The following is a 72089-nucleotide window of genomic DNA, read 5'->3' as shown; positions in this document are numbered from 1 at the left end:
CAGTTAATGTTACAAAAGCAAGCTTGGACGGTCTTGAAGAGACTGGAAAACAACTGTTAAAGAAAAAAATGGTGACGTTTAATTTGGATACTTTTGATTTAGAAGAAGGCTTGGAAACATATGCTCAAGCTCTTGACAGGTGAAAAAAAAATGAACAAATAACCTTTTACTTTATTTAATTAATATTTATAATTTTAATGGCTAAAGCCTACAGTGATTGAGGCTTCAATTATTTTGTATTTTTTTATTCATTTATATATAATATGGAATTCTATTTTGGTTTTATAATTTTGTGAAGGATTGCTGATATTTTGCATGGAGAAAGACAACGTCGTCTGAGAAGCAAGTCTATGGAAAAAAGAGGAAGACCATTTCTTGAAACTCTTGTTAAAGCAAATTGGGCATTCTGAAAGAACATACATTTTCAATGTCAATTGTATGAACATGTTGTAATATCTATATATAATAAGCTAGAACCATTAGTATATAGTGTACCAATCATTTTCCTATTATAAATAAAAAGGTTCATTCTCCATGTTAGTTTTCAGATATGTTCTTTATTTCACATAAATCACACTCTCAATTAAGATGAAAATGTGCATGTTAGACCTAATTCATCACTTCAAACTCTACCACTACACAAGATGGAGACCTAAGATCACCTTAACAGCTAACCTAGCCAATTGGTTATTGAAAAGCTGAGATGGGTCTCTTCCCATTTCAAAATAAAAATAAAAATAATATTATAAATTTACGTTAAATGTAAATTCTTTTAAGTTTTTAATTGTAGTAGACCCACACCTCTTAATGTTATAGATAGAAACCCATGTTCTCATCACGGGCATCTTGAATTTTCAACGTTTGTCTTTAGTAGACCTCAGCCTCGTCCAATCTTGACTAGTTATTATCAACTATATTTATGAAAAAAAAATGATTTTACCATAATACTGAAAGTGACTTGACAATTTTATAGGTCAAAATTGAATAAAGTAAGTATAAATAATTATTAAGTAAATATTTTTTATTTATAATATTAATTTATGTTTTTATTAAAATAATACTTATCTAATAATAATGTAGTTAATAATAATATAATTATGTATCATCGTAAATAATAACCATAATATTAAATTATTAAAATTAATTATAATATGTAAATATTATTTTAATGGACATCGAACTATTTCAACATGAAAAAGCTTAATAATACGTGAGTATTGTTTCAATGGACCATTATTTAAAATTTTTAAAACTAAAATTGTTTGATTGCGTACTGAGGATCTATCCCAGCTAGTAGAAATTTTTTTAAAAAACTAATATGTGAAGGGGGTGAATCAACGATTGTATAATATAAGATATCAAGCAAGGGTCAAACCAATGCTATGGGTGGTATTAATATTAAAAATTAAAAATACAGTGAGGGCTAGGCTCATGCAAGTAATAATATTTTTAGAAATTAAAACATTAACGAAAACTTAGTTTATACAAGTAACAATAATTACCTTGGTCGTTATAAATAGGGGGTAAGAGGATAAGAACTAAGTGCATCAAATGTGAGAAAGCAGAGATGAAAAAAATGAGAGCATGGCGAAATTTTTACTACAACTCACTTATCTTTCACAACAATTATTAAGGTAAGGGGAAGAGATATCTACTATTTTTATATATAGCTTTTTTTTCATTTCATGTTATTTTATTATGTGAAATATTCTTAATTTATTTCTTTTTATTTACTTATTTCATATTATTTTATTGTGTGAATTATGATTATTCCTAAGTAATATTATATAAATACATATGCAAATATATATATATATATATATATATATATATATATATATATATATATATATATATATATATATATATATCTTAGTAGACATATAAACATTAGTGCAATAAAAGAAAATAATAGCGGTTATTTTCGTTTATACGCAGCGGTTCCGCAACTGAGACATATACAGGCAAGACAAAAAAGAGTAGGTTTTTTGTCTCAATTCTGAACCAAGGCAAAAAGATGTGTGATTTTGCCTCGGTTCAAATCCAATCGAGACAGTAGAGGGGTGTGTGTTTTTACCTCGGTTCCAATCCAACCGATGCAATAGAGGGGTTTTTTCTTTTTCGCAACACGTTCGACTCTCATATTGCAAGCTCCAAGCAAAACCGCCCATGATCAACCAAACCATTATGACTACACGCAAACAGAACATTCACAAAATTAATCATATTCGGCCTCACCCCCTCCTTCACCCTCTCCTCAAACAACTTCAACCCCTCTTGCCTTCTCCAAGTAATTAAAACGTACGCTTTATTTTTTGTTGTACATTAGCTTTGACACTGAATGCATATAAGAAGGCCACAAAGTCTTTAAAATTCAAATTGTCAACCATCTTGAGAAAGCCTCTACAAACAAGCACAAAGTCCATCAACAATGGGAAAACAAATCACACGCCACACTTTAGCATGTGGTGATGGGAAAAGAAAGTACAAAAACCACGAAACAAATATGAATAAATGTTTGGGTCCAAATAATGCCCATAAAGTGAAAAAAGTGAGCACCTGAGAAAGCAGATTCATGACAAACTCAGGGTTCATAGCGGCATGAGGCTCGTGCATTTGATTCGAGAAGAGTTCGCGATTTCTAGGTTTTGTTGCAGGTACCATTGCGAGTAGACGAACTCGTGAGGTTGAACAACGACTCAATTTAGGGTTCCATGGCAATTGGGATTTTCTGATTTCTGGGTTTGCAGGTGATGATGGAGTTGATTTCACAGCAACCATGGAGGTTGGCGACGAAGACATGGTCCTGGCAGCGGCGGCATAGCTGACGGCAAAGGAGGATTAGGGTTTCTGTTCTTATGCAGGTGTGTTCATGACGGAGAAGATGAATGGTGGCGCGTTCCTCTTGCGCCGCTGTGCATATTTCTATGATCAAGTTGTGATGTAGATGGAGGTTGCAAGGATGACAGCGGAGCTTCGTGAAGATGGCCATGGAAGATTCTCTGTCGCGATGAAGATAGTGAGGGCTTGATTATGGTGGCGCGTTGATGAATGATAGCGGCAGCGCTAGGTGGCTGACGGCAAGGTGGATAGGGTTTCTCCCAATGGTGCTGGAGGTCGTAGGGGAAGAAGAAGAACGAGGAGGCGCGCTAGGGGAAGAAGAAAACTATGTAAACTCTTTTCAGGTTTCATTAATTTGAACTAGTGAAAGAGCAACTAACTTGGTTTATCTGATAACTGATGCCTAAAGACCTAAAAAAGGGATTGGAACAATCGGTTTCAGAGAATGAATGTTTGGTTTTATGCTTCGGTTTCGTAGATAACCAAGGCAGTAGAGTGCATAGGCTTCAGTTTTGCAAGTAACCGAGTCAGTAAGGCCTTTAGGCCGCAGTTCGAAGAAGACCGAAGTCGTAGAGGTCGACAAAAGAGATTGGAACGTTCGGTTTCAGAGAATGAACATTTAGTTTTATGCTTTGGTTTCGTAGATAACTGAGGCAGTAGAGTGCATAAGCTTCGGTTCTGCAAGTAACCGAGTCAGTAAGGCCTTTAGGTCGTGGTTAAGAGAAGACTGAAGTCGTAGAAGTCGACAAAAAAGATTGGAACGTTCGGTTTCAGAGAATGAACGTTCAGTTTTATGCTTTGGTTTCCTAGACAACCAAAGGAGTAGAATCAATAGGCTTCGATTCCTAGTGAACTGAGGCGTATAAGTTCGTCATAATTACAAAAATATCACCACATTTTAATATGCTTCGGTTTTGTAAAAAATTAGGCGTATTAGACACGTTAAAAGACTGTTTTTTTACTAATGAAATGTATATTAATATATTGTTATAGATAGTATTTATTATAAAAAAATCTTTGAATAATATTGAGATAAAAAATAATTGGTCACAATTGACTAATTTACCTACTAATTTATAAACTAAAAATTATTAATTTTTAAAATAACTGCTATTATGAATAAAAAAATTATAATTAATAACTAATTAAATTATAAATTAATCACTAACATTAACTAAACTATTAGGATTTTGACTACAAAAAAACTAATATAATTTATTCAAAAAAATTAATTTATTAATTTATATCGTTAAAATTTATTATATTTGACGTTACAAATTATAAGAATTTAATTTACAAATAAATTAAGATATAAAAAATTGTAAAACCAAATATAATAAACATTAGTCATATAAATTAATTAATCAATTTTTATTTTGAATAAATTGACATATAAAAACTTTAAGATCAAAAATAATAAATGATTAAAAGTATAAATTAGTTAATAATTTTATTTCAAATATAATTAATGAAAGTTGTTTTAATATTTTTTATAATTCAAATTGAGAAGAAAATAATATGGTTTTAGTTAAATATCATTTACAATTTTTAAAAATTATTTAATAAATAAAAAGCTATGAATTTAAATAATTTATGGAAATAGAAAATTTTGGACTTTCACAATAACAAAGAGTAGGTGAATTGGTTTTTTATAAATCTAGGTTCTTTTAAAAATAAATAAATAAAAATATATAAGAGAGAAAAGTTTGCATACGTAATTTTTGTACTAGTTCAGATAAAAAAATCATATGTCCAATTATTAATCTCTCTAAAAGAGAGATTAACTAATAACTAGAAATAAATCAACAACTTACAAAGTGAAGTAGAGTAAAGGTATAAAAATACACCTCTCTTGAATGACAAGAGATTTACACCATCTCATTTTGACACACATAAGGATGAACAAGCTAAGCATTGCTCAACATATGTGCTACCACACGTAGACACATTAAGATCACACCAAGTTTCTCAAGCTTACTTAAAACAGAGAGAGTTCAGACAAAACACTAAGTTATCAAGAAAATTTTAAGATTTTGTAAATCTAGAAGAGTTCATAAATAAGTTATATATAGACTCAGTTCAAAAATAAGTCAAAAGCTCAATAGTCTTCTTACAAATATCATGGATAATCGATTATTACTGTCATGGATAATTGATTATCTCAATTGATAATCGATTATCGACGAACCTTTTCAAATATTTTTCCTGAGATAATCAATTGTCCCAAGTGATAATTAATTATCTGCAAGTCATTAAAGGAGTTGTTCTTTTGGGATAATCGATTATCCCAAGTGATAATCGATTCTTTCAAAGAGCATTGTCATTTTTTATCTTTACTGGGGTCGGATGGTCGAGACCGGATGACCGAATGGTTGAAGCCAAATGGTCGAAGCTGGATGGCCAAGGTTGCATGGCCGAGGCCGAATATTTAGGGCCAAATTTGGCTAATTACTTGTAAGGCCATGAGAGGCCGAACACTTGAAACTAAAGTATGACCAAACGATTGAGGCCGAACAGTTGAACAATTGAAGTCTTTTAAAGCAACAATTGAAGTCTTTTAAAACACCACTTACTGATTTCTTATGGCTACAATGAGATGACGAACGTCAAAATGTTTTGTGTATAAGATTAAAGTCCCTTCTTCAAAAAGCACTATAAGCTGTCTTAGAAAGACAGCTTTGAAAAATATTCTGAAAAGAGGTCCTGATTGGATGAACTTAAAAGAACGGTCTTGACATCCTAAGAATGATCTGGTTGAACACACTTGAAAAGACAACCTAGAAAGACGTCCTGGTTGGACGGGATACCATACGGTAGCCAATGGTTGGTGGGTATGGACCGTATGGTACACCTTGCATCCAACAATTCTTGTTTTCTGTTTTTTTTTTTTTTTCTATCTTTCTTCCTCCTTTTTCACTATTACCCAGATCAAATGTAGGTCAGATAATAATGTTACACAAAGTTTGATAGAAAAACATCATGTCATCCCTCCAGCACGTACCCAAAAGCTGGACCAGGAGCTCTACCTTTTGCAGAAGGATTTTCAAGCGTAAAATAACCCGTAAGGTTTTTCTGAAACACAGCATCTATAAATACACCCTTAACATTTCTGCACAAAACACAGACAACTCTCTCTCTCTCTCTACTAATTCTACGTTATACATTAGGAAGCCATTAATGGCTCATTTGGTTTTCTTTGTTTTGATCTTTGCTGTGCAACTGATCGGTGGATTCAGTGCCCAAAAGCTGTCTCCGTCCAACAATGGAAAACTGATAACTATTCTGAGCATTGATGGTGGGGGTATCAAGGCCATCATTCCAGCAACAGTTCTTGATTACTTAGACAAGGCTCTTAAGGTTCATTCTTATTGTTAATACTACGTAAGAATTTGAAATGGCATGAATGAATGATGTTAACGAGGTTAATTTGAATTTTGTTGAGTTGCAGGCTAAGGATCCAAATGCAGATTTAGCAGATTACTTTGATGTGATGGGAGGAACCAGCACTGGTTCAATCACAACAGCCATGTTAGCCACTCCAAGCCTTGACGATCCTACTCGTCCTGCTTATACTCCTGCACAGATAGTAGACTTCTACAAACTAAATGGCCCTCGTATATTCAACCCATCTAGGTATTATAAAATTAATATTAGAGTTTCTAATGCGGATTAACTCTATCTGTTTTGTCTTAATTCGTAATTAATGTGTCAATAATAAGATGGAACTGTCAGAATAAAGTTAAACAACAATCTTAACATGCAGACCAGGAAACGGTCCCCTGTTCGATGGAGAGGGTTTACATGACGCAGCTAGTGAAGCGTTCAAGGAAACACGAATTGGTGAAGCATTGACCAATCTTGTAATCCCAGCTTTCGATATCAAGAAACAAAAACCATTTGTATTCTCAAGCTACAAGGTTATCAATTAGCAGCATATGCATATATTTCTTCATACATTAAACTCCAAACACGAATAAATATAATGTTTTTTCTGATGCAGCTTGAGAAGGTTCCCTACTTAAATGCCTTTTTGTCGGATATATGCATATCCACTTCAACTGCACCCACTCAGTTTCCACCTTACTATTTTGAGAATAATGGTGTTGAGTTCAATTTGGTTGATGGTGGTGAAGCAGCTGTGAATCCAGTAAGTTAATTTAGAAGATATAAGGTTATGATTTATCCTCCATGCATGCATATACCTATATACATATACCATATAATCTATGTATGAAGTTTAAGAATGTTATGTTTAATATGAGCAGACACAAATAGCAGTGAGTGAAGTGCTACAGCAGAATGAGGATCCTGAAATTCTAGTGTTGTCTTTGGGGACTGGAGCAACAAAAATTGAGGACAGCTTTGATGCTAGTCTGGCTGGGACATGGCAACAACCAATATGGGCTGCTATTGATCCCAATTTTCTAAGTCGTGCTTATACAGCAATCACTGAATACTATCTTTCTTCAATCTTCTCAGGCTTTCAATCTCGCATCACCTACCTTCGAGTCCAGGTACATATATTCATAAAGTTTTTATAACATATTCATAAAGTTTTGGATAATATATTTTGATGAATGAGGGAATCAATATGGCAGGAATACGACTTGAATCCTGATCTCTCCGACGCAGTTAATGTTACAAAAGCAAGCTTGGACGGTCTTGAAGAGGCTGGAAAACAACTGTTAAAGAAAAAAATGGTGACGTTTAGTTTGGATACTTTTGATTTAGAAGAAGGCGTGGAAACATATGCTCAAGCTCTTGACAGGTGAAAAAAAAATGAACAAATAACCTTTTAATTTATTTAATTATTAATTATAATTTTAATGGCTAAAACCTACAGTGATTGAGGTTCAATTATGTTGTTTTTTTCGATTCAATTTATATATAATATGGAATTCTATTTTGGTTTTATAATTTTGTGAAGGATTGCCGATATTTTGCATGGAGAAAGACAACGTCGTCTGAGAAGCAAGTCTATGGAAAAAAGAGGAAGACCATTTCTTGAAACTCTTGTTAAAGCAAATTGGGCATTCGGAAAGAACATACATTTTTAATGTCAATTGTATGACCATGTTGTAATATCTATATATAATAAGCTAGAACCATTCATATATAGTGTACCAATCATTTTCCTATTATAAATAAAAAGGTTCATTCTCCATGTTAGTTTTAAGAAGTTCTTTATTTCACATAAATCACTCTCAATTAAGATGAAAATGTGCATGTTAGACCTAATTCGTCACTTCAAACTCTACCACTACACAAGATGGAGACCTAAGATCACCTTAACAGCTAACCTAGCCAATTGGTTATTGAAAAGCTGAGATGGGTCTCTTCCCATTTCAAAATAAAAATAAAAATAATATTATAAATTATGCTTAATGTAAATTCTTGTAAGTTTATAATTGTAGTAGACCCACACACCCTTCCCTCTTAATATAATAGATAGAAACCCATGTGCTCATCACGGGCATGCTGAATTTTCAACGTTTTTCTTTGGTAGACCTCAGCCTGGTCCAGTCTTTGACTAGTAGGATACAAAAAAACCTTGAGTTATAGCTTTTTGAGGCATGTTTATTCTTACGTGTCTCATCTGTATATTTACGAAAAAAAATATTTTACATTAACTTTGAAAATTCTTACTAATTAAAATTGAATCCCTTGAGATAGAAGGCACTTTCAATTTTTACAAATATAACGAGTACGAATGATTATTAAATAAATATTTTTTCTGAATTATGAATTATATTTATAGGATTAAATATGTTTATATTTCCATTAAAATAATACTTATCTCATATATATAATAAGGATGTAATTAATAATAATAATAGAATTATATATTATCACAAATAATAATATAATATTAAACAGCTAACATTAGATTTTAGATGTAAATATTATTTCAGATGACATAAGTTTTAACTCTTTCAAAATCAAGAGACTTGAGTTTTGCTTGAGTTTTTGTTAGATAATGGTTTTTAGTATTTTTTTTTTTTCTATTAGATCGAGTAAGAAAAAAAATATTAAAAAAATGTTATATTATTTTATGTCTATTATGTGGACACTTTTCCATTATATTAATATTATGGTTATGTTAGTTTTGTACATAGCTGGAACTTATGGTTGGCAATTGCTTGATGCACTCCATCAATTTCTTCTACACCCCATCCTGTGCGCAGCATTACATGTGTTGAGGTGTGGAATCTCCGGAAACTTTGGAAAATGTGTTGCTGATTTGTTGGTGAGATCTTGGGAAGGTGGTAATGATTTGTACAATTTTATTGGTGCCTATTTTTCGATTCTTGTCACTTTTTATTTTTAAATTTTTTATCTTTATATTTGTTTCAATTTTCTCCCCAGCCCATTTTGTTTCCTACAAACACTATATCATCCTAACTTTTCTATTATCTGTTCGTACCTTAGGTTTTCTTTTTCTTTGACCTATTGTTTTGAGTCAAACAAATGAGAAAAACACACTTGATTATTGTTTTAAGGTTCTTACTGTCTAAATTCAGTCAAAACATTTGTAAGGCAGGGTTTGTGCATTTCTTTTTTACTTTGATTATTGTGATAGAATTTTTCATTTTTTTTTCTGAAATAAATATATATATATATATATATATATATATATTGAATAAAAGCATTTGAACGTTCTAGTATACAAAAGATAATAAATACAAAAGTTGCATAAAGGTCATAAATTTGTCATTGTACATATATTAACAAAATTAACCATCATATTAGTAAAAAAAGTTTACTACTATTTCTCAATTCTACCACCAGCTTATAAAGAACATTTTCAAACTTTTCAGCATAGTAAATACATTACACTAACACAAAAATAAGCTTTTAACGTTTGTTATTTTAGGTTTTTTACGTCTGTTAAATGTATAACGTAATAGTGGGACACGTTAAATTAACATATGTTGTCTTTGAACAACATCAATTCACGTCTGTTGCATTTATAACAGACGCTAATTGACGTACGTTGTAGTCATTTAATGAACTTTAAAAAAAATATTATTAGGTGAGGGAGTAGACAGGTGTCGCTATGAGGGTGAGAAGAAAAACGTGCACAATAACGGTTCAAAAATTGTCGTTCCAATTGTCCTAGAATGCGCCCAAAGACTGCAGCAAAAGTCAATGAAAACGAATTTTAATGGATTCAAATGAAAGATAATGGTTCCAAACGTAATATAATTGGTGCAAAATGATTTTAAACGATGCAAAGTGGAAGAAAACTTACCTAAACGTTAATGGCAAACGATAGAAAGCAGAGGAAGAAGTTGAACGCAGCGAGAGAGAAAACGCGTAAGTGGCGAACGCGACCAAAGAAAAAACTCAAACGAAAACGCAAAAAAAAAGTGAGGCTCACATTCTGAGCTTTTGGGGTTTAAAAGGGAATTTGATGTTTGTCCCCCTCTAGATCCGACGTCTAATTGCTAAACAAATCCATTTTTGACTACTTTTTGGATATTTTCGCAGCTTAATGACGTCTGGGGAAGGGGATCCGACGTCTAATGTGTATTCGACGCTGGCCCCTTCTATGTTCGACGTCTAATGTTTGCAAAGTGACCTTTCAATTTTGATTTTGTAGCTTCTGGCAGAGGATTTGACGTCTGATCTGGGGGCATCGACGTTTATTTTTGGACCTTTTTTACGTCTGATATGGGGGCCTGACGTCTAAAGAAGGATTTGACGTCTGATTTGGGGGTCCGTCGTCTATGTCGTGAAAAAAATTAATATGGACATTAAAATGAGATATTTTCAAACCTTTTTAATGTCTGATTTTGGGGCGCTGGCGTCTAAAGAATGATTTGACGTCTGATTTGGGGAGGTCGACGTCTATGTCGTAAAAAAAAAATATTACCGCTTAAAATGAGATATTTTTTGACATTTTTGACGTCTGATCTGAGGGGGCCGACGTCTAAACGAGGATTCGACGTTTGACCCTGGGGAACCTACTTCTATAATCACGGTTTATTCACAAAAATGTCATCGGTCATTTTTTACATTAGATTTTCGGTGGTAAGATGTTATATGTGTGACGTTAAAGGTCATTTCTGCACTAGTGTTAATATCTATATAACTAAAACAAACCAAGTGTTCCAAAGATGTTGAAATATTATTTCCCATCTCTCATTCCAAATAAAGTACTCAAAGCCACACATAATTATTTGGATTGAAAGTATGGTTAATCCTAATGAACCCCTTCCTATAATAAACTTAACACCTTTTATCTTAATTTTGTTACCTTTGTTTTCCATAGTTCCTTCAACATTTGAATTTGAGATAACAGATTTTATTTGTATGTGTTATAGAATATTAGAAAATATTTCCCAAATGAGTACAATGTTACTTTAAATTATAAAAGTGAAAATTTCATATTACGCCTTGATAATAAATGAGTTTATAACCTATATAGTTATGTATTGAAGTTGGATAAATGCATGGCATACTAATGAAAAGTATGAAAATATAGTACATCAATTCTTATACTTTGTTCCTTATTTTGATGCAAAGGTTCCTTGATTATATACGTGTGACCAGTGATGAATTTTAATAAATATTTTGAGAATGTCCAAAGTTTTATATAGATGTTAAAAGAAAAGAAAATAGATGTTAAATATATAAAATATATAAAAAATATATTTAAAAATATTAAATTATATAATAATTTATATAAATATGAAAACAAATTAGGGTCTTGTCATCATTAAAGTCTTCATGTTGTCCCTTTTCATTAATGTTCAAACTTGACTTGTAGGTGCGATGACAACGAGTCGGGTCGGACACGGATAATACCTATTCGCAATCCGACTCAATAAAAAAAAATCTATTTGCATAGATATCCGCTTAAAAAATACTCACGAGTATTTTAAAACTCGCAGTGGATGTTCATAGATATCCGCGAATACCCAGAAATATTTAAAAATATATGTTTTTATAAATTATTAAAATAAAATTTAAAGAAAATTATAAAAAGTATATAAAATTAATATGAATTAAATTAAATATAAATTAAATTTTAATTTTAATTAAATTTAACTTGATAAAATATAAGTTAAATTTTTATTTTTATTTTTTGCGGGTAGTGAATATCTACGGGTACGGATAGTATAATACCCGCATCCGATCTGTTTATAAGCAGGTATTAAACCAATGTTATGGGTGGTGTATTATATGACCGTCTGGTGAACTATTGATTGAATGATCCATGATAATTAGAGTTCGAATTAGCCAATAGTTAAGTCAGATTCCAGGAATTGTTGAACGATCATAAACATTTTGACACCTTAAGTATTATCAATAATCAAGTTTCTAGGTAAAACATGTTTATCGGTTGTTGGGCCATGATTAAGTCTATACTAGTTTATCTTGAAATCTATAAATACAAGTTTGAGGTAAGGAGATAGGTGATGACATTTATTGCGAATGGAAGATTTTCATGAACAACATCTAATTTTTCACACTCATCAAGTAATTCTGAAAAGGCTTTTTGCAAATCAACAGAATCACCATTATAGTTGGAAATACTTACTTGACTTCCATTGTCATTGTTTGCCATCAAACACAAGTTTGCTTCCTAATCAGAGTCTCTTAAGCTGGATGAGCTTGAATCATTGTCATCGCAAGCGATGTAAGCCTTCTTCTTTTTGTGATACCTCTTTTCTTTCTTGTCCTAACTTATTTTGTTATTTAGACAGTCGACTCTTACATGTCCCCTCTCACCATAGTTGTAACCCTTGTAGTTAGACGTCATAGCTTGATTTTCCTTTATCTCTTTTCAAAACTTACATTTACCCTTGGACTTCATGACCTTGGTAAATCTTTTAGTAATAAGACTCATGTTTTCATCCTCAAAGTCCTCATCCTTCTTCAGACTTTTTTTTGGAGATTTCAGATTTAAAGGCCAAAGTCTTCTTTTTGCCTTGATCTTCATCAATACTTAATTTACTCAACTCAAGCTCGTGCTCTCTTAATTTACCAAAGAGCCCCACCATTGACAATGAAGTAAAATCTGAAGACTCGAATATCATGGAAACCTCCGGTTGTCGAGTCTTGTTCAAAGATTTTAGTATTCTAACATTAAGTTCATCAATTTTGAAAGTTTTACCCAATCCAAAGAGGTGGTTGACGATGTGCGTGAATCGCTTTTGCACATCTATGATGGTTTCACCCTGTTACATCCATATTATCTCGTACTTCTATATCAAGGTGTTCTTTCTATCATGCTTCACCTCGTCACTTCCTTCATATGTGACATGAAGGACCTCCCACATCTCTTGAGCAGTCTTGCAAACATAAATCCTGTAAATATTCATCTAACACCAAAGTAGAGGCAATTATATTATGAGTTCTCACGACAAGTTGAGCTTGCCTGTTATCTTCATCAGTCCACTACAAGTAAGGCTTAACTTCATGCACATCATTCACAATAATAGTAAGGATAATGGGTTCATTTAAAACAGTTTCTCAAACACCTTTATCAATAGAATTCATAAATATTTAAATTTCCAGAAAGGATAATTATCACCTGTAAAAAGTGGGGATCTATTGATAGAAGCATCCTTAGCATAATTTTTTTATCTAGCCATTTTCATAAACTTTTTGAAAAACTATCAAAACAAGCTTTGATACCAATTGTTCGAAATATACGACGAAATGTTTGGAGTTTGACAACAACTAAGAGGGGCCTGAATTTTTTTCTGATAAAACTAGTTTTTTTTTAAATGGACTTCCCTTTAAAAACAACTTCACAGTGAAGAAAATCAAGACAAGTAAGAACAAGTAAATAAAAGATCATAAGAAAGAACAACTTGCACAAGTAAATTTTATATTAGTTCAGATAAAAAAGATCTTACGCCTAGTTGCTAATCTCTCTAAAAGAGGAATTAACTTATAACTAGAAATAAACCAACAATTTACAAAGTGAAGTAGAGTAGAGGTTGAGAAGTAAACCTCACTTGACTGACAAGAGAGTTACAACACCTCCTTTTGACACACATAAGGATGGACAAGCTAAACTTTGCTCAATAGATGTGTTACCACACTTAGACACACTAAGACCAACACTCCGTTCTACTTAGCACCAAGTTTCTCAACCTAACTTAAAACACAGAGAGTTCTGACAAAACACTTAGTTCTAAAGAAAGTTTTAAGATTTCATAACTTTAGAAGAGCTAAAAAATAAGCTATATATAGGCTCAATTTGAAAATAAGTCAAAAGCTCAAGAGTCTTCTTACAATTGTCATGGATAATCGATTATCCCAAGTGATAATCGATTATCTACGAACGTTTTCAAAGTATTTTTCCTGAGATAATTGATTATCTCAAGTGATAATTAATTATCTACAAGCCATTAAAGGAGTTGTTCTTCTAGAATAATCGATTATCCCAAGTGGTAATCGAGTGTTTTTTGAGCTCTCTTTGCCTTGTTGTAATCTTGACAAAAATAAGTCTAAAATACAAAAGTTAATCTAGAATAAAATTACAAATAGTTAAAAATAAAAGCTTTAATATGATAACAGTTTTGCTAATCTTCAATCCCAAGGTCAGCTTCATCATCAAAACTCTTTTGCCTCCAATTCAACCTTTGTTGCTAACAATAACAAAATATATCAACAATAGTTTTATAACACATTATTGATTAAATTTCTTTAAGAGATTATTCCTTTTTAATCTAATTTTGTGAAATTTTTTATATATATAAATTTGCGAGAGAATAGATTGGATATTATTTGATCGCTAAATATAAGTTTCATTTGTTAACTACGGATTACTGACAAAATTATTTCGTAGCTAAAAATATTAAATTTTTTTCGAGAAATTACTATCGTAACAACATACATTTATCAAATCATAGTTAATTAGCTTCAAATTAGCTACAATATTTTTTGTCGTTATTTAAAACGAGAAATTAGTGAGAAATATTTTTCCTCACTAATTTTCCTAGCTAATTACCAATTTTGTTGTAGTGGTAGTGGAAAAAATCCTCCCAAACTTGTAAAATTCTATGAGGAAGAACAATAAAATAAAATGCCAACAATAATCATAAAAAAAAACAGCAATATTTTTAACGTGAAAAAGCCCTTCCAATGTGAGAAGTAAAAGTCCACAAGAACAAGCCAATAAATTAAACTCCACTAAAATCAAGCATAGGTACGACAAAGTCAAATCAAAAGCACAAACATATATTTATAATCAGTGAGTGTAATAATTCTCTCAAATATGAAGAACAAAGAAAATAAAAACCAAAATATAAAGCTACTCTAAAGAATTGAGATCTCTAACCTCAGACCTTGAATTGACGATCTCAAGGGTTAGAATAAACAACCTTACACCGCTAACATGCTATCAAAATTTTAGTCAAATCCAACGATGAACAAAGTAAGAATCATTGTTTTTTATAGTAAGTATGCAATAGAATTTCTACCAAAAAATTCTCTTTTTTCTCTCTCAAGATTATATTTTACATTATTTGGACATATTTTAACTTAAAAGATCCATTTCTCCTCAAATTAAATGGTGAAACAAAATGAATTTAATTAGGTTAAACTTTTTAGACTCGTAATTGGAAACTTCTAACTCAACATAACTTTGTAAGTAGATGATAACCAAGATTTTTTAAATTTATAAAAAGAAAATATTTTGTCTCGTAAACTTGTTATTTGTGGAATTGATAATAGAATTGATTTCAAATGGATTGAACATCTTTATTTTTTTATTAGTTTGAGTTTTATTCTTAACAAGATTCAACTTTCTATGTTTTGTTGTATTTAAATTTTTATAAAAATTTGCTTTGTATTTTTTTACATAGGTTTAGTGTTATCCCTTCATGTTTATTTTTTTTATTTAATGTTTCATTTCAAGAAAATTATAGATGAATTATTGAGTGTCAACCGTCAATAATTAAAAAAGTTTGTCAGAAAGAACAAATCATTTATAAAGATAGAAATATGAATAAGTTTCGATGATGTGATCCTATTTTATTTTTAAAGAAAAATAAAGATTTGTAAGTATTGATTGACAGACATCGTACTCACGATGCGCAAATTTAGTCACGTGGATTGTGAGTACGAGGAAATATTAAAAATAAATATAAGTATTTTAATATTCAAGTCACATAAACTCATAATAAAATTTAAAAAAAGAAATATATTCTAATTAGCTCTAATAAATTAGACCTGAATTGATTAAGTCTATATATACTAATATAAATAGTAAGAAATAAAATGATTAATTTAATAAATATTAAAAATAAATTAAACTTGTGTAAACTAAATTTAAATAATAGAAAATTAAAGTACACAAAATACTAGCTTTAATAAATATTAAAAAAATAAATTTAACTTGATGAATTAAGTTTATATTAATTTCAATAAATGTTAAAAATAAATCAAACGTAGGTCAATTAGACTGATAAAAAAGTTAAACAAATAATTCTACTTTACTCTAAACTTAACATTAATAAATATAAAAATAAATTAAATAGACATTAATTAAAATATTTTATTTTATTCTAATAGCTAGTTAATATAATTTTTAACTGAAACAATTATTAATAACTAATCGTTAATACTGTAACAATGCAAAACGTTTGGGACTTCCAATTTTAATTTTGGTTTAGCGGAATACTAAAAATTAGAGGAAGAGTAACCAAAAGGCTTGGAATCAAAGTCGAGGCAAATCAAAATTCAGATAAAGAACACACAAATAAAGGTCTAGAGTGATGAATCACAAAAACAATAACTGATGAAATTGTAAATATATTTAATTATAGTTTATATAGTTTTGTTATGAAATAGAAAATTTGTGTGGATGAGGTAAAATGATTTTTTTAGATAAAATAATTAAAACAATTGAAATTTAATAAATTTTGGAAAGTAATTCAAATGAATAAAATAAAATAATTTTAAATATTTTAAAAATTATAAAATTTTTATTACTTTTCATTCTACACATTGAGTGGAGCCAAATGAGTTTAGGTTAAAGACTCAATCAAATTGATTAAGACTAAAAACTTAGTCTTGCTTAGACTGAAAAAAGCACAACAAAGTTAAATTAGACTTAAAGTTCAATCAATACGAGTGGAATCGAACTTTAAGAAGAATTTGTATGAGTCAAAAGTTGAGATATATCTACCAACACTAATGAAAGGTCAAGAAAGATCATCGGATCAAAAATCTAATTAAGTGAGTCTAGGTCGAAAATCAAACCAAATCAATTTAAACTAAGGTCAAACCAAGTTGAACCCTAACCAAAAATCGACCCAAACGGAAGGTCAAACCAAGTCAGACTGAAACCTAAATTTGAGTTGAGTCAAACCAAAACCAAAAAAAAAATAGAGTGTAGACAAAAAAATTAAAACAAGTTGAACTAAGATTGAACGTCGACGACATAATTTAATGTCAACTAAGATTAATTTAGATATAAATGTTTTTTTCTTTACTTACCTAATTTAGTTAAAAATTATTTATTTTATATACACAATTATACCACCAAGAATTTATTAGTAATTTATTATATAATATATATTGAATATAAATTTTTCAGTGAAATTTAGTTCAAATTCGCTCACTTTCCTTTCATCCAACAATTCAAAAGAGCCTAACATTCTCGTATTCTTTTCTTTTTCTATCTTATCTTCTCCCTTCTCACTACTACCCCAGATCAAATGTAGGTCAGATAATAATAATGTTACATAGAAAAACATCATGTCATTCCTCCCAGCACGTACTCAAAAGCTGGACCAGGAGGTCTACCCTTTTGCAGCACGATTTTCATGCGTAAAATAGTCCCTACTAGGTTTTTCCGAAACACAGTATATCCATGCATCCTTCAAATATATCTATAAATATAAACTTAACATTTCTGCACAAAACACACACACACTCTCTCTCTCTCTACTAATTCTACATTATACCTTTGGAAGCCATTAATGGCTCGTTTGGTTTTCTTTGTGTTAATCTTTGCTGGGCAACTGATTGGTGGATTCAGTGCCCAAAAGCAGCCTCCGTCCAACAATGGAAAACTGATAACAATTCTGAGCATTGATGGTGGGGGTATCAAGGCCATCATTCCAGCAACAGTTCTTGATTACTTAGACAAGGCTCTTAAGGTTCATTATTATTGCTAATACTACGTAAGAATTTGAAATGGCGTGAATGAATGATGTTAACGAGGTTAATTTGAATTTTGTTGAGTTGCAGGCTAAGGATCCAAAAGCAGATTTAGCAGATTACTTTGATGTGATGGGAGGAACCAGCACTGGTTCAATCACAACAGCCATGTTAGCCACCCCAAGCCTTGACGATCCTACTCGTCCTGCTTATACTCCTGCACAGATAGTAGACTTCTACAAACTAAATGGCCCTCGTATATTCAACCCATCTAGGTACAATAATATCAATATTAGAGTTGTTAATGCAGATTAACTCTATCTATTTTGTCTTAATTCGTAATTAATGTGTCAATAATTAGATGGAACTGTCATAATAAAGTGAAACAACAATCTTAACATGCAGACCAGGAAACGGTCCCCTGTTCGACGGAGAGGGTTTACATGGCGCAGCTAGTGAAGCATTGAAGGAAACACGAGTTGGTGAAGCATTGACCAATCTTGTAATCCCAGCTTTCGATATCAAGAAACAAAAGCCATTTGTATTCTCAAGCTACAAGGTTATATGCAGCATATGCATATATTTCTTCCTACATTAAACTCCAAAAACGAATTAATATAATGTTTTTTCTGATGCAGCTTGAGAAGGTTCCCTACTTAAATGCCTTCTTGTCGGATATATGCATATCCACTTCAACTGCACCCACTCAGTTCCCACCTTACTATTTTGAGAATAATGGTGTTGAGTTCAATTTGGTTGATGGTGGTGAAGCAGCTGTGAATCCCGTAAGTTAATTTAGTAGATATAAGGTTATGATTTATCCTCCATGCATGCATATACCTATATAGATATACCATATGATGTATGTATGAAGTTTAAGAATGTTATGTTTAATATGAGCAGACACAAATAGCAGTGAGTGAAGTGCTACAGCAGAATGAGGATCCTGAAATTCTAGTGTTGTCTTTGGGGACTGGAGCAACAAAAATTGAGGAGACTTTTGATGCTGACCAGGCTGCCACATGGCCGAAACAAACATGGGCTGTTATTGATACCAATTTTCAAGGTCGTGCTTATACAGCAATCACTGAATACTATCTTTCTTCAATCTTCTCAGGTTTTCAATCTCGCAATACCTACCTTCGAGTCCAAGTAAATATTTCTTTTCATTACAACAAAATATTAAACTAATTACATTTAACTTTAACTAAATACTTTTTATTCCATATTCATAAAGTTTTGGATAATAAGTTGATGAATAAGGTAATGAATGGCAGGAATACGACTTGAATCCTGATCTCTCCGACCCAGTTAATGTTACAAAAGCAAGCTTGGACGGTCTTGAAGAGACTGGAAAACAACTGTTAAAGAAAAAAATGGTGACGTTTAATTTGGATACTTTTGATTTAGAAGAAGGCTTAGAAACATATGCTCAAGCTCTTGACAGGTGAAAAGAAAAAGAACAAATAACCTTTTAATTTATTTATTTATTATTTATAATTTTAATGGCTAAAACCTACAGTGATTGAGGCTTCAATTATGCTGTATTTTTCGATTCAATTATATATAATATCGAATTCTGTTTTGGTTTTATAATTTTGTGAAGGATTGCTGATATTTTGCATGGAGAAAGACAACGTCGTCGTAGAAGCAAATATATGGAAAAAGGAGGAAGACCATTTCTTGTAACCCTTGCTCAAGCAGATTGGGCATTCCAAAAGAACATACATATTTAATGTCAATTATATGACCTTGTTGTAATATCTATATAATAATACACTAGAACCATTAATAGTGTACCAAGCATTTTCCTATTATAAATAAAAAGGTTCCATGTTAATTTTAAGAAGTTCTTTATATATTTATTTAGCTTATGAGTCCCGATCTATCATTACATAATATGGAGATTGATTATATGTATATTTTACTTTGTTTGTATGACTTTGAGAGAATTCAATTATCTTATTTTATATTTTTTTTACTGATAAGAAAAAAAAAATGGAGACCTCATGTCACCTGAACTACTAATTGGTTATTGAAAAGTTGAAATGGTTACTTCCCATTTTAAAATCAAAATAAAAATAATATTATAAATTTATGTTTAATGTTCCTTTTCTGTAAACTCTTTTGATTTTGCAATATTACAAAAAATAAAAATATATCTTCGTTGCCATTGTTAGCTTATTTTATATCTTTAATTTTTATGATACGTACTAATAAAATTTTAATATTTAAGTGAAGACCAATATATATATATATATATATATATATATATATATATATATATATATATATATATATATATATATATATATACTAGAAAAATCAACTCATCATATTAGTAACAAATAGTACTATTTATAAATTAATCAATGATTATAAAGAACATTTTCAAACTTTTCAGGATAGTAATCGTTTATTCTTCTTCTTTAATTGAAATATAAAAAAATTTAACAGAGAATTCAACTTTCTTTCAACCAATTTCTTTTCAATTTAACTTCAGAGATTGACTCTTTAAAAAAAATTATAATTAGAAAAAATATTATTTAAATAATTGGAGCAACATAGTATTTAAATAAATTTTTTATTCATGTATAATATTTGGTAAAATAATTGAGATAATTGCAACCAAAATCATAAGACGAAGGAATCATAAAAATAACAAATTTAAAAAAAGATTTTTTGTTATAGTCACCATAATTTGTTTTAGAAAAATTATGAAAAATCATAAAATAAGACATATTTATGAAAATCAAATTTTGAGTTCAGGAGTCACTTACGCAAAAATAAGATATTAGTAATCTATTACATTTATCGAGAAAGCAGTATCTTTAATTAAATATATGAAGTTGATGTGGTTCTAAAAAATGTTTAATTTTCTCCAAAATAACACTCTAAAGAAACAAAAATATGTTTTTGGCCTAACAAGGATTCACCTTAAGGGTTACCTAGTTCATAAGAAACTGTTACAAAATTATTTTGGATTTGTTTTTTTTTGGAAGTGAATTCGACAAAGATTAACATTGCTCCTACATATCTTTATTTATGATGAAAAACTTAGGATCACGTAGTTCTCAATGAAAATATTGTTCGTTGAAAATGTTAATGTTTTTAGTTTTTGAAGATTTTATATTCTTTTAAGAATTTTGGCATATTTGTAAAAAATAAAGGTATTAACTATTAGGACATCACACGAGTATTCATACATTTGTACTCATACATTTTAAAATACTATTTAATTATTTAGAAAAAAAAATATTACGTATTAGTATGATGCGGACGAACGATCATACAAATACTCCTACCTTTAAAAACACAAAAAAAATCATTTTTCGTTTTTAATTTTATAATCTTTTTATTATAAAAATAAAATAAGTCTTTAAAAATGAAATAAAATAAAAGTCTAAGATTTAAAATAACTCAAATAACACACCTTGAGCTACCTGTACTTTAGAATCTCCCATTTTTTATGTTCTTCTTGATTAGGTTGCCAAGCTCTCCAATTTGGTTGAGGATTTTCCTATTACAAAATAAGATACAAAATTAGAGATATAAATTAATAAATGTAGCCCAAAATAAAGGTATTTATAAAAGCAAAATAAAAGTGATGATTAAGTTACAAGTTAGAGAAAAATTGATTTTGTGAATAAAATGTGGCTTAGATAATGATAAAAATTAACATTTACAAGCAAGTTACCATCACAAGAACTTTTGTGACTTGTATTGTGGCATGGTTTTAAGAAAACTTAGACTTTATAGATACAAAGCACCTTGAGCTAAGAGAACAAACAAATAAAATCATGATATAACATAGATTTCTCTTTTACTCAAAACCAAATATACCCTTCCCAACTTATCTCCAAACTTTCGTTCATTAAACTCTTTTTTCTTTCTCTTTTTTTTTTCTTTCTTCTTCTTTCTTTTTGTTGTTATTTCAATGCTCCCTTTTTACATGAACTCCCCCAAACTTGAACTTCTTCCCTAATCTTGAATTTTATCTCTTCTTAACTTAAGGTATGGTGGTCAAGAACTTTTAATTTAGCTCAAGGTTTCAAGAATGAGAAAACTTTCCTTTTTGGATAAATATTGTAGAAGAGGTAAAAGAAAAATATGACATTGATCATATGTAACATGCAAGTGAATGGTTCAAAGAGAGAAACGCAAGAAAAATCAATTGTGACTCCAAAGTGATAACATTCAACAAAAATTCTAAGCCACAATATCTCACAAGTTTACTCAAGGTTTCAAAATTTGTCAAACACAAGGTCATGAGTATTGATCACAATAAAAACAATGCATCCATCAAAGTTAGGATAAATAAGAGCAACCACAATTTATGCTTAACAAGCTCAATCAACATCATCTCAATCAAATTTTTAAAGAAAAACTCATAATAGTAAAAAGCAAGCATAAAAGATTTTCAATCAAATCAAACATACATATCATTCACTTAAGTCATTAAACCAAATGCAACAAAACTATCCACCGAACAAGTTAAAAAGAGTTCCACAATTAAAACTAGAATTAAAAAAAAAATAAAGCATGAAATTAAAACTCAAGTCTATCCACAAAAAGAATCCTGCAAAAGAGTCTCCAGCTACAACTTAAGAAATATTTTCTCCACTCCCGTCAAAGTTATAGTCATCTTCCTCCTCATCAGGCTCAGTTACATCAATTGTTCGATGATGTCGGTCGAAAGGAGGGATGAAGACATTCACCCTTGTTAGCTGACAAAGATGACTGACTAAGGAAGGGTGTCGAACAAGAGGTTTTGTACCAGAAGCATGAGCGCACTAGCATATCTCCTTAGAATAAGTTAGCCTACATCCACATATTTCCCACAAATGATGTTGTATAGGATGAGAGGCCGACCCAAGGTGATGTTAGAGACATGAAAGCAAGCAGAGAGGTTAGCAAGAATCAACATTGTTTAAAACTTATTCACCGGGGTAAGAACAAATCTCTTGATATGGACAGACTATTGTTGTTTGCTTCTTTGAAAGGCACCCCTTGGTTGACAAACTACTCTCTCAATCTCTCCAAAATTAGCTTTTTCTTTAACTAATTGGGTATACTAACATATATTGTCGCCCATTTGCAAATTTGTGCCAGAAAAAGAGTTAATTGCCTCTACATCAAAAGGAACATGTTTCCTCTACGCATAACTCAATGGAGGCTCAACTTCATCAGAGTAAGTTCTTGCATTTGCATAAAATTTTTTTATTATTTCATTGTTGGTAGGGGAAGGGTAGGCTCCTAAGTTGTTCAACCTCTTTTGAGAAATTCCTGCATAAATTCCGATACCTCCCCAAGCTTCAAAGCTTTCGTTCTCTCCATAAGTAATCTTCAGTTTTGCACCAAAGCAAATTTCTTTTCATGTTCCTTGGTGAGGAAACGATGGGAGTAAAATCTCTTCTTCTTCTTTTGACCCCTTGAGGGCTAGCTAGTGGTTATTTTGATCCTTTTAAAACAAGAGGAAGATGCCATTATGTAAAAAAGACATTCAGAGCAAACGTAGTATTTCCAGGTAAGTAACTAGAGAAAGGTTTAACAAAATAAGTATACACACATATGTACACGAGTTAGAAAACAAGAAATATTCAAAATAAAATGCAAACACAGAAAAACATAAAAAATGGACAGCACAGAAGGGCCAGGGCCAATTTGCCCTAAGTCATTGGTGTTGAGCGCCTCAAACAGGCTGTTGAGCGTGCATCAAACAGAGGTTCTTTGGAACGTGAGTGTTGAGCGCCCTTACCATACCTTTGAGTGGTAGCGAAGCATAGGCTAGAAACCCAAGAGGAAAGGAGCAAAACAACCATTGACAACATAAAACAAGGAAAAATGCAGAAAACGATGATAAATCAACAATTGTCATTATTACCTAAAAGATAAAGAAGAGTTAAACAATCGTTGGCAAAGAAAAGTTGAAGGCAAAGGTGAAAATGACAAGCAAGGCCACTTGTATTTATATCCAAAAGGAAGCTCCCTATCAATCATCCTCAACCGTTGGATATCCAACAACTCTCAACATCAGACTTTGTGAATTCTGATTGTCGTAAGACTCGAAGTGCCATACGTCTTTACCTCAATGGTAATATTTGAAATTTTTGAAAATTGTTAACCACTTAATTGAATGGTCCAAAGGCTAACCAAACAAGTGACTAGGGTCGAGGCTACTTCATAAAAGATCGAAAGAAAGAAGCCCCATCTTATTGCAAACCCCTTCATCTGTCATGACAAGCTCAGACTTAGGAGGCATGTGTATCGTATGATCGTCCGATCAACAACAAACTAGACAGTCAATCGTTAGTCGGACTCCTCCACAAACCATCCTCGTGACCAGACAACCATAAAGACGAACTAAATGGTCAATTGACAGAGAGTTTAACTCTAATGCTGAATAACTTAAAGTAAAATGTGATTACCACCAATTAGATCGCAATTAGGCCATTGCTAAAAAATGCCCACTCCAAAATCTATAAATATAGGTTTAAATTAAGGAGATAAGTGATTTTGCATTTACTATGACATTAATATTTGAATCGTTAAATGTTGAACCAACTTTAGCATTGAAGCATCTTTTATAGAGGTTTCTGAATGGACAAATAAATATAAAAAATTAGAAGCAAAGGATATCATTTGGATCCTTTAAATTATTATCTAAATGTTAGACGCTGACCTCGATCCTACACCTGAGATCCTATATCCAAAACAAAGTGTTATTATAATAATTTATAATAATAAATTAAAAATCATTCACTTTTATTTTAATGGTTTAATACATCATTTGGTCCATACTGTTATGGGTTTGGTTCAAAATGATCCTATCTTTTAAAAAGGTTCAATAAGGTCCCATAATTTGTTAAAAAATGTTCAATCCGGTTATTTTCATTCACGCCGTTAAAAATCTAACGGTGCAAGTGCCACCGTGGCCAAACCTGACTGAGCTATGAAATTTGATAAATACGTTGCAGTGTTAAATATTTTAAAAAATTAAAAATGACGTAATGTAGGTGACACATTACTTTTTGTTCCTTATTTTGATTACAAGAGAGACACTTGAAGTTGCAGTACGGCCACCGCCACCGTCACCACCTATTTCTTCCCAATCGACGGCAACACCTTCCACAACCCCAAAGTAGGGAAATTTATGCAAATTTGGATCTACTAAAAGATGAACTTTGTTGGACCTGTGGGAACAGAAATAATCTGGAACTGCTATAGTTCATTAGTAAGATTTCAGCAATGGTCTAAGGATTGAGGGAGGATTTGCAAGTACATCACTCTCCCATAACAATTTTGTAACGGTTCCACCAGATTGATTTTGTATACCCCTTCTAACCAAGAAAAGGTTTGAAAAACATGAACATCTTTTGTAATGTTCATTGACTTATTACTATTTATTTTGGAATGTAGTGTATCATGGATCTAGTTGCTTTATCAAATAATAAACCATTTTCTGCATAAAAACAGAAATATATCCTTTGAAGCCTTGCCTAGGGTCCATTTTCTTGAATATTTCAATTACACCAGTGTTTTTTAAATACCCACTATAGTGCTATCGCATGTGTTTATGCACACTCATAATTTATATTAATTCATGTATTTAATTCAATTAGGGATTTATTGTTCCAATAATTCCACGAGTTCAATACTATATTGGGTTTTAGTAACATTGAGAAGAAGTGATGATAAGCGGAATGGATTTATTTGCTATATAATGCTATTATTTTTATTTTTATTCTAATATTTTTATTCATATATATACCATACATATAAACTGTTATGTGACTTCTATCATATGTCTGCAATGTTATCTGCTGTATGACAATGCATTTCATGTAGACACTCAATCATTTTCTAGATCAGTATTGGTGAGAATTGCCTTCCACTGGAGATTCACCCTCCAAATACAAAAACACAAAGACGAAAATTGTTTCCACTGTTTTCTCTGGTCTACAAAGTAGTCACATGTCTAATCTTTTCCCTTTTTAAATAACTTATTCTTAATTTACTAATCATGTCTATAAATTCTAATGCACTAATCAATCGCTCAGAAACACTCTAATTGGTTTGTATATAATATAAGATGATAATATACACTCCCATATCTTCTTTTTTCTTTATATTGCATCTCTTTAACCCTTTAAGTTAAATTCAAAAGGAAAAGGGACTCTCACCACCACACTATGTCATCTATTATGCCATTTTCCCTTTCTATGTTTCTCTTTTTGGTCATATTTGTTTACAAATGTGATTTCAAAGTATAACATTTATTAATAGAAAGATCTTTTGGTAGGTGCTCTTCCAACTGCCCTCATGAGGTTGGCAATCTCCAAAACCCTGGTTACTTTTGTGGCCTCTCTTAGCCTATGCTGATGTCTTCCTCTCCTCAGCTTTTCTGTGATATTTTGCTATCTTATTTTGCATTTTCTCCTCAGATTAGGACCACTTACCTCATGCATGTACGCTGTTCCAATTTCACTTTGAAGGAATCACCACCCAACACTCAATAGAAAACCACTTGCAGCACAATGTTGAACCCAAAAATGGCCAAATTAGTCTTAGATAAGAGTAATTTTGCTTTAACCCACACTTAAACCTACCACCCAATTTACGTCAGTTTATTTTTTTAAATATTTCCACCAATTCACTTCACAGTGCCACATAATCATCCAACACAACAACTCACTCAGATTTGGCCACAGTGGCATCTGCACCGTTATGTTTCTAACGACGTCCACGAAAAGGACCGAATTGAACACTTTTAAACAAAATATGGAGTCTTACTGAATTTTTTCAAAAGGTAGGACCATTTTGAATCAAACCCCAAAACTAGGGAATAAATGATGTATTAAACCTATTTTAATTGGTTGTCCCAATAAAAAATTGTGTTTTATTGAAAGAGATGGTATACTGTTTTAGACATTTTTCAAATTGCTATTATACATTTATGAATTAATGTTAATCATTGTGGGATATTGGTATAATGTATTTCTGATTTTATTATGATAAATATCTTTATACATAGTGATAATAATAAAAATAAGTTTCCTATAATAAAAATATTTTTATTAACGTGAAGCAAAATGAACTATTTTCGATCTCAATGCAGAAAATATTATTTCAAAACTTCCATATAAAATTAGATAACGAATAGATTATATTTATATTTTTTTTTTATAAATAAACGCTTATATAGTAAGAGGGAGATTAATCATATATAAAATCTATTACAAAGGTTTTCGGATTCCTTTCTTTCTCTTAAATTAATCTTCTATATATAAGTGACAGACATTCTTTTTTTATGTTTAAGCCATTATTTATTTGCAAATTAAACGTAAGAATAACTACATGACGCTTTAATGTGCTGATTGAATTATGCACTATGTATAATTAAAATATGATTTTAATTAAAATTATATATTAAAAATGGTACGTTAATTATTTTTGTGATCATATGAATTAATGATGAAATTTTACCTTTGACAAAAGTTCTTTTGTTTCAATAATTGTGTACATAATTTATGTTACAATATTAAGTTGTGAGAAATAAAAAATTATAAATTTAAAACATACAAACTAATGTTTAAATAAACTAACTGCTAATTATGTTATTCTCTTAAATATCAGTTTTAATAATTGAGTCATATGCTAATAATTAACACTATCTATTTTATGTCCATTTGTGTTCAGTCTATTATAAATAGATAACGGGTGAAAGTAATATCAAACAAAATGTTTCAAAAATTGGGTTTCTCAACTATTTTTTTATATCGTTTTGTTTAATGTCCATTTGTCATATTTTTAAAACTACATTGATATTGATATTTTAAAATATTTTTATTTTTAATATAATACAAAACAATAAAATCAATGTAACTTATATACAACATAAAATCAACATAAATTCATAAAAAAAAATTAAATTATAATGCACTTGTTAAAGCATGAAGAGTTACCATAAATTATCTATGCCATGTTATATATTTTCTTATATTACTTTACCCTTTATTCTGATATGGAAGTATTCACTTTATATTTGGTACATAAACCACTAAAACTAAATATTAAAAATCCTGATTTTCAGGATATCAATTTTGATAATTGATTTGGTATACATATTTTAGTGATGGACTCCTATTTTTTTTATCGTATAATTTTATCTTTATTGTATCAGTAAATACTTATAACTGCTTTTATTATTTTATAAATGTGTGAAATCTTTGTTGTGTTAATAGATTAATGTATTTGTATGATAAAAAATAAATCTTTAAACAAAAAGTTATTTAATAAATTGGTTTCATTAATTATAAATTAATATATATAAATTAGCGATGAAGTAAATCACAACAACTTAACTTACAAATGAGATTACAGTGGTAAAGGTCAAAGTTGAAGTATACAGATACTTTGAAAGAGGGAAAGAATTGGAACCTGAAGGAAGTAGGAACTGCAATTTCTCATTCCGTGTTTTTCTCAGATTTTGCGTAAGTGAACTCAAACTATCTTCAACCTATGTCGTTTTGATCCTCTCTTACTGTCGATTGCTGGTTTTAGGTGCAAAACTAGGGAGAACCCTAGTCTCTGTGAATGCTCTACTGCGTTCTTCAATTTCTTCTCCAAAGATCGTTTCCTTTTCACGCATTTCTCAACTCAAAAGGCAACCCTCAATTACTCTCTAGCAATTTTATATTCTTACCTTTTATTTTTCCCCAATGGTTGAGGTTTTGGTGGTTTTGCACGCTTTTTGAATTTTGGTTCGCTCTTCCCTGTGCAATGTGGTTGATCTGCCTCGGATTTTTATTTTCGTTGGTCTTCTTTTACAATTGTTGCTGTCGCTTGGGGCATGGATTTCTTAAATAGTGGAAATACATGAACTTGGTCGTTTTAATGTGAGAGAGCAGTTCTGTTTGATTGTTTATATAGAATGGCAGTGTGTATGGTAGTTACAATTTTCTTTTAGTTTCGGTTTATTGTGAATTTCATTGGTGATGTACTTTTGTTTAATTGATTGATGATAGGGTGGAACACTAATAGATAGAAGGAAGAGAAAGGATTTGATTTTGGTATTACTTAATTTTATGTTTTTTACCTGGAGGGAAAAATTTAGGTATTTCAGTGATTGTTTGAATTTGAACTCTACTTGTGAATTTAATTGGTAGTTTGTTGGAAAGATCTTTTAAGAGGGATGGAAGGATGAGATAAAATGAAAGTAACATACAATTTGGACCAAAGAGTTGCGTAGGTCTATGAATTTGCAAAAGTTATTTTAATAATCTTTAGTATTCTCTTCACTTAAAAGATCTAACCGCGTGCTTATCCTCATTGATACATCTTAGTTCATACTTCATTTGCAATGGAGCTGTTAATACTTTATTGGGTGCATTTTCTTACTCATATTCAATGAAAATAGAGGAAAGTTGCTCTGGATATTTTGTACTTCAATCTAAGTAATAATATTGTTAACTATTTTGCGATATCTATTATCTTCTGCCAATAAAATTATCATCATTTTTATCTGTAAGAGTTTTGTTAGTGGAACTCATTTGCTTCAACACTTATTTCACAGGTTGCCCTTATAATATAGTGATATTTATGTCGTGTTATACTTTCTTTTTCTTACCCGCTCCCCTTTACTGGTTGGATTTACATGTAAAAGGAATAATGAGATTGTTACCACATTTTTATAATATCTTAATTGCATTTGTTTGTCGGAAAAAAGTAGAAATTATATAGAACTCAAGGTGTACCCTTGTGTGGTTTGCTACAGGATAAATGCTTATGGGCAGTTGAGTATTTGATTTAATAGCAAAGGTGTATAGAACAGTTGAGTATCTGAGGGAAGGTGTTTTCATTTTGGGAAGGCTTATCTATAGTGGTCAATTGATGCAGTGGTTTCTAACAGTAGTCATAATGGCTGCATTAGTAGCCACAAAAGTGTCTTTTTGCATTGTGTTGTGGCTCTATCATGATATATTTTGACTCCAGAAATCCATTTATACACCCTGAACTTTGTTTGGGTATTTTCGGGGGAAGTATTCTACATAACCTACCTCTTTTCTGACTCTATTCCTTCCCACCTTTTAGGACTACTTTTATACTGAGTTAGTTTTTTCTTCCTTTATATTTACAGCCACGTTTTTTTTTCCATCTAATTTGTCATGTTCTTTTTCTATTAATTTCACCATCATTTTCCTTATTTTCTTTTTTACTTCATTAACATGTTCTTATTGCTCATACGTTGATTGTGATTGTTTGCAAACCGTGACTATTTATCTTGAGTTTCTTTAATTTTGTTTTTATTTTTTTTTTAGTATTTTATATTTGCATGGAGTAGTACACATTTTTAGTTTGCAGTATATTCAAATTAGTGGTCAGTGTGCTTCCTGTTATAGTGATTTTAGAGGGTTATTTATCTATGTATGGGTATCTGGTAACTGGTACCTATGGCTTTATCGTGTGTTGTCATGTGGAGTTGGATATTCATGAAACTTTATGACTGCAGGTTGGCACAACTTTTTATGGTTCTGTTTGTAGATTCTAGGGTGGCTGAGGGAAGATATATTGTTATTACAATTTCATGGATGAGATATATATTATTAGTTCGTCAGATGATGATGAGTTGGAGGAGATAGATGTTCAAAAGAGAACTCTTCCAACAACTAATGAAAGGAGTTCAGGTGCGTGATCTTTAGTAAAGCTCCCTTGTGATATATATAATTTGTAGTAATCATCATACCTGCAATAATATATGCAGATTATGGTCGGCGGCATACTTCAACAGGGGCTAATAGTTCAAACCTAAGTTCTTCTAGTTTGTATAATCATTCACAAAGCAAACCTCTTACACTACCTGTGTCCAGTACCAATGCACTAAACCACAGAATTGTGCGAAGAGATGAACCTTCATACCATGCTCAGAATGGAAATACAAGTCCGCAACAACCAGTTAATTCCCGAATTTCAAAGTCTCATGGTGCAGATTATGAGAAAATGTCATCTCATCAAGCTTTCAAGAGGACCCTTCCTTCAACTCTTCAGCCTTCTGTAACAAGGGCTCTTCCTTCTCCTTTATATGCACCAGACATCCGATTAAGCAACTTAAAAGATAGCACAGACAATAGTCATCTTCATGATACATATAAGAATCGTCGCCAGGGAATAGGGCCTAGCATATCCGGTGATAGGGCCTACATTCGTGATAGTTTTATCAGGGGCTATGACGAAGGTCATTTATTGTATCAAAATGGTGGGAACAGGATTCTTCCATCATCTTTGGTGCTTGGAAAGGCCATAACTCCACAAACTTTGAATGTCACATATAGTGAATCTGCATATCGTTCTGGAATAGGTGATGAAAGGTCTGCCGAAAATGACGAGAGACTTATTTATGAGGCAGCATTACAGGTATTACATGATGTTTATCATTGTGTTTGTATATTTAACACCTTAAATTCTTAAAGTTGTATGAAGAAGATAATCACTCTGTTAGTTTGAGCAGAAATCAACTAGTTGACATATTTTATCTCAAGTTTTATGAAAAATATTTACTTGAGTTTGAATCTGTGTTTAGGACTTGTATGTGATGGGTTGTCAAAGTTGACTGATTGGGAAATTCGTGGGATCTACTATTTCTCACCTATTTCTACCCATCTCTCTTTCCCTCTCCTATTCCCTTTCTATTTTTCTTCAAACAAACACCTCTAATGCTCACTTTATTTCTCATCTATTTCCAATCTACCTGCTTTTTTCTATCTTACCTTTTTCTCTCACCTCTACCAAACATACTCTAAATGAAGTAACACCCCACAACAATAGTTAGTGTGGAACGGACAATTAGTTCTAAAGTAAAACAGTTAAGCCAAATGTTGAGTTTCACTTGGTTTAGTGTTTAATCTTATGCTTTATTGATGTTTGTCCTACATCAATGTGATTTGTGGAAGCTGCTTCAAATTTTCTTTTTCAGTGCTCGCATCAGTATGTGTTGTACTCGTAGAGAATCATAATTGTCAATTGTGAATTTGGTTATCACAGGATATCAGTCAACCTAAAACAGAATATGACTTACCTGCTGGTGTATTGTCTGTCTCTCTTCTGAGACATCAGGTATCTGGATTGTGTATTCAATTTCTTTTATTATTTCTGTTCTGGACCATTTATTTCTGAGTACTTTATATTTCAGAAAATTGCATTGGCTTGGATGCTTCAGAGGGAAACCAAAAGTTTGCATTGCTTGGGGGGATTTTGGCTGATGATCAGGTCAATGTTTGGTGATAATTTTTTTAAGCTACAGCACTTTATCTTTAATTCAGATTATTGTTACCTGACTATGAAAACCTTGTTCAAGCAGGGTCTTGGAAAGACAGTATCAATGATTTCCCTCATTCTGGCATTGAGGTCATTACAGTCAAAATCAAAAACAGATGATGTGTTCAATCATAAAACTGAAGCTTTGAATTTGGATGACGATGATGACAATGGTGGTATAGATGTGGAAAAGCATAAAAATAGTATGGAAGCTGATGATTTGTTTCCTAGTAGAGAACCTAGCAGTTCAACACAGACACCTGGTAGAAAAAGGCCAGCTGCTGGTACCCTAGTTGTCTGCCCTGCCAGTGTTATGCGACAGTGGGCCAGGGAACTTGATGAGAAAGTTGGAGATGAAAAGCTTTCTGTTTTAGTTTATCATGGGGGCAGTAGGACTAAGAATCATGTTGAACTTGCAAAATTTGATGTGGTTCTAACAACATACTCTATTGTGACTAATGAAGTTCCTAAGCAACCATTAGTTGAGGATGACGATATTGAGGACAAAAATGGGGAAAGATTTGGGTTATCTTCTGAGTTTTCTGTTAAAAAAAGGAAAAAACAATTTAACGGAAATAAGAAGGGTAAAAAGGGTAGAAAAGGAATTGACAGTTCTACGGAATGTGGTTCTGGTCCTCTTGCAAAAGTAGGTTGGTTTAGGGTTATTCTAGATGAGGCTCAAACAATAAAAAATCACAGAACTCAGGTGGCTAGAGCTTGCTGCAGCCTTAGAGCCAAAAGAAGGTGGTGCTTATCTGGAACACCTATTCAAAATACTATTGATGATTTGTATAGCTACTTTAGATTCCTGAAGTATGATCCTTATGCTGTATATAAATCATTCTACAACACCATAAAGGTTCCTATATCCCGAGATTCCATTCAAGGTTACAAGAAACTTCAAGCAGTTTTAAGGGCCATAATGCTACGTCGTACAAAAGGTGAATTTACTATATTCTGATTTCTCATGCACCAATTGACGATGGGTTGTACATGTTTACCTTTTTGCCGGTGGTATGGGTTTTCAGTCTCATTGCTAAATTCTCATTGATCTCTACTTAAGTCTAGATGTCAGTTTTGGTTTCTCACTTCATCTGATAAGGGGACTACTTATTCCTGCATCAAGAAAGGTAGCCACTTTGGTGTAGTGTTGCAAGCCCTTCTATAGCATATTAAAAAACTGTTTTTTGGGAAATCTTTTTTTCTCTTAACTTGCTCCACTGTAAGTTAGCTACGTGGGCTTATATTGGGTAGTTTTCGGATGACCTGCCAATGCAGGATCACACAGGGATTTAATCAAAGACCATAACATAAAAGCAGATCTGCTAGGATACTTTTCCTTCATTGCTGCTGGATTAGTGAATTTAATTTATTTACAATTAAAGTATAGTCTGTGCATAATATTGCATTGTCAGTCTGTTTACATTTTTTGGAAGATTTTCAGATGTTTTTATATGATGGAATTATTCCTTTTATTTACCGAACTCATCCCAATTTCTATTACCATTCCCACTGTGTAGAATGTAATAACTTAATCCTTTTTCTTTATGTTTGATTATGAATGTAATATTATTTGTTTTAGGGTGTGGACAGAACATTTCAGCCATCTAGGTTTTGATTTGTGTATTTGAGGCGAATTTCCCTTTGATTTATAGTCAAATATAGTATGAGTATTGGTCTTTTCTGTTATATAACATCAATTTATTGCATTTGTCTAGGAACTTTGCTTGATGGGAAGCCAATAATCAATTTGCCTCCTAAAACAATTGAGCTCAGTAAAGTGGATTTCTCCATTGAGGAGCGAGCCTTCTATACTAAGTTGGAATCAGACTCACGCAATCAATTTAATGTTAGTTCTTCAAATTGGTTTATATTAATACCAAGACTTTTTGTAATTATACTTTTTTGTTTCTTTTAAGTGCAACATCTATAAATGGCTTATATGCTTCAAGTTGAGGGGTAGTGTTATAATTATAAAATCAAGAATATCTAGATTAGATATGTATCATTAGGGACAGTTTAATTTATTCCGTATCATATATTTGTTATTAGAGGATATAAACTCTTCTTTATTTATTGTATTTCTTTTCTCAATATAAATATTGCACTTTGTGCTGTCTTAGAAACACGGTTTCATCTCAATGTTTCTCTCTTCTGTGGTGTTTAACAAAATTGATGTCAGATTATTTCTTATAGATGTTCTAAAATAACATTAAGATATTCCAATACATTTGGTATTTTGTGTGTATGTATATGTGTGTATATTCTCGAAATTCTAACAAGCTAATAGAATGAATCAAGTCCATCACACATCCTATTTAAGAAACTAGAACATAACACAAATACCTTGGATAGCACACATCACATACTGTTTGATCATATGTTTAGAGCACTCAGGTATAGGATATTTTTAATGGTAAAATTTTAAATTAATGTAGCTGTTGAGTCTTTTAATAACTAGTTCTGAAATGCATATGATTATGCAATTAATATAATTTCATTGGTGATTTTCTTAAATCTTGCATGATTACTAAATTGTTTTACTTCCATAAACAGGCAGAAGCTTCAGTTTTGTACTTATTAAAAGCCTGATAAGTGCATTTCTGTCAGATTCCCCACCTTGTTGCATGGGTGAATCAGTTATGGGTTGTCATACACTTAATATATAAGAAGTGCTGGGTTGGTGGGGTTTTTAAATTTCCCATATCATTCTTTGTATCTAATTTATCAAAATGTAGCATACATTTGTGTAAATTATAGAATTATTTTGGTTCATTTGATTTTTATATTTCTGAAGTATTGTGGATCTGACACTTAAAGCTCGTGCTTTGTAGGCATATGCTGCTGCTGGGACAGTCAATCAAAACTATGCTAATATTCTTTTAATGCTCTTACGTCTCCGACAGGCTTGTGATCATCCACGTCTTGTTAAAGATATTGATTCTGATCCTGTTGGGAAGGATTCTGTTGAAATGGCAAAAACTCTTCCAAGGGAATTGCTGATTAATCTGTTTAGTTGTTTGGATGCAACCTTTACTATCTGTCATGTTTGCAATGTGAGTTAAGTTCAGATGCTATATTTTTTGGTATTTGTGTCATTTGTTATGAATATGATGGTACTCTAGATCCTTTTGGTTATATCTTATATAAGTTATGGTGTTTTCTTCCTATATTGTGCGATTTTTAACATTTGGAAGTGGACTTTTAACTGAAATTTGTATGGGTATTTTTTTAGGAGTATGGTGCATTTTGCACTTCCCATGGACGTTGTTTGTTTACTAAATTGGGTTAAGTTGAACACCTGTGTTCTATTTAAGTAATGTGAATATAGTTATGAGTTTAGCAAAAGTTGTTGGTTTTTCAAAAATAGACATGTTTATTATCCCAAACAAATAAGAAATAGTTTTAGGGAAATGCTTTTCTATTTAAAGATGTTTTAGTAGTGCAGGAAAACATCCACAACTGTCAATTGCATCTCAATGCATTTCACACCTAATTGTTTTTAATCTTAAGTTTACTGCTGTTATCCGTGTCTCAGTATTATTTTTTCATGCAACTGACATTTTTGTTGATAAAAGAAAAGTTCATTGAGATGGAGAGATATTATACAAGGATATTATCTGCTTTTTAGTGGTACTATATTTTATTGATTGAATGTTGTATCTATGTGACATTTATCATAATTGCTTAGTTGAATTTTGTTGGTAGTAGAGAATTATTAGGATAAAAATACCTTGAATATCTCCATATTGATTATGATAAGAAGTCTCTAGAATATTCATATTCATTTAAGCTTATTTTTGTTTAATTAGTTTAAGTTTGATTGTTACAAATAAAGGGGATGAAAATGTAATTTGTTTGATTATTGTCAATAAAGTAATTCTCTATTGCCCTACACAGTTCAAGTTGGTATTAGGGCTCCCCATATTGTGAGTTCTGTTTCCGCTACCACTTAACCCATTGACACAGCTGGTGTCTGCCCTGCCTCTGTTGTTGTTGAGGTTAATGGCAGCCTAGAAAGGTGCAACTCATATTGGCGATCACAATGTAGACAACTGTTTTGCCGACAGAGTTGCCAAATGTTGTCACATGCCCTATTAGTACCGGCGTGTGTAGCCCAAGCCCCTTGCTTTTTGATGGTCACTCACCCTGCCTTTACAGACAGGGTCATGTCCTGAGCCTATTCCACGGGGTACTGGCTTCCCTTTTGGCTCTGATCAGAGTAAATATGAGTTTTCATTTTGTGTCAAACAAGTCTTCTTTGTCATGTGATTCTTTCACTGTTTGTGGTAAAGTTCATCACATTGCAGTACATTTAGAGGATTCTCAAGGGACAGTCAAGATTAGAAAATGGTGGAGGGTTGATGTCCAATGTCTCTAATTTTGTGATTTCTTTGCTAAAGGGATATGTGATGACTTGAATAATACTTTTTCTTTGAAGAAGGATTTGTTGCATGCTATGAGATTGCGAGAGTAGGGTGTTTAATTCTTAACGTGTTTCCCTCTCTGCATTGGAATATTATAGAACTTTGAATGGGTTGTGGATTGAACTAAATCATTAGCACCAAAATTTGAGGATATACAAAATAGATGTCACCACACATGCTGAAGCCGTGAGGTAAAATCTTTAAATTCCTACATGAATATGACCCACCCAATAAACCTACAAATCTTAGGGGAACGAAAAATTACCTCGTCTACCAAAAGTAATTTCATTGTAAGGGTAGAAGAAACTTGGATGATTCTCATGTTTGAAGGAGGAGATACATGACTATTACCGACAATCCAATACGACATGATATGGGATAACAAATAGCAGACACTTACATTAATGAGCTACTTCAGGATAGATTCTAGGATCTTGTAAATAAGTTGGAAATGATGGATCTTTATTTACCGACTTGAGAGAGTAATATAAATAACAGATTATTGGGATAAAAATATCATCAACATCTCCATATTGATTAGGAAAAAATATGTTCAAAATATGTTTATTCATTTCAGCATCTTTGTATTTCTTTTTTTAGAGAGTTTAATAATTACAAATGGAGGTGATGATGAGAATGTGATTTGTGTGATTGGTATCACTAACATAGTTCTTTATTTCCCTACATACTTCAAGTAATTTTTAGATTTTGATTACTCATTTAACCTGTTATAATGGGTGGTAAGTGGTGATTTGATGTCAATAATGGCTCTGGCTGATATGCTCTATGATTTCAACAGGATCACCCTGATCGCCCTGTTATTACCATGTGTGGCCATGTCTTCTGTTATGAATGTGTACAGGAATATTTGTCTGGTGATGATAATACTTGCCCTGCTGTTAATTGTAAAGAAACAATCGGTGATGATCTTGTTTTCTCCAAAGTTACTTTGAAAAGTTGTATCTCTGATGAGGGAGGCACTTCTAGTTCTTCAAATTCACATCTTAGTGATTATTCGCAAGTGCAGCGGGATGATTACATTTCATCTAAAATCAAAGCTGTTCTTGAGGTTTTGCAGTCAAATTGTAACGTGAAAATATCCAATTCTGACTTACAGAACTCTGGATGTTGTAGAAATTCGCCGTCGTCTTCTGTTGATCTAGATGTTGATGACAGTGATTCAGAGGCTAGGGTTGCAAAACACACGAGAAAGTATTCAGGGTCTACAACCGAAGGATCGATAAAGGCTATAGTTTTTTCCCAGTGGACTAGCATGTTGGATTTAGTTGAGACATCATTGTGTCAATATGGTATAGTGTACAGGAGACTTGATGGTAGGATGACTCTGGGTGCAAGGGACAAAGCTGTTAGGGATTTCAATTCTGAACCTGAGGTTAGGCCCTTCCCAACATTGTTATAGCTGTAACTTTTATATGCGAATCAATAAATGGGATAAAGCAATATGAGAAACTATCGATAGTAGATGAAGTGGTATGAAATTTAATCCTCTTAATGGCTATATCAATCATGTTGTTACAATTTTAATCGGTATATTTTGCTATTACTTGGACTTCGATTATCTACTGTGTTTTAAGTGTTTCAATTGGCTGACTAATTGAAATTTGTTTCAGATAACTGTCATGCTGATGTCACTAAAGGCGGGAAACCTTGGTTTGAATATGGTTGCTGCTTGTCATGTTATTCTTTTGGATCTTTGGTGGAATCCAACTACTGAAGATCAAGCTATTGATCGAGCCCATAGAATTGGACAAACTCGTCCTGTTACTGTGACAAGGATTACTATAAAAGATACCGTTGAAGATCGGATACTGTCTCTTCAGGTACAATATCCGTCAGTTTAATTTTCTTATATGTGCCAAAATGAGTTCATGCATGGTGGCCATTTCGGATTTAGGTGAGCAGGAGTGATGTTTAGCAGCCAATCGGACTTTACAAGTCCCTAGTTGTTTTCGCTTTCACCTTTAACCTCCTTTTAATATTGCTTACTTTTGTTATTCATTAAACAAAATTGGACTTGCGAAATTAACAGAAGTTCTATTGTGGTTCAAGGAGAAAAGTCAATCTTGTAAAAAGTTAAGGGGAAGTTAGCACATGAAGTGATATTTTCTTAAAAAAAAAGGTTATTTATCGAGTAGGATATATATGGGAGGGGGGAGTTTGTGTGATTGAGATGAAGATAGAATGTATCTGTCAAATAAATTCCCAGTGTTCTTGTGTTGTACCATTGGCAGGAAGAAAAGAGAAAAATGGTTGCATCTGCTTTTGGGGAAGACCATGCTGGTGGGTCTGGAACTCGCCTTACAGTGGATGATCTGAAATATCTCTTCATGGTCTAGACTCAAGACCTCTCCTTGCTTCTTCTTCTCATATGACGGATGGATAATTTGAAGTTTTGGTTTGTTTTGGGCGATTTGGCATGGAGTTGGAATGGTTGTTCTGAAGGAGGGTATGACTTTTTTTGGTGCCTGCTTACACCCTTTGCAAAATTTGGTAGGAGAGGCTTGGTTGATCCAAGTGGTAATTTAATCTGTTTTGAAGCCCACAAGGGCAATTTTGTCCTCCATGCTATTATATAGCTGAAGGCCGTCTGTAAATATTCTTATTAAATTATAATATGGTTTATGAAAATATGACCTTTTGTTGCAGTGTACAGTTTTCTAGCTAGATTTGAATTACTGATTATACTGTGGGTCGAGCTGTATAGATTGACCCACTCAATGTGGACTCTTATTTTAGAACAAATTCAAAACTTTAAATGAATATCATTACTGTTTGCAAAATTTAGAATTTTTATTAAACACCTTATTTATGTACTTGACATTGACGTGAATGGAAACATGTAAGGCTGAATTTGGTGCTAATAATCTGAGGTCCCAACAAAATGCAGAGAACAGAGACCTATTGATGGTTTGGTGGTGGCTCCCCTTCCCTCATCATCCAATTGCTCTACCAGTCTTCACACTGGGGAATCTCTATATGTGAAAGAAAGAAAAAGGAAAAACAGAAAAAGATGTCAGCAATGTCCACCCATCGGTAGTGAAGTTAAATCATTTCCCTTTGTGTAGGACATGGGCCCATCCCGGAGGCCCAAAAGCCCAGCGTCGCCAACGAACATTCCCTGGTTGCGGTGCCCGATTGCCACGTTTCGGATCAGGGTTCGTCCCAAGGTGAGTGTTTCAAGAGCGAATGTTCCCTTTTTGTGTAGGACCCGTCTCCGTAGGAGATTTCGTAGCGGCAGCATCCCTCGTGGCAGCCGGCGTTGTCCACGTGGCTGCATTGGGTGCAGGGTTCGCATTGGACCCATATAATGTCGCTGCCTGAGTCTATGACCACGTATTGGTTCCGATTCTGACAAAGTACTCTCCGCTTCCCTATTCCATACCCGAGACCACATCCGACCCGAATGCCTCCAAGTCCAAGGTGAGTTTTCCGGAGGCCAGGAGGCGGAGGAGGGCGGCGACCCTTCTGGCGTCTCGCTTTCTTTGGGCGTTGAATCGGGTCTGGTGGTGGTGGTGGGAAGTGTTAAAGGTGGGAACTTTGTCTCTGTGGACTAGTTTTAGTTTTGATTTTGTTGATGATGAATGAGTGACAGTGTTGGGTGTTTGGTGTTGGTTGGACGGTTGTTTTGGGTTTGGGGTTGGAATGAGTTTGGTTGTGGGAAGAGGAGATGCTTAGAAGGAATGAGAGGAGAAGCAGAACTGTGAACATGTGCTGTGTCATTCATTCATGTTTTATTTCTTGTTGATTGGACATACTATTTTTGTTAAGGGAATTGATAGTCTAATACATGCTTATTAACTATTTATTTTGTATGCATTTTTTGTCTTTAGTGCCACTGCAATTGTGTGTAATAGAAATGCTCAATGGCCAAATGACCAACCATGAATGTTACCATTTTTTTTTTACTTTTATTGAAACGTTGTCTTTCATTTACTAATGATGTTATTGTAAGAAAACAAGCTATTTTAACTGTGTAACAAAAAAAAGTAGGATTATAAGAATATATATATATATATATATATATATATATACAATTTTTTTATATTATGTAATAAATAATGAGTTCTTTAGTAATTTACATAGATAAACATTAGGATTAGTATGAAAATGAAGACGAGATAAGCATGTATTTACTCGTTTTTATATCCAAATTAAAAGAAGTTAGATATTTGTTATTTTTATTGAATGAAAACGAATATGAATAATATTTATGAATTTATTGGTTATTTATACTTATTTTCATTTTTTTAGTTAGATTTTTTTTCCAAAATAACATTTTTATTTTTTTTAATCCAACTGATATATTATATCAAATAATTATCCAAACAACACGATTTACTATAACATTTTGGAATTCCATCTTCAAGAAATTGAATTTTTAACAGAATTAGATGTAATTTTCTTCAATAATACTTGCATTAAAGTTAGGGTCTAAAAACAGTTCCATCATTGGCATATGGTTTTATTTGGATTGATTTAGTTATTTCAATTGTTGAAAACCCATTTCCTACCACTCCCAACAACTAGTTCATGCTTTAAAGCATACTCCAAGACAAACGTTAAGCATAAATTAAATAAATGTAAAACAAAAACATTTAAGAGATAAATGGCATAAGAAGGTTACTCAGGAAGTATAGTGTTGCAATACAAATTCATTAACAAAAAAAAACAAGAAAGAAACTAAGGAACAATTCCATAATGTCCTCAAAACATTCACCATACATGATTTATTTCATGTGTTTATTTTCCATAAGCATAGAACTCACAAGTCTATGCACCTATTAGTACATTTATTCATCATGCCTTTCTAATAACTTGTCTGTCCAACAACATTTTTAATAAATGGTCGTCCCATTTTCTCCATTGATTTCTTTCTCTTAGTACGAAGCTTTTTCTCTCTGTACAGAACCTCAGCCAACCTTCACAAAAAAAGTTATGAAAACAAAAACAATTCTTATATTAGGGTTTTTATTTATGAGAATTGAACATCAACATCAAAAAAACCACAACAACTCGTACATATTACTTAATGGTGGACTTAGAATCATGTTGGTAAAAACACATATACTATATAGTTAAAATATTTGGGAAAACGATACAATTATCTCTTTTGAGAATTTTCTAAATGACACTTGGAATTTAGAAAACACTAGCTTCCTCATAAATGTAGTTTAATTTTTTTTATTCACAAATAATAAACATATATTAATCAACTTCTCATGAAGATTTTTCTTTTGTTTTATCATTTATACTCTGCAATAAATAAATACTAATTCTCTTTTATTTTCACTTTTGTGATAAATATTTAAATTCATAAAAATTAGGTGAACAATACAAATAATTAACTTTAAAAAACACAAATAAATAATTAAAGATTTTCAAATTTTTGACCCTCTAAAAAAAACCCTTTGTTAAATAAATAAAACAAAACTCAATGTTATATATATATATGGGAAACTTGACTCATGTTAAGAAAGAACAAGAACACAGTGTGCAAACCTTTCAAGAGCTTGAGCATTTGTACCCCATTCTTCTTCTTCCTCTGGGACAAAAGTGGCAACATTCTTTCTCAAAAACTGGTTCATTCAGAAGGTTATAGCCAACCTTTTCAAGATTTTTCAAGTTCACAGCAGTGGCATTGTCAAGGGCATCCATGGATGGATCTAAGTTATATTCCTGCACATCAACATTCCACATGCACTTCAATATTTCCCAATGTTTAATATTTCCATTAATTTTCAATTATTAAACTTAATCTTAATTGTTACATTATTATGTAAATGGTTTTGATCTTTTTATTTTTAGAACCCCCTCTAATTTCGTTAACCTAATTAACATGTCAATGTCAGAAACACTCATGCATAACTTTTAGGTTTCAAACCGAAGATTCTTGTCTAATGAACAAATTCAGATGGATTAATAAGTTTAACATCATAAACTTCCAAGAAAAAATAAAAAACAAAAACTGAATATTTTTACAGTAAAAACTCTTTAAAATCCGATTTGGAACTCATACATGATCTAATTTTAGTTTAGAAAAACGGGTTTTGTTTATCCATAAACTACTTTTTTTCCTTTTACAAAAGGTTGGAAAGAAAGATTCTTCCAAACAAACACTGAACAACCTATTTTCTCTCAAAAACCAGTTTCAAAAACTGACAGAAACTACGTTTGATCATGTTTTTCAAGTATCACAGACAAACTTTTCCACTGTAATGATCACTGTTTTACAAATCCAAAGATGAAGCACACCTGAATTCGAAGGTAGTAGTCTGAAGATTGGAGGCCAGGATAGACAGTGGAAATGTAAAACTCGGTCATGTCTTTGGAACCATAATCATAAGCACCAGTTGCAAGGCCTGTCGCTGCCCATTGATTTGCTGAGAACTGCTCTGCAATTTGGGCATCAACACCAACAGCTTCTGCAGTTCCACAACCTATAGACAGCAACAAGATATTGATGTTTTCCTTTGAATTCTTAGGATTCATGTAAGGATTCTTCTCCTTCTGTTGCTTTATCACTTCTGTCAAAGCAGCCATAGCCTGCAAACAGTGTTCTTTTTTCATCATGAGCAAATGATTGAGTTTCCACCAGATTTTCATACTGGGATCACACATTATTAAACAAGTGAAATCATTCATATTAAGGTGAGTTTCAAAAGGAGATAGTTCACCGGATTAGTTGCTGCAACTCCACCATCAATCAAATTGAATTCAGTGTCGCCATTTTTGAAGTAATAAGGTGGTAGATAAGTTGGTGCAGCTGAGGTTCCAATGCATATATCAGACAGTTTTGCGTCAAAGCTAGGAACTTCCTTAAGCTGCATCATCAATTAGCAAAACTGTAAGAAAAATGCAGATAAAATAAGAACTATTGTAGTATATAATGTTATATTTTATGCGATCTACACCTTAAAATCATCAAACATCAGTTTTTGAAGTGAAAAGAAAACAGTACTATAATATGAATTCTACTAACCTGAAAGTTTGAGAAGATAACTGGGTGAAGTTTCTTAAGGTCGAAGGTTGGAATCACAACATTTGTCAGTGTTTCGCTGAGTCGTGTGTTTTGCAGTAATTCACTTGCTAAATTATGCAAGAACTTGCCATCATACTTGGGACCTGGGAATGAATTATCCCAAACTCTGCACATGTTTTTCAAACAAAACTAATCAAATGTTTCTAACGGTTTTTACCCTAACCATAAACATTTAAATATCATAAGATTATGATATCATAACCTAACAATGTCTGCATGAGTCTTGACTAAACATACATATAAAAAAACGTGTGTAAAGACACATTTAAAAGTGCATGCTTACGTATACATACACATTGACCATATACATGAGAAAAAAAAACACCAAAACTGAAACATTATAGAATGAGAAGGAAAGATCTGTCGTTGTAAAGTGCTGATATTGAATAAAATATTCTGCATGGTGATTTTGATTATATAAGTATATTGAGAATGATATAGATTTGAAATACCTATTTGGGTCGAAGATAGAAGGGCCATAATTTTGATAGAAGTCTATGACTTGAGTGGTGTTGAGGAGAGGACGAGTGGGGTCCTGTGGGTTAGGTGCAGATAGCAGAGCAGTCATGAGTCCTCCTGTGCTGGTCCCTGCTATCACATCAAAATAATCTGCTAGCAATGCACTTTTATCCCATGCCTGCAACTCAACCAAACTAACTTCTTATTTTCTTCTAGGGTTAAAGGGAAAAAAGTATATATGAACCATGAACCACATCATCATCATCATCATCATCATTATGCATCATCATCATCATTATGCATCATCATATAGAGAATTACAGTTGAATCTTCACATTAGTTGTTCATTAAAGAAACCAATTAATACAAGTATTCCTAGGTGATTTGTTTGGCTGTTTTATGGTCCTGTGACTACGTAGAATACAGTGTTATATTGCTTTAAGAAAAATGAAGTCTCAAATCTTGAAACTGTGTGAGAATTGATTAAATTTTTAGATCTGGATTTGGTTGTTTAGTAGATGATGAAAAACTAGGTTTTCATATTTTGGGATTGGTCAAGGAAGGAGTCTTATAGAACAATTAAAAAGATTATAGGATAGATGATCTCATACTTGTTTCTTATTATAAAACAGATGCTGTTGGAAAATAAATTATGGTTGTCATTCAGGTTTTATGACAGTGTACTTTGTAATTCTTTTTCATTAGGGCAAAAGAATATATATATATATATATATATATATATATATATATAGATATATATATATATATATATATATACTCATCTTTATATAAACGATATATAAAATGATAATATATAATAATTGAATTCAATTATAGAGATGACCATATGTGATCTCTAGTTCATTTTCCTCCCACTTTTGGTACAATCTAGCTTCGTCCAATTTTTATGTGTTTGTAATTATTTGTTTGGACAACTTCCGCACAGGCACTTTTAGAAAAGTAAAATAAAATAAATTCTATCATTGGTTAAAATTAATTTATGTATAAGCTTATTTACATAAACTCTTATGCAATTTCTTTAATTTCTTATTTTTAATAATATGCAAACCAATTAACTCATAACAATGTATTATTTTAACAAAGTTTCTAGAAAACTCTCTAAAATTACCTTAATCCAAATGTTTGGAAAAACTATTTCCAATATATATATATATATATATATATATATATATATATATGTGTGTGTGTGTGTGTGTGTGTATGTGTTTGTATATATGTGTGTAAAATATATGATGGTCATGAAGAATGTACAGAAAAAGATAAGGATAATGATACTTTGACAACATTTTCTTGATAACATTTTAACATCTACGTGTCATTATTCTGTGATTGATCCAAAATTACTCCACAATCAATAATAATAATCATAAACACCATCATGAACCAATCACACAATGACACGTAGATGGTGTTAAAATATTGTCAAAAAAATGTTATCAAAGTATCATTATCCTAAAGATAAATGAAGTTGAGTAATAGTTGAGAAAAGAAAGTATATATATATATTATTAGAGTGATTGACCTGAAGAGATTTTTCCAAGTGATTAAGAACTACAGCAGGAATGAGACCTCTTACACCACCTCCGTCTATGCTGAGAATGGTTATAAGGTTACCATAGGATGGAGATGGAAGCTTTGTGTTCATTCCACCTACCAACTGAGAAGATAACACCAGAAAAAGAAAAAGAAAAGGAGCCATTGATTTCCTCTAATTGCTTCAAAACCTTCACTTTCTTCTCTGCATATAACAACCCTATTTATAGACTTTTTAAACCAATGGAACATTAGCCACGTTTTTTTCACTCATAATAATAATACTAATACATTTATATATAATATATATAATATATATATATATATATATATACTTAATTATCATTTTGAAAACAATCTTCTTAGACACTCTTGGAAAATCATTATGCATTTGAATATTACTAATGTGTGTTTTAAAAAAATAAAAAGTTTTGAAATCCTTCATTTAGAGTGTCTCGTTTGGAATTAGTTTACACCTTATTTTATTTATTTATAACAAGGATCTAAATGTAATTTTAGTTTAAGATACTCTTCTTTCTCTGTAAGAGTATTGTTCATAGATTTTCTTTTGTACTACTGTTCGTCTTTTCAATTTATATATCTGCAAAATGTTCCCACGCCCTCAACGCTGAATATATAATAATATTAAACTCATTATATAGTAAGTTAAAACATATAAATATATTTGTCACATTAAATTTATAAATAAGTTAACAAGAAATGCATTTTTTTTAAATTAGTTTACATATTAAAATTTTAAAATTACAAGTATCATTTTATATTTACATTTTTAATATTTTAAAAAAATTATAATTTTAAAAGAAGGATTTTTTTTAAACTAAAAACATATAGAAAATAAAACTAGTTTCAAAATGTAGAAAGAGTGATTTGATGTATAAATTTTAAAAAATTATTTAAATTATTAATTATATGTAAGTTCTAATTAAGCTTAGTTATTAATTTGATCTAATTTTAGAGAAAAATAACATTATTTTCTTATATTGAGTCAAAATTTTAAATATAGAAACTAAACTAAATTCAAAACACAATTATGTGACATTAATACTTACATGGGACACTCTACAAACACATACTGATACCTAGGGATGGCAAAAAAATCCGCGCCCGCGGATATCCGCGGATAAAATCCGCGACGGATAGTTGATACCCGCGAATATTTACTACCCGCAACCCGCGGGTAGCGGATATTTTAATACCCGCTTATAATCGGGTCGGGTGCGGATATTATACTATCCGTACCCGCGGATACCCGCTACCCGCAAAAAATAAAAATAAAAATTTAATTTATATTTTATTAAGTTAAATTTAATTAAAATTAACATTAATTTATATTTTACAATATTAAATTTAATTAAAATTTATATTTAATTTAATTTATATTATATTTTATATATTTTTTATCATTTTATTTAAATTTTATTTTATTAATTTATTAAAATATATATTTTTTTAATATTTGCGGGTATCCGTGGATATCCGCGGGTTTTAAAATACCCGCGGATATTTTTTAAGCGGATATCCGTGCGGGTAGCGGGTCGGGTAGCGGGTGGATTTTTTTTTGTCGGGTCGGGTTGCGGGTAGGCACTATCCGTGCCCGACCCGACCCGTTGCCATCCCTACTGATACCACTATCACATAGCATGACAATGACTTGAGAGAGTGACAATTTTTTTAAAGTTAACGAAAATTTAATGAAAATGACCAATTAGATCATTTCTAAAAACTAACAAACTTAATTACATCAAATAAAAATTACATATATTTATTAATTTTCAAACAAATTAAAGGATAAAAAATATAATTAAGCTTTATTAGTAGAACTAATATTTATGTCAAACTTTGAATGGACATCTTTTATAAAATAGAAATACATTTGGATTGTAATAATATTCAAAGCCCAGTCACAATAATACATTAGGTGTCAAGTAGTGTTTAAAATTAGTTGAAATGAAAAGAAAAATTCAATACTCTATTGCACACGTTATTCTTTGGTGGAAATTGAACATTGAAACTTTATTCCAAAAGAAAGAAGATAAGTTATTACATCGAGAAAAAACAATTGATACTTTAGTTATTTTCTTTGTAAAAAAAATGTCAAAATAATAAAGGAATTATTGAAAATTATTTTTCTTAATAATTATGAAAATTAATATTTTTATTGAATTGCAAAATCAAACTTTAAATGTCACATATTAAGAAAGAGAAGGAGTACTATTTTACATGGGACTAAAATTATCAATCATATTGAAGAAAAGATAAATTTTTCATAAAAAGGCTTGCCTATTCCAGCGTCTTTTGGATTATATTTGAGTTGTATGTTAATTTTTTTATTTTGAATTGTCTTTGAAGTTTAATACCATTTTAAAGTGAAATTATTTAAATTTGAATTACAAACAAAAATTGTAATTTTTTTTATTTAAAAAAAAACTTGTAATTAACTGAGTCAGTGAGCCAACTTATTTAACCCACCAACCCATGATGAGCCGAGCCGAATTTGAACTTTTTAGGCACACTAATAAATAAGTCAGGCTATGTTGACTCACTAAGTGGTCAATCCGTAATGGGCCGGATCGGGTTGGGCCGAATGACCCGTTTTAACAACACTAAAATAATGCTAAACCAAATGTTTCGACTGTGAATTATTATTCAACTCTAACACTTCGTTTAACTATACATATAAAAAAAAATACCAATCATATACATTAATCCTCTGTAATAAATTTTATTACCTCTCAGGTTCAGTTCTTATACTTTCACATTCAAGTACAATAGTAGTTAATTTCCTCATCGATAACAAATAAATGGTAAAGTATTGGAAGATCATTCTTTATAAGCATCTAATTATGTTAAAGGGTGTATTTGAGATACCTCTATATAAAAAAACAATTCAATAGCATTTATAAGAGTTTAGAAAATTATGTTTTAGAATTGATTTTGTGTTTGAGACTTGGTTATTTTTAATAATAAAAGTTTAAACTATAAATATAATTCTTATAAACAACTTTCATTATTTTAAACCATTTTCTCTAAACCCTTTTTCCTAAACCATTTTTCCTCTAGAGATCTCTCCCTTGTCTCTAGATTTTCTCATCATACATTTGTTTGAAGATGGGAGCTCGCTAAGGTGATATTTGAGACGAGTTATCCACTTCTGTTTGATCGGTTTCTCAAATAAAGTAAGTTGGTTTTCTATTTGAAGGTTAGTTTTCGTTTTCGTTTTGAAGAACTTATTTGTTGAACTTGTTTTTGTTTTTTGTTGAACTTGTTTTTGTTTTTTGTTGAACTTGTTTGTTTTTGTTTCGTTGAACTTGTTTGTTGTTGGTTATTGTTGTTTGTTGTTGATACTACGTTCATAGTTCTTGCATTATAAAATACCAAAAACTGAAATTTGTTGTGTTTTTCTACTTTTCAAGTCTTGTAGAGTTGTAAAAAATTATCACAATTAATTAAAGACTTAAATGCTTACTTCGTGCGATGTTAAGAGGTGAATTTTTGTTTAGTACCCGGTTTTAAAAATGAAGACATTGGGTCCCTATGTTATGAAAAGTGTATGAATAAGGTCCTGTCCGTTAAGTTGACAGCAACGGCGTTAAGTCCATGCTAATGTGACCGTACTTTTTCTCTTCTCTCTTTTACTGTCCAGCTTTTTCTCTCTCTTGTTCAGCTTTTTCTTTGATGATTTGTTGAACTTGTTCTTTCTTTGTGGACCTTATTCATATACTTTTCATAACATAGAGACCCAATGTCTTCATTTTTAAAACTGGATACTAAACAGAAATTCACCTCTTAACATGGGGACGAAGTAAGCATTTAAGCCTTAATTAAAAAAAACAAAAAAAAAATTGATTAAGGTTGTATATTAACAAAATTCGAAGTTAAGTTAACGTTGTATATTTACAAAATTCGACGATAATTTGACGTCGAATTTAAAAAATTCGACGTTAATTTGACGTCGAATTTAAAAAATTCGACGTCAATTTAATGTATCCTAATATGACATTGTTCGCGAATTAGTCATTAAAAGCCCAAAATATTCGACGTTATACACGATTTTTGTACTAGTGGACAGTGTGACATGGCACTGACAATGCCACGTGTCACTCCACGTCACACTGTCAAACCATATCTCATTGCATTTGTCTCAATTTAGTCCCTGTATTTTTATTTTGTTTCAATTTGGTCTCTGTATTTTTATTTTGTCTCAAATTAGTCCTAATTTTTTTTTAAAATTAAACAATTTTGTCCCTCTCCAAATTCAAACAAAATTTAATATGTATATAAATATATACAAGTATTTTTATTAAATATGTATATAAATATATAGGGACCAAATTGAGACAAATACAATAACACGAGGCCTAACAATGACACGTGGCATTATCAGTGTCAGTCACACTATCATTGCAATGTGGCACAATGTTAACTTGACACTTAGGAATTTTTATTTATTTTTTAGATTAAAAAAATAGATAAAAAATAAAAATAATTAAAAAAATATTTAAACTTTTTTAAAAAACTATGAGCTGACACGTGGCGCTCTCTTTAACAGTGTTAGTACGGAACTAATGTCAAGGACGTAATCATCTCAATTTTTCAAAAATAAGAATTCAATTGAGACAAAAAAAAAGTGAGGGACCTATTTGAGAAATGTCACCAAAAATAGAGACTATCTAAATGATTAAACCTTAATTCTATTTTCAAGAGGCTTGTACCTAAAAATCAGAAATTATAAAATTATGAATGTTACTTATTTTAAAAAAGGATTAAGTATGTTTGTCTCAACTTTGATGCGAAATTGGAAATCATCCATCTTTGAAATTTTGATATATTTTAGTCCTCAAACTTTAAAGTAAATGGATATAACCTTTCTAATTCAATTATATTAAATTTGTTTGATATGTCAAACATGTTTCTTAGTTGACACTGAAGCGCAAATATGTCAAACGGTCTAAACAAGTAAAATTCTAACATGAAATACATTTAATATATCAAAGAAATTTAACATAAATGGATTAAATAGATCATATCCATTCATTTTTAAAGTTTGGATTAAAAACATATTTAACTCTTTAAAAGATGAAGTTATAAAAATTATATTCTTACTAATTTAATTAAATAAAAATAAAGTAATTATAATCATACACCTTAGTATTTTATAAAAAAAAAAAAAAATTATACAAGTCACGGGCTGACTCACGTACTCGTGAACTAAACATTATGCCGGATGAAAAAGAAAAATTAACTCGCATCGATTCAGGATAGACCCAACCGGTCCACTTTTTACATGCCAAAGGAGGCGGCTCATTACCATCCTACTCAAGAAAAAACCTTCTAAAATCATTATTCAGAAAAACCGAAAACCAAAACACACCAAAGAAATAGAGAAAAGAGAGCAACATCACCTTATTACACAATATGCAGCAATAGTACAATTTCAAAAGCTCTCTAAGATTTTCATCAAGAACTTATTTTTCTCCAATAATAACTCTCAAAATGATTTCTTAGATTTCTTAAAAAAATTTAAAAAAATTGGTACTCAAAATGTTTAGACCGATGAGAGTTTTATAGACTGAGGTTTTAAGCTATTTTAATAGAAGACTTAATCAATTAAAATGTTTAAAATTATTTTAACATATTATCACCATCTTTTAATTAACTAAAATTTCCTTAATAGCAATGTTGCATGATTTCTATTTTCTAGTATTTTTTTTAAGCGCTAGATTATCACCAATTTTAAATCTCTTTCTTTTGTTTAGCATAATTTTAGCTTAAACAAAAAAAAATTGATGAGACCTTGGCTATTTTATGTTATGCTACTCATTCGAGTGAGATTTTTGTGCTTGAGCCACGTACCTATGATGATGACATATATAAATGAAGTGATATTTTTCCTACTTGAACAACAAACATGTATAAATAAAGTTAAGATGTATTTTTAATTGTTAACTGTGACAATAATATCTTGAACAATGTGAGATGTGTATACACAATGTTGTATGTTATTTTTGTTGCCTCTTATAGATGTTGTTTTATTTTATATTTTTCTACTTTCATCTATATTCTAAATAATATATATTATCATGTTTGTTAAAAATGTAATATTTCAACCAAAAATGTATGAATTGATTTAAAATTGGTTTTACTCTTCTTTAATTGTGTATTAAACGGTTTTAAACGAGCTTTTCAACTTTTTAAAGAATTAAAAATTATCAAGCAAAGAAAATGAAAGAAATTATAGAAGATTTTATACTTGTTCAATCTGAGTTAAAAGGAAATTCACTACAGGAGAATGTCAAGATTATAGACTTACAAGATTCTTGTGTGTAATCTTAATCTTTAACCAAACAAAAATTAACTCCACATATTTACACCAAGAACCTTGCCAACACTCAGGAAACAAAAATTCTAAGAGTTTTTACAAGAAAAATAAAACATGATACACCTTTAATGGTGAAATTCAGATGCCTCTTAAATCTTTTCTTTTATTCTTGAAAACTTTTAACCTTGATTTTCTTTGCTCTTTCAAGAATGCTCCAATACTTCTCAAAAGATGTTCTTATCCAACAAATGAAAGCTCTTTTAATGTTTTTTCTTGTATGGAAAAGGAATTAACCACATATATATATATATATAATACATATGATATATATATATATATACATATATATATATGTACATATATATATACGTATATATATATATATATATATATATATATATATATACACACATATATATATATATATATATATATCTTTTAATGTTTTTAAACATCGCATGATTGTCCTATCATGCAAAACGTTCTTTTGCACTGGTTTTGATCAAGGCTGACATGGCTACATCTTAGCGATTAAATTCGAGGGATGAAATGTCGAGAGTTACACACGAAGGGAAATGTGAATGAAAGTTGTTTCATTTTGAACTCCTTATTCTTGTACTTGATTTATTTCTTTGTTCTCGTATCATTTCGAGCATTCTTCACGCTTATGCTGAGTTTGTGTTCCTTGCCTTCTTCTTCTTCTTCAAGTCTACTTGCTCATTCTAGGTATGTTTTCTTCTTCTCCTAATATTGGCTACAGTCGTTGCTGTTCCTTGCTGGCTAGGAAAATTATCCCCATGAATGAGGGTTTTTCTTCTGCCTCTTTTGACGAGAGGGTTTCCTTACCATAACCTCTCGTTGTCGCTCCTCCTTTAATGGTTTCCTCGAGGGTCACCTTTGGGGCTATCCAAGAAGGAAAGAAAAAGAAGAGGAAATTGGTGGTGTGAGGTAAGAAGGTTGTGCTACTATAGTTTCTATTTGAAAATGGACAAAATTGTTTAATTTTAAAACATTAAGAGAAAAAAAACAAAAATATAAGATCAAATTAAGACTAAAACAATGACATTTGGTATGATAGTAACATCACACTATTACTCTCATAAGGTATGATATCATATTGACACATGACAATTTTTAAAATTTAAAAAATAAAAAATAAAAATAATTAAAAATATATTTAAAGAAAATTATAAATTGAGATGTGAAACTTTTTTAATAATGTTAATTAAATACTAAAAAAAATTTACATTAAGTTTTCAAATTAGAGATCAAGTCGAAACAAATAAAAGTATTGAAACCAATTTGCGATTTCGATAAAAGAAAATGGGAACCGATGAAAATAATTTAACCGAAATTATTTGCTTATCGAAGCTTGACAATAATTTTAAAATTTCAAAAGTTAACAGAAATAAAATAAATTTATAAATAGTATAATAATTTGAATGACTTAATTACCTACTTAGTCCCCATGTTAGGAGGTAATTTTCTGTTTAGTACCCAGTTTTAAAAATGTAGGCATTTGGTACCTATGTTTTGAAATTTGTATCAATTCAATCCTATCCAGTTAACGGCGTTATAATTGATGCGAGAAATTAAGGACGTTAATGAAGATGCATTCAAACATTTGATAGCTATTCCACCCACCCAGGCTATCATTAACGTCCTTAATTTCTCGCATCAATTATAACGCCGTTAACTGGATAGGATTGAATTGATACAAATTTCAAAACATAGGTACCAAATGCCTACATTTTTAAAACCGGGTACTAAACAGAAAATTACCTCCTAACATGGGGACTAAGTAGGTAATTAAGCCAATTTGAATTCACGTGATTATAATGTGAATTTAAAAGCATACATACATATATTCTGTATCTCATTTCAAACAACAATAAAACAACAAATAGCAAAGGTAGTAAAGGTGCCACACGTAAACACGAACATCCCAGAACTTTGATTTTTTTGTCCACACTAATTTGGACCATTCTATTTGTTATATATGCTCATATAAAATTTATGCGACTAATTATATATATATATAGTATATTAATTTTTAAGAAATTTTTAATTGATTTATTATGTAGGAAGCAGTTTTTATATAAAAAAAAAGTCAATTAAGTATGACTGAAATTTAAATTGAAAAACAAAATATTTATTGCAATATGTAACATTTTATAAAAGGTAAAAGCATAAAAAATAAATATTGTATCAAATGGTTATCCAAATAACACGATTTACTATAACATTTTGGAATTCCATCTTCAAGAAATTGAACTTTTGACGTGTAATTTGGTATAAAAAGAATCAGTTCAAAAACTTTTTTCATTTAAAAATGAAAGGACAAGGATTATACTCTTGAGCATAAAGAGTTATACCATAAGTATCAAGTATAGTTTCATACCTAGTGGTAAATGATTGATTTAACAATTTTAATTTTAATTTTTTTAAAAAAGTAAAGAAAAATAAAATTTTAAGTAATATAGTGAAAAGTGTTTTATAGAATTTAGAGTATTGATTTGTAAATAATAGATACGATAATTAAAATATTTATAAATGTAATAATTATATTTTTAAATAACACTTTATTAAAAAATCAACAATTTATAAAAATATTGTTTTTACAAATAACATATTTTCTATTTTTTATCCAAGTTTTTATTATCATGAATATTTATGTGCATAATTAAAATAAATTTCAAAATTGTATTTAAAAATTGGATTATAGCTATGTTAATATAAAAATTATTTTAACATTTTCCTATTTTTATTTAGTATATTTTTTATATAAAAAAATAAAAAAAACTATTATGTAAAATAAATCAAAATTCTTTAAAAAAAATGTTGTATATATAAATATTTGAGACAATATTGTTGAAATTATTAACCTTGTGCTCTCATTCTCAAATGAAAGGTGTGAGAACCAAGTTAGTGGAGAAGCCACTAGGCAGAGGATGAGACCGAACGTTTATTATTAAAATAAGTTTGATATATAAATGAAATTTTCAAAAGTTTCGTTCCTTTTCTCTAATACATCCATCTCTCCAAAACTTCTACTATCTTCTTTTCTTCTTCTTCTCTCTAAAGTTCTTCAGTCTCACTTCATCTGTTTAAATATCAGATTATGCATAAGTAATCTGGAAGACAAGAGCTTTTTGTTTCACTGGTCGGTGTAGTGATTAGAGCTGGTAAGCTTCGTTCCTATAATTCTTGTGAATTAATGGCACATGCAAGTAAACCTTGTTGTTTGCATGTGTTCATTAGTCTTCTCTTTCTCTTTCTAACTTCCTTTTTGGTACTTTGGTTGGTTTCTTTTCACCAATCAATGAGTTAAAGGTGTTCTTAGGATTTTCTGGAAGTGATCAAATTTCTGGAAGGGTAGAAGCTGTTCGATTTGGTTAAGAGGTAAGTGAAGCTAGTTAATTTAATTGTTTTGTTGATGATGTATGAAAACGTTGTTTGATGGTTTTGCATGTGGGTGAAATTGAATGTTTGGGTGTTCGACTTTGGTTGTTTGACATGTTAAATGTTGTGATTGTTGAGTTGTAGATTATACATACTTTGGAGTGAATTCTGGGTTAAGAAAAATATTCAGTTTTGGTAAATTCTAGTGTGTATTTCATTCTGCAGAACTTCTGCAGAATTATGTAGAAAATCGAGCATTCGTTGTTGACCGTTCGGTCAGGTTCAGTTACTCGTTAGGTGGTATTCAATTTCGTAGTAGTATTCGGTCTTAGGGTTGCTCGGTTTCATGTTGACGTTCAGTTTTCGTATTGGCAGTATTCGGTTTGACATTAGCGTTCGTTAATGGTCGTACTCGGTTATGTATTATCGTTAAATTTAGTAGTGTTAGGTTTCTTATAAGTGTTAGGTTTTGTATTCCCGTTCGGTCTTGTTCGGTCTAGTATTCATGTTCGGTCTTAGAAGTACTTGATGTTGTATTAGTGTTCAGTTTGAGTAGGGCTCAGTGTTATTTTAACGTTTGGTTTTAGTATTATTCAGTTTAGTCACAACGTTCAGTTTCATACTAGTATTTGGTTTAGCTAGAGTTCGGCCCTTCAACTGCTTTAGGCGCTTGTTCGAGCATTGCTCGTTAAAGGACCGTTTCAATCATGATCAAGTGTTGTGAGTGTTTTATCGTTCGGTCTTATGCACTGGTTATGTTAAGTTTTCCCGTTCGGTCGTTAGAGTTGTTTGTTTGTTTGTTTGGTTTTGCTCTATGAAATGTTATTCGGTCTTTAACTGTTGATTTCATTGTTTGGTTCGGATTGATTATTAGAGTTGTATTGATATATCTTGTATGAGAATTTGTATTAATATTCAAATAAAGTATGATATTTCAACTGGTATGAAAGAGAATTCCAAGGAGAAATGTCTTAGTGACCGGTTAAGCAAGGTGGTGGTATAGTATGAATATGGATAGCGAAATCTACGGCGTTCATCCTGACATTCTAATGATTACCAAGTCTCAAGTAGAGATGGGTAAGTCATGTCGTGAGAATAGCAGGAGACCCTAGCCGAGGGGGGGGGGGGTCCTATGGTGACTGATAACGGGTTAACCTCATGTGGCAGCTGATGGGTTTCTAATTACTACACACCCACGAGTGCACGAACGACCAAAGCTACATATTCATACTAGTCCGGACGATCGGTTAAAGTGGTCGGTCAATATGTGTTACATGTTTTTTTATACTTGTGTTTAATTATTTTATCTGTTAGGTGTGTTTGAATTGTATGTTCACATGACTATTAAATTACATTAGCTTACCCTTCTTTTCTATTTTGTAATGTTGCATATTCGACATTTCTTTTGTGCAATGATCATCTGATGGATGTGAGCATAGAATTGTGAGGTTTCGATGAAGCAAGCGTTGGACGGAGAAGACCCAACTGTTTAGACTAGGATCGATCGGTCACGTGGAGATTTTGTTTGGACCGATCGCTTGTGTTCATAATTTTGTTTCTTAAGCTAAATTCTGTAAAGTTTTAATTTTATAGTTATTTTGGGATAACTGTAATGTTAATACTTTATTACTTAGTAAATGACTGATATATTGTATTATTCTATGTGATGACTCTATTATATAGTTATACTATATTTTTGGGATGTTAGAAAAGCAACTAATTTTAACATATTTTTTAATCTTTGTTATATGTCTTCTTTCACATTAGATATCTCACATTTTTAAGTCTTTCTTATTCTTCTATTACTTAAATTTAGTGAATTCAAATGTGAATTTCGTTACAAAATAATCGTGTGTGATTTCCTATTAGCTAAAGTTTATTGAAAACACATATTTGGATAGATTTTACTTTTTATTTAATATTTTTTTTAGATTATATATTGATCAAAGATAAAATGATTTTAAAATATATAAATAAATACAAATATTATGGTTTTGTAAAATTAAGTTAGAATTAAAATTTATTTTTTAACATTGTATTAAAATAATGAGTTTGAGAATATAAAAGATTATATATGAAAATTACTTATACACAAAATAATGATTATATTTGATGGATTTGTTCAAAGTAATTTGAGATAATTTGTTATATGATAAAAAAAATTATAAAATAATAGAAATTCTTAATTACTGTATAACGTTAAAATTTTGGTTTCATATAGTATTAAATATTGATATTTCATTGATTTTTTTAGTGTTAACTTTTAATTTCAGTTTTATAATGAATAGCATTAACTAGATTATAGATTAAAAATTGTTTTTTTTTTTAATTTGTGATATCATTTTAAAATTTTGCTCTCCTATTAAAACATTAACTTCATGTATTAATAACTGACCAATTCATTTGGGTTAGTTTTACTTAAAGAAAATTTTTAATATAATAAACATAACTCTGTTTTTAGCTTTCTTATCTTAAAAAAACAACATTTTCAACAAACCTCTTAGTATTTGTTTTTTCTTTAATGTCCCTATCTACATATTATCCTATTCTGTACATAGTCCAACCATGATTATTTGTCTCCAATATTTTTCATTATATAGTATTATGCTGCCATTGTAACTCCCATCATGGTTTGGAAGTGCTTATTTGTCACTTTGTCTTCTTAGATTCCCAAATCCAAGCATATCAACATTTCTGGACACTTCTATATGTCTCTTTTAAGAATTCAACTCAGCACAGTTATGGGAAATGTTTGGTTAAAAAATAATAACTAGTATTGTGTTGTTCATTGTAAGTCCTATCACGGTTTGGAAGAGCTTTTTTGGTTACATATCTTCCTAGATTCCCAACACTACCAAAGAAACTAAATTTAATTAGTGGTTTGTTTTCTTTCTTATTTTTAACCCTTAAATTATAATTTCTGTTACTTTATGTTAACAGTAACAAATGTTTACATTATTTTAATATTTTTATTTTACACCGTTTGAAAGAGAGCAAATATTCACCCTGATTGCTAAGCTAGCTCAGTCCCAGTCTTCTGGTCCGAGGAATTCGATTACGAATTTTTTTAATGACTTAATTTCTAATTTTATTCGAATTTAAAAAAAAATTATTAGTCTTTTCAATATAATATTTTTAAAATATCAAATTTAATTTTTTAGTTTTTAAAAACATCAATAGTTTATTAATTTTTTAAAGACATCTAATTTGATTTTTTTACCTAATAGTTGGTTCTTTAATTTTCAACTAATCATTTACCATTTCTCTTCTCCATTCACCAAAATCTTAAGTTTATTCGTTTTAACAATATGTTACCATTTAGAAAATCAAGTTTTTTTTAGAATTTACATTGCTTTAAAATAATAAAACTCGATTATTTTATTAATAAAAATTTAAAATATAAAAAAATTTTATAAACGGATTTCATAATTTTAAAAGTATATCATTTCTTTAAATAATTTTCATTCTAGAGTTCTCTCAACTCTTTCTATATTTTCTCATAGATCATTTATTTGAAGATCGGAGATCGTTAGGATGATCCTTGAGGTAAGCTTTCCACTTTTGTTTGATCAATTTCTCAAATAAAGTAACTTGGTTTTCGGTCCTTTTTCTTGGTTGGTATGTCCTTTGTGTGTATTGGACCATATTGGTTCGCATGTAGTGTTTGAGTCTTCTATAAGAGTTTTTATTGATCAATGGTCAAAATGATATATCATGATCGGGCTTGTGTTGTTCATAGGGGTAGATAGACCTTTATGTACTTTTGGAGGTGTTTACAAAATTCTTGAGCAGTTTAGTCTATCTTTCACGTAAAGGAAGTTAATTGCGCTGCTTTTAACTGATAGATAACTTGTAATTGCTAATTGCATGCTTGTATGATATTTAGTTTGTGTGATTAAGATGTATGATGAAATATGATGCATGGAGTTGAGTTATGATTCAATTTGGCTCACATGAATTCTATTTTGAAATTTGGTATGTTTTATGATTGATATTGCAATTGAGAAGAATTGAGTTATTGAGTTGTGTATAATATGATAGTTGGTATGTTTTGACATTTGTGGTTGTTGTGAGACTAATTTGTAGGGTTGGAATGACATAAATATGCAAAATTATGTTTTGTAAAATTATGCAGACTCCCAGGATGAAAATATACTCATTGGACGTGGTTAAAGTTAGAGAACTACTGACTTGATGGTCATTGGACAAGAATATCTCATTGTTGGACACAACCAAAGTTAGCTCACTGACTTGATAGTGGTTGAGCAAGAATAGACTCGTTGAGCGAGGTTAAAGTTAGAGAGTTATTGATTTAGTGATCGTTGGGCGAGAATAATCTTGCTAAGCACAACCAAAGTCAAACTCATTGACTTTGCACTAACTGGGTGAGACAAATCTTGCTTGACAACTTTTGTGAGAAGTTAAATACTTAAGTTCTAGTGATATTATGGTTGGGTGAGTGTGCTTTCTAGCACTACACGTTGAACGAGTAGATATTCTTGTTAAGCGAAAGTATTAGAGTTTAACTCAATTTTCATATGTCTCTTATGGTATCTTTAATGTGTGTGATTTTTTGGATGTTAAAATGATTGTTGGTTTATAATGTAATATTAGAATGGTTGGTACTAATCCAAGGAGGATTAGTAGTGGTTAAACTAGTGTGTGTATTGATATATGGATTTTGTATTGAGAGTTATCATATCGCTTTAATAATCATCCAATATCAAGTAGAGAAGGGTTGAGTATGTGGTGAGAGGAGCAAGAGGTCTTAGTCTAGGAGTTTTACCTTGGTTAAAGATATTAACGGATTAACTTTGTGTGGTAGGGTGAAGCTCATTGATAATGACTTTACAAAATAATAGAGGTCACCACAAGTGCATAACTCGTCAGAGTTTGATATCAATACACATATATAGATCGTCAAGTCTTACATGATTCTTTTGTATGTGATATGTTCATGATTATGTATGATTTACATGTGATAATATCTCTATACTTGTCTTATGATTTTTATTTTTGCATATTAGCTTACCATTTCTTCTGTGTTTATTTTGTATGTGTGTTTTCTTTGTTTTGCAATAATCACCTTAATGGTATGAATAGATAAAGATGTCACAGTTGATCCAATACAGAATGATGGTGATGCAACAACATAATTTTAGGATAACTTTGTTTTGTATAACTTCATTCTTTTGACAAATTAGTTATGTTAGTTTAGTAATATGACTACGCAGTACATAGTTGCATTGATGTTGTAATACAGTAGTTACATGTTAGTCTTCTCTACTTATTAATTATCATATCTATAATGTTTTATTTAGTAGTTTTATATTATTAAATGGAATGTGACACCATCATTCATTATCAAACAAAAGAAAATCAAGGAACAATCAAATTTAATATTTTTAAAAAGCTAAAATTAAAAAGCATTAGGAATTTTCTTTTCTAATTGTAGTAAAGTTCAAGAAAGATCTCTCAATTTACTTTTGCCTTTCCCACTTTTTCAATTTTTTTGTGTTTTATCTTTTTTAGTTTGCTCCTCTCGCCTTTAGTTTTTGTGTATTTCAGCATGTAAGGTTGAGATATCTCCATGTGACCTATTCTTTGCTTTCATCGTAAAACAATGGTAACTTTCTATTCAACTTAACTATTTTCGATTCAGTATCAAAACTTCTAGTTCCATTGATTTGTCTTATTCTTCCACCAAAATCCTAATCATCCTGGCAACAGTAAAATGTTGTTGTTCTCTGCTTGGGTCTGCTTCAGCACTAATATATTCTGTTTGGAAACATTGTGATATTCTATGCTGATAGTATTGCCGAGGAGAGGTGTATGTCATGAATGATGATAATCTTGCCATGAGTAAAGGCTAATCGAGTACTAGGATGTTTATGCATTTTGAAATCGGATTTCATATGCTCTTGTAGAGAAGGTTCTACAAAATAGCTAATGACATTCCAGCAGTAATATTTGTCATCCCCATGCGAAAGTATTAATCAATTTTTAGTTTTATGAAATTATAATCCTTGTGTAGGGATTGATTAACATTTCTCTATCTTCATTAAATGACTACGAAAAACTTCAGTTTAAATCCAAAATTGATCTGGTATGCTTTGAATTATATTGGAATTTTAAGTTCTTTTTCTATCTTCATTAAATGACTACGAAAAACTTCAGTTTAAATCCAAAATTGATCTGGTATGCTTTGAATTATATTAGAATTTGAAGTTCTGTGTTGTAAAATAGTATAATGCATGGCATTTGGAAATTTTTGGTGTTGTGAAGTAGCTCATAATCTCCTTTTGTAGATTGCACATGGTTTTCTCCTCACCAAGGCATTTAGTAGCAGCTGGTGCATGCATCATCATAATGGAGAATGCGTACAAGATGGATTTTTCTCTTGCAGGTTTCACAATATGTTGCTTAATATTAGGTTTTGGTATGTTTAGCCGTTCATTTTGAATATTAATACTCTCTTCAAATTTTATTTTCCATTGATTGTTTGTCTAACTGAATTTGGAGCTGATAATTCTTTGTCAAACTTGTTTCAAACATAGGGTTGAAGTCTCGTACTCAAAGCACTTCAGATCGTCTCGAAGGTCGGACGAGCTATATAGTGGTCTTCCAGTTGGCACGTAGGATGGACGGGCTCCCTAGTGGTCCTCCTTCTTTCAAGTTACGTTGTTCGTTCTCCCTCCTCCTTGTTCAAGCCGTGTGGACGGGCACCTGTCAAAGGCACTCCGATGCTCAAGTTAGTAATGTAACTTAGCGGTTGGCAAAGCAAGTAATGCATGTATATTGTGCATCGTGATCCTAAAGTCATACCTGAAACTTTTATTTATACTAGTCGTGATGGACTTTTATCTTTCGTTAGCCTGATGACGGCCCAATCACAATTTAATTTGCTTTAGGGGCTTAATGAGTCATTATCGTTTATAATCAAACCATGTTGTCGGCCTTGGTGGTTGGCCTGCCTGGTGGTGGTCGGCCACTCGGTCTGGTGGTCGACTTGGATGGTCGGCCTAGATGATCGTTGGCCTAGGTGGTCGGCCTAGGTGGTACCTAGGAGATCGTACGGTACACTTTCTATGTTTTTTTATTTTATTTTATATATTTGGGTTGCAATTTGAATTTCAAAGAAATATGTTAGAAATAACCACTTAAACTAGAGTACATATAAAATAGTATCAAACTCTTTAGTGAAAACTCGCTAAGCAAGTAGTGCCTGAAGACTCATTTGCGAAACAAATAGATAGCTTGCCGAGCAAAATTATCATTAAAACTCACAAACTTAAATTTTTCAAAAGTCGACCAGCGAGACTTATCTCACCGAGCTATCAAGTTAATGAACTCTCTAACTTTGTCTTCACCCAACGAGTATATTATTGTTCAGGGACAACCAAGTTAGTAGCTATCTGACTTTGACTTCACTCAACGAGTATCCTCGCTCAACGACAACTAAGTATGACTTTGACTTTGCTCATCGAGTATATTCTCGCTCAATGAATCTACATAATTTTACAAAACATAATTCTACATATTTATGTCATTGTAGTCCTGCAAATTCAGTTCAATAACAAAAACACAAATTCCAAAACATACCAAATTCGAATTATACAACTTTCATTAACTCAAATCATCTGTAGTACCAATTAGACATAACATTCCCAAATTTCATCATACCATCAATTCATGCAATTTAAGAACCTATCCAGAATTCAACAAATTACACTCATCACAGATCAATCATTTCGTCAATTCATACAATCATAAAATTAAACACTTCAAGGTATCTATAACTTAAAAACAATGCAATTAGTTTCTTTTACTTGACCAAACAACTTGCAAGACCTCAACCAGCAAAACTCCTTCCAATTTGTAGGATGTTTTATCTACATATAGAAACATCTTAAGAATGATCACGATATATTGTTATGATCAACAAAAACTCATATAGATGACTAAAATGATGCATGCAAGTAAAAGAATGCACACATACAACAAATATTAGAAAAAGACCAAGAAAATTTGCTAAGACTTAACTTACACGAACGAAGAAACTGATTTATCCAAATTGAAGAGTTCATCGCATGAGTCAACCCTATTGTCTTAGTTTTTTAATCAAACAAATAGAGAGAAATAAAGAGAAGTCAAATAACTCTATAATAGTGATTTCTAGAAAGGATATTTGTTTTAAAATAAAAAAACTTTGTTCATAAAAAAATTACTCATATTAAAACCTTTAAATATTAAAATAATTGAATCTCACTATTGTTAAATCATTGTCACTTCTAAAATATCATTTTTAGGTCTTTACATAAACACTGAAAGAGTGCACTTTTTAGTTTTTTTATTTTCTTTTAATAATTATGACCAAAATTAAATTTTTTAGTTGGAATAGGTCTCGTATTTTGAAGCCTATGGGTCATTATTTCATAGAAAAAAATCATGGATTGTTTGTATTTTTTCCTTGTTTTCTTCTTGACTATCATTGACTCTGGCGTTTCACCTCAATTTTTGCACACGGATTACTTGACACTTGTGCTGCTGACAAGTTCTGATCTTCGTCTATTGGTCACTAGGGATGATGGTAAAAATGAGAGAATATTCATCCTTATCAGCAAATCCAAGTGCTCTGTTGTTGTTGTGATTGATGAAATTCCAACCAATAGTTCTGGCAGATCCTTCTTTATTAGTGCTGCAGATAGCAGAGCTTTTTACTTCTGGTGCTGTGAGAAGTCCAAGCTTTTGGGAACTGAACTACTCGGGAAGGTTTAGCTATTTTTTAGCTTTTATATTGGTTCTTTATATTGTCTACTATGTCTGCAAATCAATATCACTGTTTAAAATATATGCAGGAAACACTTCGCAATCATAATTGTATCAATGAATCCATAGACAATGTTAAAGCTTTAGAAATTGGAAGCAGAGTGGTTGGAACACAAAAGAAGGAGAAACTTCTCTTAGACCATATTGATATTAGTAAAAGTGTACGTATCTATGAAAATTATATGAATGAAAAAAAATAATATATATTTTAGAATTTAAGAACTTTTAAAATGTTATAAACATTTTTTTTTGTGGTTTTTAGTTGTCAAAATATGATATATTTTGTGGCGGTTTTTTTGTACAGTAGAATGGTGATTTCGGATTGCATTTTAAATTCGGTCTAGATTTAATTTAGATTTAATCAAATAAATTATATATAAAATTTAAACTTATTTTAATTAGATTATATTGGTTTGAATTCGTTAAGTCTAATTTAAGTTAATTTAATTTAAATTAAATTTACATATTGTATTAATTAAATCCAATATGGGATTGAGATAATCGACATCATATAAGATTAATCCAACTTAATATGAGTTCAATTTGGATTCATCGACCTAGTTATCACATGTTATGTTTGAGTCTTCTTTAAAAGTTTTTGTTGATCGATGGTCCTAATGATATGTCATAATCATGTTTGTCTTGTTCATAGGGATAAATAGAATATTTTGTACTTCAAAAGGTGTTTATAAGGTTCTAGAACAATTTTGTCATCTTTCATGTAAGCTAATAATCTTGTTTTAAAGTTATAAAGTCTTTGATAATATTAATTTGCATGTTTGGTTTCTCTAAAATTAATTGATTTGTTGATATTGGTGTTTGAATGGCTGAAAATGTTTGTATGTAGTTTGCATTGTTTGAATTGGTGTTGAATTGAGGATCTAATCATTTAAGTAAGTTGGTATGTACTTTGACATTGAAAGTTTTTTAACCTAAGTACTAACTAAGTACGGAGTACCAATTTGACCATTTGAATAGGTTCTTTTTTTTTTCTAAATCACAGTTTTAAATATTCTAAAATCTAATGCAACGTGTAATCGCAATCTAGTGCTAAACTTTAGTTCATTGTGTAAGTCTGGAAGAATTTTAGCTCTAGGTAGCTGAGCGCACAAAAATGTGAACGCTTCGGTGGTAGGGCACCACTGGGCTCCACTTTTCATTGTAGGTCCGCAACAATTTAATTCCATGTTCCTGAGCGATAGAAGGGTGTCGCTTAGCGCGATGTTTTCGAGAAGAATGGGGTTGAGCATTAGGACGATCATTGAGAGCCACCTTTCGCGAAAGGATTGGTGATGAGTGTCAAAACTTTTGTTGAGCGCCATTTTTTGCAAAAAATGTCTAATGTGGAGCGCCATTTTTTAGTGCTAGTGTATATGTTATGATCTTTTGATGTTTTGATTTGTTTGGGATGGATTAATATGGATATGAGGTATGTTTAATATATATTATGGATTGATGACATTGTTGTGAGTAAGTATGTTGAATGTTGTGGAAGGAATTTCAATGAGAAGTTTCTCGTAGTGATTTCAGTAGTGTATGTATTGATGTATGGATTATGTACTGGGAGTTATCATGTCACTTTAATAACCATCGAATTTTAAATAGAGAAGGGTGAGGTACGTGGTATCATGTCCAATGATCATCTTACAAGAGAAGCTATACATAGAAGAAAGCTCAAAGAGAAGACGTTATTGATGAAAAAGCGTATAATAACATAAGAAGAAAAGCAACAAGAAAATAGGGAAAAACTCAAAGTGTTCTTACATCGTCTAACACTCAATATCTTTTGAGAGAAAAATCTTTTTAAAAAGATAAACACTTTCAAATGTTAAGATTGTATTGTATTTGAACACATATCCTCTCGTTGAGAGTCATTCATTTGTATCTTATAGAAAATCCAATTTTGGATTTGTTGTAAGTTTTGGAAAGAACTCAAATCCTTGGTTGTTCAGCTTGTCAGAGCGGCTACAGCGGAATGGTTAGCGTGGAATAACAAACCAAAAGGGGGGAGGGTGAATTGGTTTTTTAAAACGAACGTGTGCCTTTTAATATTTCTCCTCAATTTTACATACTAAGAAGATAATAAAGACAAAGTAAAGAGAGTGAGGTTGAAAGAGATTTGCACAGATGACTTTATCCTGGTTCGGATCTTACCAATCCTACATCCAGTCGCTTATCTCAAATCAAGATAAACAGTTCACTAATCACAAAACAATTACAAATTACAATCACAAAGAAACAATTTGTAAAAGTTTAGAAACCACCTTTCTTGATACCACAAGAGATGAACTTGCACCTCCTTTGAGTCTTCACAAAGGATGAAACACTTCCTTCGAATACTTCACGAAGGATGATTTTCTCTTCCAAACACTTCCTCAGACGCACCAAGGATGAACCAGTTATTCCTCTATCACCGTAGTAGCACTTCAACAGCTCCACGGACAAGAGTTTCTTTAGCTGAACAAGATCACACAATTCTTAATGATTTCTGTGTTCTAGAGCACAAGAGAAGAATTGTTGTTGAAGAAAAATGAGAGCCTATTTATAGACTCAAGCAAATACTCTTTCGTTCTTCGTTTCAAGCCATTTAATGCTTTTAATCGATTAATATTCTTGTTAATCGATTAAAATAAGTACAATGACTAGTTTTAACCGCTAGAAAACTCCAACGGTCACCTTTAATCGATTAATCCACATTTTAATCTATTAGATAATCGATTAAAGCCAGTTTTAATTGATTATTGCAGAGACAGTCAGAGTTTTTCAGCTTCTATCTGTATTAATCGATTATCACTAGGTTTAATCGATTAATACAGTGCGTTTTTGACTCTAAACATCAAATTTGAAATGTGAAAGTACATGGAATCAAAACCACTAAGAATCTAAGTCATAAATATTTAATTACAATTATTACAAAAGCTTTCTATAACAATGCAAGTCTTCAAATGATCTTCTTGAAACTTGATATCTCTTGACTTGATTTGGACATCCTCAAAACTTCATCTTCATCATTTTGCTAACATTCTCCCCCTTTTTGATGATAATGAAAACCCCCTTCAATTTAAAGTTTTTAGTAATAATCTGAATAAAAACACAACTTATAGAAGAAAAGAGCATTAATGAATAAACACAGATAAATTATAAGCAAAGCTTCAAATACTTTTCCCCCCTTTTCGATCATGATTGAAAAGTTGTGTTAAGATATCTCCCCCTAAAATTATACTCCTCCTTAATAAAAAGCCTGTATGCATAATATGTAAACAAACATAATATATTTTATTTGATATCAATAAACATTTAAACACATAAGAACATTCAAAGCATACAAATAAAAACATAAAGCATCTTAAAAACAAGAGAACCTAAAATTCATCACTATCCTGAAAATGTTTCTCTAAACCCGAGATCCTCTTATCAATGTTCTTGAGATGAGTACAAATTTTCTTATGGCGAGCATTTTGCAGTTTTGCCATCTCATACACTTGCCTAGATAAGCTTGCTATAATAAACTCTTCTTGCACATGAGATGGCCCCGCAACATTTGTTTGGTCAGGAATTTGTATATTTCTTCTTCATCTACTTGAGCACTAACATCATCAAAATGAATATATGAGTTGCCTTGCTTGATGAATCCCATTTGTCGCAGTGAGTTATCTCCAATTTTGTGATTAGCGAGGACAGGTTCAGCGCGCTCACTAGAGACATTTATGCCCTTGTATTCGCAGATGTGAGAGACCAATAGTGGATGAAAGAGAGGAGCAAAATCCAACCTTTTTGCCTTATACATGATGCTCTATATGAGATGAGGCCAATTAATAGGAATACTTTAAAGTATTCCATACATGATCATAAGATCAACTTCAGAGCATTGGGCATGATTGGACCCTCTTGGACATAAAAGTCACACAAGAAGATAACGTAGAAGATGCTCTTCCATCTTCAGGCCACCAACAAGAAGGAGTCTACTATTCTGGTGTTGTTGGGGATGCTTCAAAAAAGAACAATATACCATGACTTTGTTAAACTCAGTAAAATCACTTGGTATAAGTTGAGAGTTTGGCAATACTGGAATATGAGCGACATTTGTCCAAATGTCGTTGTCAAGGACAATGTCGACCCCCTTGACTCTTGTGTGGAAAATGCCATCATGAACTTTGAGGTTGAAGTAGAAGACCCGGAGAAGATCGGGATAGTAGCTCCCTCGAAGTTCCATTAGATATTGAACTCCTTGCTCGATGATAAGTTGAGGAAAGTTGAAGCATAAGAGGTGAACCATTAGAGATCAATAAACTTTTGCTTAAGAACTTTCCTCTCCTTCCAAAACTGCAAGAATTCTTGTTGTTCTTCCACATCTGAAATCCACCCTTGAATATTAGCTTCACGTGGAGGAGGGTTGTTTTCAAATGCTATACTTCTTCTTCTCCTTCTTCTGGATGACTTAGCCATTGGTGATGGAGAAGAAAGATTATAGCAGAAATGTAGATGAGAATAAGTGAAGAAAAATGAAGAAAGCACGCACAATGAGTTTGGGGATAGCAAAGTAAGGTATGGAAGCAAGAATGAGGTATAAATAAGGTAAGGAAAGCTTCCTAAACGATCAAGAACCAAAATAGAGCCATTTATGGCCGTTTTAGATTGTTGCTAATGGCTAGAAATTTGAAAACCAACATACTGGAGCACTTTTAATCGATTAAAACACCAATTAATCGATTAATTAATCGATTAAAACTTGAATTAATCGATTATTTCGTATGCGAGTCTACAGCTCATCAGGGGCAACACTTTTAATGGATTAAAACATCCTATAATCAATTAAATACGCTAAAATACGAAAAAACACGAAAATTTTCAAGAAAAACACTTCTAAGAAATTTCTAAGATTCCTAAATCCCTCTTAAGCTCATAAAATTTATCCTTAGGCAATGCTTTGATGAAAATATCAGCTAATTGGTGCTTTGTGTTTATTCCACATTTTAATCGACTAATCCACATTTTATTCGATTAGCTAATCGATTAAAGCAAGTTTTAATCGATTAATGCAGAGGCAGTTAGAGTTTTTCAGCTCCTATATGGATTAATCGATTCTCACTAGGTTTAATTGATTAATACAATGTGTTTTTGACTTTGAACATTAAATTTGAAATGTGAAAGTCCATGAAATCAAAACCATTAAGAACCTAAGTCCTAAATACTTAATTACAATTATTACAAAAAGTTTTCTATAACAATGCAAGTCTTCAAAGGATCTTCTTGAAACTTGATATCTCTCAACTTAATTTGAACATCATCAAAACTTCTTCTTCGATATTTTGCTAACACAGCTCAAGTTGAGTTAATATTGACATTAATATATTATCTTTTATATTAAACACAATATATTAATATGTTAAGAAAAATAAACAAGAAGATAATAATATAACATTCATATTACATAATTAATAAAACAATTGAACAACACTTACTCAATTAAAAGATATAGAAAGTTTTCATACTCAATAAATTAAAATAATTAATAGAAACTTAATAGTAAAAATATAAAAAGAATGTAAATGTGATTTTTTTTTTCATTAATTTATACAATATCATAACTACGAAATAGAATCACTCAAATTTATCATCATATTAATTATGTAATTTTATAATATATATATATATATATATATATATGGATTTCTTTTGTATTCATATTTATTTTCTAAATTTACACTTTAAATAAAAGCTTTTTAAATTAAAACAATTAATTTACTTGTTTTGCTATTTAACTGGCATATTTTTAATGTTAACTATTTTTTCAATTTAACCGTCATTTTAAATTTAACTATTTTTTAATTAAAAATTATTTACAATATAAACAAAATTTATTTATAATAAAATTATAAAAATTATTTATTTGTAATTGTATCATTATAATAAGGTTTAATACATCATTTGATCCTTAGTTTTAGAGTTTTTGTTCAAAGTTGTCCTACGTTTTAAAAAAGTTCATTTAGGCCCATATTTCGTTAAAAAATGTTTAAAATGGTCCTTTTGACTTACGGCGTTAAAAATATAACGGTGCAATTGCCACCGTGACCAAAACTAGATGACATGTGCACTTTGATGCGTGACAATGTGAAGTGAATTGACTTGGTGGAAACCTGATATTGTTAGTTTTAAGACTTTAATGGATGTATATTACATAGTTAATAGGATGAAGACGACCAGAGAGGAATTCAATCATGGGGCAAATCCAATGTATGTAAATAGCATGTCGGATGCATTTTGATTGTTGAAAGACTTTTGTCTCCTCTGAAATTGCATTTTTATAGTGGAATTAATCAATGAATTTGAGAAAGGGAAAGCGAACCTAAAGTGAAATCCTTGTCCGCAATCAAGGGCTAGACAACGTTGTTGTAGTTTTATTGGCTACAAAATGTGCTTGGCTTCGTCCGTTAGTGGCAAGGCGACGCACAAGATTCTTTGGCTCCGTTGACAGTATGTCGGTGGTGAGACCAGAAGGAAGGGGGAAGGTTGTGGATTGGACCAGCGGCGATGCAAGATCAAGTGAACCAAATCCTAATTTTTTCCCAAAATTCAATTGAGTGGTTGGTACAAGGGTTTAGGGTTCAAACGATTCAGGGACAGAAACAATAGCAAAAGCTGATGCTCAATGTTTACGTTCAGGTGTTTATGTAATGTTAAATTTAATTTCCCCTTTGGTAAAAAAATGTGCAATGTGGTCTCCTTTTCAATTTAAAATTGTGTACTTTGGTCCCAAATGGATATCAACGAAAACCACATGAAAGATATTTGACTTAGTTTCCACCATTAGTTTCCATTTCCAGATTGTTAAACCCAAAAATCGCGATAGGATTCTTAGGTAAGGGTAATTTGATTTAACCCATTTCATTAACCTAGCTGAAGTTATTATATCTTTTTTTTTTAATTCACACATTCAAATATATCATATGTGCCACTTATTGCAAAAACTTTACATGTCATTTAGTTTTGGGTATAGAGACAACTGCACCGTTATGTTTTTAACGTCGTAAGCCAAAAGAACCATTTTGAACATTTTTTTAACGAAATATGGACCTAACTGAACTTTTTTAAAATGTAGGACGACTTTGAACAAAAACCCCAAAACTAAGGACCAAAGGATGTATTAAACCTTATAATAATAACTATAACAATAATTTTATTACTTTTTATTATCATAAAAAAATAATATATGTATTTTCACTGGTTAAATAAATAAAGTTGACAATTTATAAAAATAAATAAAAAAAACGTTAATTTTTAATTTTGTTTATGAAGTTATAATATAATTTAGAAAAAAAAAGTTAAATATATTTTTAGTGATTAAACTTAAATTTAAATATGACACTTATTTGTAAAATTGTAAAATTTAATAATTTTAATTTTTAAATTTTTAAATTAAATTTATAAACGTGACAAAAATTGAAATTCATTTGAAATGGTTCAGAAAAGGGACCCTAAAAAACCCTTCTGCCCTTCTCCTTCTACAGAGACCCTCAGTAGCTTCTGACGCTCACAATTTCTCTGTTCTCCACGAAACTCATAGAGCTCCGTTTCGATTCGCGGTGGTTTCAATGGGGAGCGAAGAGGAGAACAACGAATTCTATCTCCGCTACTACGTCGGTCACAAAGGGAAGTTCGGTCACGAGTTCTTGGAGTTCGAGTTTCGCCCCGACGGGAAGCTTCGCTACGCTAATAACTCCAACTACAAAAACGA

General features: G+C 31.1%; 4 protein-coding genes and 2 pseudogenes across 5 annotated transcripts in view; 5 read left to right on the top strand and 1 right to left on the bottom strand.

Annotated features, from left to right (window-relative positions):
• LOC148201048 (patatin-17-like) overlaps positions 1-547 on the top strand; it is a 2077-nt gene extending 1530 nt beyond the window's left edge. The window contains exons 6-7 of the mRNA XM_088114165.1: positions 1-139; positions 299-547. The exon at positions 1-139 is cut by the window's left edge and continues 31 nt beyond it. Of these exons, the coding sequence (XP_087970291.1) occupies positions 1-139; positions 299-410 (251 nt within the window). The 3' untranslated portion in view covers positions 411-547. The remainder of the gene's footprint in view (positions 140-298) is intronic.
• A 5429-nt stretch (positions 548-5976) lies between these two features.
• LOC148201047 (patatin-17-like) lies at positions 5977-7998 on the top strand. The gene is made up of 7 exons (XM_088114392.1): positions 5977-6198; positions 6290-6474; positions 6605-6758; positions 6842-6988; positions 7107-7355; positions 7440-7609; positions 7769-7998. Exons 1-7 carry the CDS (start codon positions 6019-6021, stop codon positions 7896-7898), a joined length of 1215 nt encoding a protein of 404 aa, XP_087970518.1. The 5' UTR covers positions 5977-6018; the 3' UTR covers positions 7899-7998.
• A 9791-nt stretch (positions 7999-17789) lies between these two features.
• On the top strand, positions 17790-19706 carry LOC148201046 (patatin-17-like). Its single transcript, XM_088113121.1, has 7 exons — positions 17790-17969; positions 18061-18245; positions 18376-18529; positions 18609-18755; positions 18874-19122; positions 19248-19417; positions 19577-19706. Exons 1-7 carry the CDS (start codon positions 17790-17792, stop codon positions 19704-19706), a joined length of 1215 nt encoding a protein of 404 aa, XP_087969247.1.
• Positions 19707-28344: 8638 nt separating this feature from the next.
• LOC124826545 (helicase-like transcription factor CHR28) lies at positions 28345-39511 on the top strand (annotated as a pseudogene).
• A 1852-nt stretch (positions 39512-41363) lies between these two features.
• LOC124826543 (patatin-like protein 1) lies at positions 41364-45987 on the bottom strand (annotated as a pseudogene). Its single transcript, XR_015785582.1, has 7 exons — positions 45773-45987; positions 44223-44407; positions 43711-43876; positions 43406-43552; positions 42984-43274; positions 42231-42407; positions 41364-41650 (listed from the first exon to the last, which is right to left on the bottom strand). The product of XR_015785582.1 is annotated as a patatin-like protein 1 (transcript).
• A 25824-nt stretch (positions 45988-71811) lies between these two features.
• LOC148201045 (protein mago nashi homolog) overlaps positions 71812-72089 on the top strand; it is a 3244-nt gene continuing 2966 nt past the window's right edge. Inside the window, exon 1 of the mRNA XM_088114357.1 lies at positions 71812-72089. This exon is cut by the window's right edge and continues 76 nt beyond it. Coding sequence (XP_087970483.1) covers positions 71947-72089 — 143 coding nt within the window. The 5' untranslated portion in view covers positions 71812-71946.

The sequence above is a fragment of the Vigna umbellata genome, chromosome 4 (assembly GCF_029865625.1).
Source record: "Vigna umbellata cultivar VRB3 chromosome 4, Vumbellata_1.0, whole genome shotgun sequence".
NCBI lineage: Eukaryota > Viridiplantae > Streptophyta > Magnoliopsida > Fabales > Fabaceae > Vigna > Vigna umbellata.
This window is presented reverse-complemented; position numbering and strand designations above follow the sequence as displayed.

Excerpts from the sequence above, each read along its gene's own strand:
- LOC148201047 (XM_088114392.1), top strand. The coding sequence starts at position 6,019 with ATGGCTCATTTGGTTTTCTTTGTTTTGATCTTTGCTGTGCAACTGATC. Across the intron at positions 6,199-6,289 it reads ACTTAGACAAGGCTCTTAAG|GCTAAGGATCCAAATGCAGA; the intron begins GTTCATTCTTAT and ends GTTGAGTTGCAG. Across the intron at positions 7,356-7,439 it reads TCACCTACCTTCGAGTCCAG|GAATACGACTTGAATCCTGA; the intron begins GTACATATATTC and ends TCAATATGGCAG.
- LOC148201046 (XM_088113121.1), top strand. The coding sequence starts at position 17,790 with ATGGCTCGTTTGGTTTTCTTTGTGTTAATCTTTGCTGGGCAACTGATT. Across the intron at positions 18,530-18,608 it reads TTGTATTCTCAAGCTACAAG|CTTGAGAAGGTTCCCTACTT; the intron begins GTTATATGCAGC and ends TTTCTGATGCAG. Across the intron at positions 19,418-19,576 it reads TATGCTCAAGCTCTTGACAG|GATTGCTGATATTTTGCATG; the intron begins GTGAAAAGAAAA and ends AATTTTGTGAAG.